We start from the raw sequence: 71,530 nt of genomic DNA on the forward strand, positions 1-71,530 counted from the left end.
AGCTCAGATCGGATTTTCACTTCTTATGGAAATGACCTTGAAATGCAGGAGGATTCTCCAGCTTTTCTGAGTGGGGGTTGGAGGGTGGCGTCCACACAGATCACCCTCGGCCTCAGCTGCTGAGGTTCAGGGATTACTTCAGAGTCCGCGGTCAGCATCCGGGTGGAAGCGACAGGAGGCTGGGCTGGTGGGGCCCCGGCTCCCACCCACCGCTTGATGATGGCATCTGTGAACTGGAAACGAGAGGGAGAGGGTGCCCACCCCCGAGATGAGTCACTGGGAGGATCCCATGGGGGCAAAGGGCACCGGTGACAACTGTCATCGCTAGACCGTCACCTCTGTGGCAGAGACCAGGTTTATCTGATTCATCAGCTTATGCTATAAATGAGCTGGCACGTAGTAGGTGCTCAGTTAATACCTTATAAATGCAGAAACGATAGAGTGGGGTCCATAGAGACTTACTAAAAAGTGATTTCAAAATTCCAGGGTCAGGCAGGACAGTCTGAGTGCTTTGCCATGAGTAGGGCAGGGTCCGCCCCTTGTCACAGGTCACACGGCAAAGGGCAGAGGGAGGGCAGGGGCTGGTGTGGGCTACACATCCTCACTGGGCTAGAAACTCCACGGAGGTGAGAAAGAGCGTGTCTGGCTTCCAGGGTGCATCCCTGTGCCCACACTGGGCCTGGCGCTTAGTAGGTGTCTAGAGACTTAAAAGTGTGTTCATAAGAGGAAGAAAGGAAGGGAGGAATTTGAGTCCCTTTAAGAGAACATAAACTGGAAACTCTTTTCCTACATCACAGTCAGAAATTCTTTAAGGAAAAGCTGCTAAATGATTTCAAAAGAAACTACAGACAAAGTTGGGAGCTGATACCATAAATTCTAGAACCCACCTTCCCTTGTGCATGTTCTGGAGCTAAAAGCCAAGGAGCAGCAGAAGTCTGGTGAGACTTTCTTGGATTCATAAACTCGAGATCTCACTCTAATTGACAGCCAGGGCCATAATTAAGGTCTTCTTACCTCTCTTCAGGGACCATTTCCTGAAAGGCTCCATCGGTGTAATTGTCCTTCCTCAGAAACCGCCACCCAGCAAAGCCGACCACAGATCACAGCGCAAGCAGCTGGCCAAAGTGCTTCTGGCTGCGAGGCGATGATGCTGTTTGGGGGTGGACATCTGATCTGGTCAGCTCTACGTGGGCAGAAGCTCCCACCACCTAAACCATGAATTCGTCCATTTGCAGGAGAAAATCCAGAACGCCCTCTCCAGCCCACCTATGGCACGGCACATGTTCTGCCCTGTGAAAACCCCGTGTGTAATAATTTGCAGAGGAAGCACGACCCCTTCTGCAGACTCAGGAGTAGAGATCGTTGGGTCCTTCTCTTTTTGCCTTCTTTTTTAGAAACAACTTTATAAAGGTATAACTTCCATACCACCAAAGTCACCCACTGCACGTACCCAGTGCTGTGGCTTTCAGGACCTTTTGGAGTCACATCCTCATTGCCACTATCCAGTTTTAAAACATTTCCATCACCCAAGAAGTTGCGTTGAGGTTTTTAAAGCCATTCACGTTTATACTGTAACTCCAGAAGCTAAACCTCGGGCAGCCCCAGGGTAAAAATGTTCTCATGAAAGACCCAGGGTAGGTCCGGTTTTCCATGGGAGGGAGCTCTCTTGGTGGGGTGCTACTTAAGTCACATACTGGGTGCTATTTAATTTGCATACTGTACCCTGGTGCCTCATGGGGTGAATCGAGGCCTGACAGTGGACGGCTGGGGCCTCCCCCAGAGATCGTGTGTGGTGATCAGGGGGAGACTATTGCACTGTCTTCAAGGACAAAATGGAGGAAAACCTTCAGAGTCAAAAGAACAAGACAAGAGGTTACACCTAAGAGAGGCATCACTCATTGAAAAGTTGACGCAAACCTGTTTTTTTATATTTGTCTGATCTCTGATGTGTCAACCAAAGCCAGCATTTCTCACAACAGCGGGTTAAACAGAAGTTTCTTTACTGCAGGATTTATCAGAGCCTTTGGTGCATTAAAGAGGACTGTGGATCTCCAAAATGGAGCCGTTGGACCGCATAAGTGATTTTTCAAGGAAGATGGGACTCGTATTTACAAAACGCCCTGTGCCTCTCAGGCTTCTGGGACATGCTTATATAAGAAATGGTAGCCAGCGATATCACATGTTGGGTGCCTGCATCAAAATACTGTTTTGGGGGCTTCGTGTCGGTTATTTCTTCAGATAACAGAACAACCCATTTCACAGAGTGTGGATCGGAAACTGCAGCCCCTCCCCCACTGCATCAGATGACCTCCCTGGTGAAGTTATTGCTGTCAGATTCCTCACAGGCACAAGCACACAGTAAACACTCAAAAACATGTCTGTCATGGAAGAACAAACCATCATACGTAATTTCATTCATCTAATCACTTGAAAACATGCCCAGTTCTGGTCCTTCCATACGATAGAATAAACGGTTCATCCATACAACGGAATACTATACAGCTACAAAAAAGAGCAAGGCACTTCTTTATGTATCGCCTTGTAAAGATCTACAAGAAATATCCTCAAGCAAAAAAAAAAAATCAAAATAAAGGGCAGGTGGGAACTTACGCATGATGGCCTCTACTTGGATGTCTGATAGTCACTTTAGACTCAGTCTCTCCAAAGAGGAACCTGTGATCTTCTTTCCTAAACGTGCTCCTGATTTCCCGTCATCCTTCCAGACACTGAGAACAAAAACCTTGGACCAGCCTGGACTCCTCGAGTTCTCTCCCACATCACATCCCACCCATCAGCAAATCCTCTTGGTTCTACCTTCAAAATACATCCCAACTCTGATCGACTTTTAAGCATAGATAGAAGCCACAACAGAATTTAACCTTTCTGGAGACTAGAACTATGGAATCCAGATGTAGGCGGGGCTGTATTCCGTCTGACGGATCTAAGGGAGATTTTCTGAAGTGTCCCCAGCACCTAGAACAGTGCCTGGCACACAGCACTATTGAGTTCAAAGATGAACAAATGAATAAATTTGTATTAAAAATAAAATAGAGGTAAACCAGAACCTGAAGCTCCACGTTGTAGATCACTGGGGAGGAGGAGGGTGAGTGTGGCCCACCAACATTAGGTAGGTTTCTTTAAAATGCATTCATTGTAATCATGGGGTATTTTTCTACCCATCAGACTAGAAAAATTAAGAATACAGAACTCCAATTTGGCAAACAACTGGAGACCCAGCCCTTGTATCGTGCTGGTGGGTGTTTCTTGGATCATTCTCTCTGAGGGCCAATATGGCAGGCGGGATCATCAAAACCATAGAGATGTGTACAGTCTCTTGGGCCAGGAATTGTACTTCCAGGATCTTTAACTTTCTCTTACCTTTGTCTCTTGGTCACACAATGAATCCTCCTGGCTGGTTCTCGCTTTTGTCAACTGTAAACAGGAGGTTGGAAAAACAAGACCTGGGAATTTCCAATCCCATTTCCCAGAGTCAGAGGGAGGCAGCCGGGACCCCATCTCAGCCAGGGGACTCGAGGCCACCACCCTCAGCCTCACTTACTGCACAGATAAGGATAGTATCTCCCTGGAGGGTTATTTGGAAGATTGAAAAGAAATAATGGATGTCAAGCATTTGGCCTAGACCCTGGTGCATAATAAGTGATAAGTAAACAATACTTGTTATTATTGTAATTCTTTCAAATAACCACTTCAAGGGCATAAAAGGAATTTACCATTTAAACAAATTTTGTTTTTCCAAATCAGTAGTTTAGCCAATGACCTCTAAGGTTCCTTCCGCTGTTGACAGTCAATAAAGTTCTAATGAGCCCCACCCTTGGGCTCACCCCACCTCCACCTTCTCTGCATTGTAAGCTTGAGGAATTTTTAATTCTGAGCAAGACAAGGCCAGCCCCCCTCAGTGTGCCCATTCCTCTGATTCCTCGTTCTAGTGTGACAGGGCATCTGGATGTGTCAGGATTCAGAACCAGTATGAAATTCATCCTGAGCTGGACATCCACCGGAGCTCCAAGACCGGCCACCTCCAGGGGAGGGTCGGCCGCAGGGGGTTCCTGCTTTAGTGTCTAGGGTCCCAGCTAAAAGAAGCCAAGGGCAGCTTCCACGGGTTTTCCTTCCCTGTGACTGACTTTCTGGGTCTTACTTGCACAAAAGCGGTAATATTGAGTCTTCTCACATCTCAGTAAATGTTGCTGAGACCCAGTCCTGGGAGCTTTACATGATCCCTTCCAGCCCTAGCCCCAGTGTCACCTCCTCAGTGAGACTCCTTGAACACTCCACGTAAAGCACCGTCCCCAACCCCAGCAGGCCTGTTCATGTAGACTGCAGGGACAAAACTCTGGTTCCGGGAATCTGCAAATAAATACCCATGTGAAACGGCCTGTGAACAGGTGTGCTCGCCGCTGCCTTGCTTATATCCACTGGAGACTGGAAACGTCCTAAACCCCATCAGAACAGGATGAATTATCTGAACATCACCCACAAAAGGACATCTTGCAAAACAAGGCAGCTCTATATGAACTGGTAAGGAACCATCAACGTGATAAACTAAGTGAAAAGAGCGAGGTACCAGACTGTGTGTACAAAATGCCACCATTTGGGTTAAAAAAGAAATACATGTAATTGTGTGTATGTGCCTAAAATATCTCCTTATGCACACCTAATTGGTAACGAGATTTGTTTCCAGCCAGGGAGACAGGGGTGGGAGGGAAATGCACTCACCTCTGTACACCATTTGCATTTCCTCCTGTGGGCCCCAGTTTATAATAATAATAGTAATCATAGTAATAGTAATAAGGGCCCCCGTGGCTGGCCCGTCCTGGAGCTCTGGTGGACGTCCAATCGTAAGAGCAGAGAGCTTGTCTCTATTTGATGTGCTGTCGTAGCCCCAGCCCAACGCTTGCTTCCCCCTCCTCCCGCCATCATAGGGACTCAATAAATATTTGCTGAAGGGGCTTCCCTGGTGGCGCAGTGGTTAAGAATCCGCCTGCCAATGCAGGAGACACGGGTTCAAGCCCTGGTCCGGGAAGATCCCACATGCCGCGGAGCAGCTAAGCCCTTGCGCCACAACTACTGAGCCTACGCTCTAGAGCCCGTGAGCCACAACTACCGACCCTGCGTGCCACAACTACTGAGGCCCGCGCCTAGAGGCCGTGCTCCGCAACAAGAGAAGCCACCGCAATGAGACGCCCGCTCACCACAACGGAGAGTAGCCCCCCGCTTGCCGCAACTAGAGAAAGCCCGCGCGCAGCAACAAAGACCCAACGCAGCCAGAAATTAATTAATTAAATTTAAAAAAATTTTTTTTCTATTGTGAAAGCTACTGAGGCAGCGACATTTCCGCTGGATCCCCATCCTTTCACCACGCAGAGGACTCCAAGTTGGAAGTTACATGTGCCTGTGATGGTTGGACTGATGTCTGGAACTGTGGGCTCCACAAGGCAGTGTCCAGGGCAGCTTTAGTTCACTTTATATACCCAGGGACTAGCATGGTGGATGGATGGAAGGATGGATGGTTGGATGGATGGATGGTGGGATGGATGGAAGGATGGATGGATGGTGGGATGGATGGGAGAATACTTTAACTGGCTTAACTGGCAGTCTGGGCTGCCCGTCCACCAAGTGAGGAACCTCCCGCAGGCAACTCACGGCTCGGAGCCTCAGTTTCCCCATCTGTAAAATGGGGGCTGTAATACGTACGTCCTACAGTTGTCGGGAAGAGTAAATTAGTTTAATATGAAAAGGGTCTAAAACAGTGGCTGGCACATACTGAGTGCTCAATAATGTAATATCTTACCATCTGGGGACAGGACAGTACTGGGTCAGAAGCGCCACCCCCAAACGCAGCCAGGCCTGCTCTGGAAGCCGGCTCTGCGGCTTACTGGCTATAAGAACTTCAGCAACTTCCTTACCTTTGTCTGAGCCTCTGGTGCCTCATCTGCAAAATGGGCTAAAATGGGGTTATTAGGGAATTAAATAACATGGTGCAGGTGTGTTTTCTGTAGGTTCTTTGTGTTACAGTAAGCATCAGATTTAATTAATTAATTAATTTATTTATTTATTTTTAAATGGTTACTCTGCATTTTCTTTTTTTTTTTCCTTTTTTTTTTTCTTTTGGCTGCACCGCACAGCTTGCAGGATCGTGGTTCCCTGAACAGGGATTGAACCTGGGCCCTCAGCACTGAAAGTGTGGAGTCCTAACCACTGGACTGCCAGGGAATTCCCCAGATGTTATTTTTTCAGTGTTTTTACTAAACCTAGGGTTTTTATTTTATTTTATTTTATTTTTTAGGTTTGCAAGCAGGTTTTGTTGGTTTTCACCACATTCAAGTTAAAACATTCAAGCTGGACAAAATGACATAGAGTGGAAGACCCATCTCCTGGCCACCCCAGACCCTTAGCCCTGGCCTCAGCCTCCAAGCCCCCCGCCCAGGGCAGCCTCTTCGTGTGCCCTCATCTGTCCTCCCAAGGATATTCTAAGTGTGTAGCGGCATGTGATGTGTATTACTTTTGCCAACAATAAAAATGGAATTGTTTGTGACACCTAAATTCATTCTGTCATCAGCTAGAACGAGTTAGCAACAATGGATAGGGAAAACAACAATTAAAAGGGAACAGTTGAGAAAATTCTGTCTTTCTGAAGATTTTCTTAAATGGTTGGTGCCTGCCACCACTGAATTTTTTCTGTCTTGTGAGAAAAAGAATATGCATGGATGTTAGTGGGGGAACAAACAAAGTCTCCGCTCACAGAAAATCAGTATTCCTGGCCAAAGAGAAAAAGAAATGGGGAATGCGGGTGGAGGGGCAGCCTCCTACCGTCCCTCACCTGTGCTCCAGAAAATTGCTTCAGGTGAGAAACTGTGCTGATTCCAAAGTTAGGAAACAGGTAAAAAAAAAAAATTTTTTTTAATAAATTTATTTATTTATTTATTTATTTATTTATTTTTGGCTGCGTTGGGTCTTCGTTGCTGCGCACGGGCTTTCTCTAGTTGCTGCGAGCGGGGGCTACTCTTTGTTGCAGTGCAGGGGCTCTAGGCACGTGGGCTTCATTAGTTGTGGCACGCAGGCTCAGTAGTTGTGGCTCGCGGGCTCTAGAGCACAGGCTCAGTAGTTGTGGCTCACGGGCCCAGTTGCTCCGCAGCATGCGGCATCTTCCCGGACCAGGGCTCGAACCCGTGTCGCCTGCGTTGGCAGGCAGATTCTCAACCACTGCGCCACCAGGGAAGCCCGGAATCGTCTATTTAAAAGCTAAGATTCCGTCTCTTCCTTGCTTCAAATCAAATTGCAATTGGAATGAAATTCAAACCCCTTAATGCGGCCGCCAAGCCCCATGAGTTGACTCCTGCTTCCCTGTCACACCTCCCCCTCCTCTTACTCCATGCTGCTGCCCTGGCCTTCTCCCCATCCCTGAGCTCCTTTCCACCTGGGGCCTCTGTGGCTGGCCCACTCCCATCATTCAAGGCTCAGTTAAAATGTCCCCTCTTTCAGGAAGCCTTCCCTGACCACCCCAGCTAAGGGACTGCCCACCACCTCTTTCGGCACCTCCTCTCTATCCCTAGTCCCCGTTTTATTTGCATCGTGGCACTTACCGTCCTCAAAACTTCTCTCCTTACTTATGTGTTGGATCCACGTCTGGCTCCCCTACTGAGGAGTAAGCTCGGGGGGCTTCATCTGTCTTGGATGCTTGTCTGCTACTCCACTACCGAGAAGACTGGCTGACTTGAAACAGGTGCTTTCTGGGTGTTTATTGATGAAGTGAATCAATGACTGCTTAGGAGATAAGTCCCAGAGTTGAAAACCTTAGCATCTGTAGGATCCCTCACCAAACTGTATCAATTTGGTCTTGTAAAAGGTTATGTAAGTTCTAAGAGTTTTCTGTAAGATGATGGGTTCCAACTTGTCATCAAGCTTGAGGCAGAGGACAGGGGGTCCCTGCAGGCTGGAGCCGACCCCAGTGCATCAGAAACAGCAGCTATTGTAGAAAAGATGCCGGTGATGCCACCAAACCCAGGGCAGAGGCTAGCAGTGGTGCACGGGGTATTAGCAGCTAAGTATGAGCTAGGCAAGCTCCTAGCCCAAATGTCAGTTGCAGGTTTCCTGGGTCATTTAAGGCACAGGAGCTCTCCTGACGGTTTACAAATTCTTTTGGCATGGGAAAAGTTCATAATACCAGCAGCTGCTGTTTACCAAGCACTAACCAGGCACCAGGCAGGGTGCTGTACCCTGTGGCCCATCATCATCTCATTCATCTTCCCAACATCCTCATGGGAGGGCAACTAAGATTCCAGTTTTGAGGTGAGGCAAAGGAGGCTCAGAGAAGTGAAGCACCGTGCCTAAGGCCACACAGCAGGAAGTGGCTGAGTCTGACCCCAACCAGGCCGATCTGCCTTGGGAACAGAGCACTCAACCTCAGCCATGTCTCAAACCTGGACCAGATTCTTTGATTCCAAAGTGACTGTTGATTCACATCGACCCCACCTTGGCTGAGAGTGAGAACTGGAAGAGGCCGACTCCCAGTATCCAAGAATGATGTCAGAATCCCCAACATAACAAGACAGATTTCAGACCCTGAAAAAGGGCAGCGGGTGGAAAGAGGCACTGCCTACTCAGTCCTAATACACATCTTCCCTAAGAAGAACACTCCCCCGCCATGTGTGCTGGCTTAGCTCAGGAGAACAGAGGATGAAACACCTTCTGGTGGGTCATTCTGGATGCCTATGTGGCCCTGAGCAATGAAGTGTCTCCAGGGAAGGGCTGTTTGCAGAAACCCCACTCTCACCCAGCTCGGCCCCAGGATTCAACATATTTTATTGAACAAATACCCTGTGCTGGGCATTGGGCTAGTTAGTGCGTGGTGAGACTCCGGAGGGCAAGATGGACCTGGTGCCTGCCATCGCGCACTTAGAGTCCACTGGAGAAGCCAGACAGTTGAACCATAATGTGTCCCAAGTGCTCCGTGATCACCGTGTGCATCTAAGATTCTAAGAGCCGGAGCACATCACCTGGAGAAGATGCTGAGGACACAGCATCCAGAAGGGATGTGACTCAACAAAACGTTAGAGCTACAAGATCCTGGAAGGCAGGTTCCTCAACTCAGCTCACCATCAAGATCGCCAAGAGAAGTTTGTTTTTAATAAAATAGATTCCTAGACCCTAGGCCCAGAGTTTCTGATTCAGTAGGTCAAAGGCAACAGAAGGACCTCAATATCTGATCCTTCCAAGAACCTCTGATGACCTGCCAAGTTTAGCAGCCATTGCTCTCAGGGGTCAATATCGGGATACCCAGAGGTACCCAGTGAAATGAAACAAGTAGAAGGAAGAAGTGAAATGGACCTCTCAGAGTTTTGAATTTGCTTTGGACAGGGATGTTGGGGTGACTTCTCCCCAAGAAGATGAAAGATCAGGTCACCACCTAATGCAGTTGCCACCAGGCAACAGCACCATGCATCAACGTAGCTGTTAAGAAGGTACAAGCAGGAAAATGATGCTTCATTTCACACTGAAGAGTGTCCATGATGTTAACTGGACCTGGCCCAGTGGTTAGACCACGGAAGTGGCCTCCTCATTCTTTGTGCAGATATGATACGCATGTTTAGAAAAGAACCCACAGAAAGATCAACGGGAAGAAAAGAGCAAAGGGAAAATAACTTAACAATTGTATTCATTTCCTAGAGCTGCCATAACGAAGTGCCACAAACTGGGCAACTTAAAACAGCTGAAACTTATTGTTTCACACACCTGGAGGGTAGACATCCAAGTCAAGGTGTCAGCAGGGCCACGCTCGCTCTGAAATCTGTAGGGGAGAATCCTCCCTGCCTCTTCCATCTTCGGGAGGTGGCCAGCAACCCTCGTGGCTGCATCCCTCCAATCTCTGCCTCTGACCTCACGTGGCCTTCTCCCCTCGTGTGTCTGTGCCTCTTCTCTTTTTGTAAGGACACAAGTCATATGGGATTAAGGCCCACTGGACTCCAGCATGACCTCATCTTAATTTAATTACAAGCCTATTTCCAAATAAGGTCACAACTGAGGTATAGGGGTTAGGACTAGGACATACCTTTTGGGGAGATACAGTTCAACCCCTAACACCCATGAAGTCCCAAAGGCCTTCTAATCTCAGTAAGGGCCAGATGCCAGGATACCCTCTTCAACCCATCCAACTCCCATACTCTCACCTGTGAGGATCATTCCTTAAGACTAAGATCTTTCCTTGGAAAATGTTGGGAAGCCTCAAGGAACACTCAATGTGTCATGAAAAAAAAAAAAAAAAAAAAAAAACCAAGGGAATTCCCTGGTGGCCTAGTGGTTGGGACTCTGCGCTCTCACTGCAAAGGGCCGAGGGCCTGGGTTCAACCCCTGGTTGGGAACTAAAACCAAGAAGCTTCAGGGGGCGACCGGAAGAAAGAAAAAACAAACCCACTGAGATCTGACCTTGTAAACATTCTTAACAAAGCTCTTTCCAAAGAGGTCCCTGGAGTTATGCCTTTCAACTCTTCTCAGTTTCCACGCTTTTCTTCTACCCATCTCCCACATCGAGATGTTATCCAAAAGAGGCAGGGAAATTAGTGTTTATGATGGTGCGAAAAATGACTGAGCATTCCATGAAACCATGGACTCCAATGTAATAGTAATTTTCAAAAATCATGAGGTCAGGTTTGTTTCTGCAGAAGATTATGTTCTGTGTTGCTAGCGGACAAAGGCTCGATACACCATGCATGAGTGGACCTTGGGCATAATGCCAGCCTGGGCTGGCAAAACCAGGAAGGGGTCAGGTTTTGATGGCTCCAAGTGTCACCAAGCCTCCCAGCCTGGTAGGCTGCAGATTTCAGAGAAGCAAATGAAGACTGTCAACTGGAAGAGAAATTCAGTGTATCTGAGATCTGAGAAAGGTAAGCCAGCAATGATCAGATCATCAAGAAGCAACAGCTACCCCTGGGAAGAGCACACTCGTGCATTGCGGCATCGGGCATCGAAATTTCGAAAGCAAACCTTTCTTATCTCCAACTAAAGGGAAAAGCCTCACCGCCCACTGAGCTCAAACAGATAGAGAGGCATTGGCCGACGGTCACTGCCATGCCAGGGATAAGAGAAAGCTCCCTCACCTGGAAAACACCTGGAAAACGTGCTTAAAGGAACCTCAGACTGTTCTTCCCCTTGCAGCCAAGGGCAGCTATTTCCTGGGTTCTCCACCTGCTGTAAAGGAAGGCAAACTAAACTGCCACTTCATTACCCCAACACACCCCGGGAAAAGGAAAAGACTAGAGAAATACAGACGGTCCCTGGCTTATGATGGTTTGACTTAGGTTTCAACTTAACAATGGTGCAAAATTGACATGCATTCAGTAGAAACCATACTTCGAAATTTGAATTTTGCCCTTTCCTGGGCTAGTGATACCCTCTCGTGATGCTGGGCAGTGGCAATGAGGGTCAGTGACCGATACACTCACAACCATTCCGGACCCAACCATTCTGGTTTCCACCTGCAGTAGAGTAGTCAACAGATTACATGAGATAGTCAACCCTTTACTATAAAATAAGCTTTGTGTTAGATGATTTTGCCCAGCTGTAGGCTAATTTAAGTGTTCTGAGCAGGTTTAAGGTGGGCGAGGCTAAGCTACAACATTTGATAGGTTAAGTGAATTAAATACATTTTTTTAAAAATTGAGGTATAGGGAATTCCCTGGTAGTCTAGCGGTTAGGACTTAGTGCTTTCACTGCCAGGGCCCGGGAACTAAGATTCCACAAGCTGCGCAGTATAGCCAAAAAAAAAGAAAAAAGAAAATTGAGGTATAGTTGATGTACAATAAATGTGCTTTTGACCTAAAGCTATTTTTAACTTACGATGAGTTTATTGGGATTTAACCCCATCGCCAGTCAAAGAGGACCTGTACCCGAAGTCCTCGGAAGTCACAGCAACCTGTACAGGAATCCACAACAGCTGGTAACCAACACTTACCCCGGGAAATAGGCAGTGGGCTCCCGCATCCCCACCACTGCTGGGCCTTAGAAGGCGTTTCTCTGTCTCTCACCCATCCATGACCTTATCTTGTTTTGTTTTTTAACATCCAAATACAGGAACTTCAGGTCTCAGACCTCACCCTGACACTAGACCCCCAAAGAGAAAAGAATGATGGTTGTTATGAAATCATTTCAAATGAGAAACAGACTAACCGTCCCTTTCCTAACTCACAACTTAAAACTGTGTGCACTTGGGAGATAAGACAACCATCAAGTGCTGTTGAAAACACCCTCTGACCTTCCAGAGAACCTCGAAGTGTCTGTGAGGCAGGCAAGCACCTCCAAGGTGCCAGGTACCAGGATGGGCAGGTATCCAGTTTACAGACGCAGAGTCCTGCCGAGTCCCTCTCGTAAATAAACGTTAGACCGCACGTGCCTTCAGACAATGGTTTTCCTTCGGTGCAACCAGGGAAAAAACGGGAGCATCCTCATTTCTTCTCCCAGAGGGCAAAGACTTCAGCAGCATCTTGTGTCTTCATAAAAAGCAAGCCCAACCTGTCAAAGAGCCAGCCGGCAACAACGGCACAGGGTGAAGGGAGAAGGGAGAAAGGAATGTAATTCCTACCAACACAAGACTTGAAACAAAAACGCTGGCCCCTGGGAAAAACAAGAGTCCATTGATCTGATGGTCCTGGGAGGTGGAAGTGCTCAGAGGGCAGGAAACCCTTCTCTCACCGATGGGAAAGCCAAGACAGCCGGTGTTTCAGTAGCGACCTCATGAGGGTGCTTGGTTGTCCTCCATGGCACCAGCTCAGAGTGTTGGGAAGTAAAACCTGTTATCATGCACTGGACCCAGGAACCCGGTAGCTGTCCTCGGGTGTCCAGTGGGAGCGAGGAAAAAGGAGAGCTGAGCGCTGAGCCAGGCATAAGCCCTGCTTATGACTCACTCCAATCCTGGGTTGACTTTGGGTTGATTCCAGAACATTGTCTGCACTGCAATTCAGCACAACTCCTCAAAGCCAGACTCTAGTCCAAAAGCAAGTGAAGACGCCGATAAGAAAATAGTCCTTTTTCCTTCGGCCCTTTGCCCCCATAACTTCCTCTTAGCACCCAACGTCTCACGTCTTGACTGAGAAATAAATGCCAATATGAGACCTTTTTGCTGCTCTAAAGCAAAGCAGTTGTGATCCTGACATATCAGCCAGATAAATCCAACTTAATGGGAATGTTCAGTGGCCAAGAACAGGCTGCCAAGAGCAAAGTATTAGGCTGGCAGAGTTTAAATTACTTAACAACAGCCAATGCCAACATTAAATCAGGAATTGCTGACCATTTTGTAGAGAGTTATGAATTAAGGATTATGAGACTGGAGTTGAAGCAATAGCCTTATCCAACGTTGAAGCGCAGCCACTCATGCCAAACTATAAACATATCACTTCCTGGAGGATGTGCCAGGCCACTTCAACTTGAAATCAAGGACTATCGGTGTGCATCCAAGATCCTTGCAAACATCCAGCAAGTACACAAGCCCTGCCGGTCTCTTCTGCTCCACAAGTACAGAGACCCAACCTCTGATCTGCCCAGCAGACAAAATGATTAGGATCCCTTGGATAGATGTGCATAATCACGTTCCCAAAGATGGAGAATTTCGATTGATTGAAAACACTTAGAGCACCTACCACACCGCCACTGCTTGCATTTGGCTGAATGCCAAGTCCTCCCAAGGAGGATCTGCCCAAGGATTTACCAACAATCATCTCATTTCCATTCTCAAAATTTTGAGGTGGCAACTTCACCATAAGTACAGTGTTTCTCAACCGAGCAGCCTTACACAAGAGACATGATTCCCAAACTGTGGATTCCTCTCTTGTTGTCAATCAACCGTCCCTCACACATCTCCCAACAGCCCTTGTGTTGGGGAAGATGGTACCATACACAGTCGAGAACCGCTGATGAGTGCGGGACGTGGCGCCAATAGAGCAGTCTTCCAAGAGAGACAAAACGAAACTCCAGATTCCCCTTGGCACAGAGATTTCCTGCTCCGTCTTATTAACTAAGCCACAGTCAAACCAGAAATTAGCTCTGCCATTCTTCCACTCCTCTTAGAAGATTAAAAAAAAACACATCAAGTTACAACCAGACTTTCACAGCTTCTATTGAGAATACTTTCTTTTTATTATACAGGTTTCATATACATAACAATTATTTAGGGAACTTTTACAGGCAAGGAGTTCAATTCCAAAACTCCGTTTTCACCCACACACACTGTACTTCACACTCATCTTCGGGGTCAGCCCAACAGGAATAAGACAAAGTTATTGCTTTGTGAACAGACAGCTTCAATTAAAGTAGAGTCTTCCAGAGTCGAGAACAGCGCTCAGGATCCTCTTAACTCTTAATACCCTGTGTACATATGAATAAAGCCTAAAGATGTGTCTTAGATTACCCCGTCACCTTTAAAAGCTAATATTAAAGTTGAATCCCATTTCTCAAAAAGTCATAAGAAGTGCACCCGTATTTACAGACCCCATTAAATTATGCATAAATAAAATCTGTACACTCAACGCAGCTTCTCAAAATACAGAATCTCCTCTGGGACTTGGGATGAGAGACAGCAAAAAAAAATGCTTCATGCCCACCCCTTTTCAAGTTTTCTCGAAACACCAAGATGTGAAATAAATACGCAAAATAAAGCTTCCGTACCTTAAAGGAACATGTCTTTTCAAAGAGTCTCCTCCTATTTGAAGAGTTAACTTTCAAAGTTTTGTTTTGTTTTTTTCTTAAAAAGAAAAACATAAAATCATCAGCAGGCTTTGCTTCTACAAGTTTCGTAAAACCCGAAGGGTCCCTGTGAACAAGGGATTTAAAGTGTGTCAAATATCACCTATTAACCAGTTCTTAAGCGGATAGAATCCTTGCCTCCTGCGGTATGTAGGATGAGACTGAAGAGGGTACACAAATACTTTTACTTTAACACTGAACGTTATTGTGGATCTGAATCACATCAATCTGACATTTCAACAGCTATGTGTGGGGGGGTTTTTGTTAGCCCAGGGAATTTATTCAAAAGCTTCCAAAACTTGTAGCACCACTTTCAGAGAAAGGAAGAATGGGGTTCCAAAAAATAAAATATCAGCTTAATGGGTAAAGAACCAGCACTTGTCACCTCCTGATAGCTCGTCCAGAGTTTAGGAGACACTTCAGCACTCCTTAAATACTAAGGAATCCAGGAGGGCACGTGAAGATCTGGAAATCGACGGAGGCCCTTTTCATGGGGAGGTGGATAACAAACTCTGTCCCCCAGGCAAGCGGGGTTCCCAGTTTGTCCTGGTCGAAACCGGTTTTGGAGTCCTTTTCCTTCCAGACTCTTCGGCCCTTTGTTCACCCCTGTTTTACTTCCTGTGCTTCTCCATCTTTTCCAGGGCTTTGCTGGAATCGGCTGGACTCTGGTCTCCGGGATTCATGTAGGATTTGTCTATGACCATCAGGGCTTCTTTTATGTAGTTCTGCACGGCAGACACAGCAGCACAGATGGCCTGGCTGCCAAACCCGTGGGTAATCAGGCTGAAATGAGACAAGCAGTTCTGGATGCTGGTCTCCAGGACCGGGGTGGGCCGGTTGTTCCCATTGGGAGTTCGGTCTTGATTGAGAAGGTCGGTGAATTCTTTACACACTTGCCTGTGAAAGACAGTCAACACACACCACTGAGTTCAATCTAGGCCGTGACAGGTAAAGAGCACAAACTACTGTGGGGATGACACCTAGAGGCAAAGAGAATTTGGGGCTGGCCAAGGAAGTAGATTTTAAACTAATAGCAATAGCCAGCTGCTGCACTTAGCACCTATTCTGTACTGGGCCCTGAACTAAACTCTTTTTATTTATTTTTGGCTGCACTGGGTCTTCGTTGCTGCGCGGGCTTTCTTCTAGTTGCAGCGAGCGGGGGCTACTCTTCGTTGTGGTGCGCGGGCTTCTCAGTGCGGTGGCTTCTCTTGTTGCGGAGCATGGGCTCTCGGCGAGTGGGCTTCAGTAGTTGCGGCACGTGGGCTTCAGTAGTTGTGGCTTGCGGGCTCTAGAGCGCAGGCTCAGTAACTGTGGCGCACGGGCTTAGTTGCTCCGCGGCGTGAGGGCTTGAACCCGTGTCCCATGCATTGGCAGGCAGATTCTTAACCACTGCGTCCCCAGGGAAGCCCTGAACTAAACTCTTTTGAGTACTATCTTATTTAATCCTCACTGCAATTAGAAAAGATAAAAGGATTAATGCCAGAATCAACTGGCCAAGGTCACCAGGACTGGTTAGAGGTGGAGTCAGAATTCCAGCCCAGGAGAGTAAGGGCTAGCTTTGTTTGATGCAGACCGGTTCCTTAAACCAATTCTGTCAAGAACCCTGAATTCATTTCCCTGAAACTCACTCTTTCGATACAGGCTGGTTCACTGTGCTGTCTTCTGCCCTATTTCCCACTTGACTAGTTCTGCTTCATTTACCGTGATTTTAAAATCCATTTACTCTTGGTTTCTATGAGAAATCCCTCAGCTGCATTAAGTCGTTTTGAGACATTTAATTTGCCCTCGTCTCCTACACACCCAACCCGATCATTACATTTTAAAAAGCAAAAACATCTTGTTATCAGGAGGCAGAAGGCACATGATCTTGACTGGATGTGATAAAATAAATTGTTTTCAACACGTTTTTGTAAGACATGCAAATAAGATAATGAAAGAGTAGCTTAACTAGTTTGAGCTGAATAAGTAAACAGCTCAAAGACACTCATTCTGAGCCATACACTCACTGTTCTAATTCTTCTAAATCCTACAAAAAGTTACTCTCGTTTGACTCTGTAAAAGATGCTCCTTGCCATGTCCTTTTGCTCAACACCCTAACTTACTTAAGGAGCCTTTCTTCCTTGAGCACCAGGGACTGTGCTGGCCCCTCACCTGCAAGGTCAGAGCATTAGGGCATCAAATTCTCAAGCCTCGATACTCACTGTGCAGCCAGCAGCATATTCTTCCTAGTTGCCATCTCATTCCGTCCTCCGAGATGAGGTCTGGTTAAATACTCGGCCACGGATTTACTAGGAAATTCTGCTTCGCAGACATAGGCAAAGTCCCGAGCCAAATGAACAGCCTCACCTAGAATAATCGGCAATGGCAACAGACTTTAGGGCCGCTGTGGTCCCCACGGCAAACTGTCCCTTCCCTCTTTTTCCAGCACTATCGGTATTGGTCTAGCAGTCATTTTGCATTCTAAAATGAAATCATACAAGGGGACAACAATCCAGCCGGTAAGTAGAACTTCCTGGGTACTTTCAGTGGGTACTCTCCCCTAAGGTGGAATCATACAATGCGAGAAAGAAAAAAAAAACCCTGAAAATTTTAACTGTATTTAAACGATGTTACCCCAGTCCTCTGCCCAACCTGAGCAGATGAAAAAACACACCCATGCTTCCTCTCGCTGATAAAACAGCACCCAGCATCCGTCGGTAGTGCATAAGTTGGAAAACTTAGGGGGGGTGAGCATGACTGACAAAGAAGCAAACTGTCACTTTTCTTTATGAAACTGGGACAAAAGTCTTTGACACGGAACTTTTGTTTCTAAATGAGGGCGCCCCATTACTGGTGGAGGTAAGTCTCTAGAATGTTGCTTTAAGAAAGAGAAGCAGGAGTGTTTCCTCCTGGAAATGTTAGGAGCCCTACCTACCCTCCTGTCTCAGGTATTGGGGGGCACAGAGGGAGAAAAACGAGGGGAGGGTGTCATTTCCCACCCGAGGCGCTGGGTTCTTTCTGGTTCCAAGATTTGGGGCTGCTAGAGCTTTACAAACCCAGATGGTGGACCCCACCCACCATCCCCACTTCCCTCCCCGACTCACCAAATCAACATCTGAGAACCATTGTTCTGGCACACGCTTTCTCATTCAAGCACCCCTGCCTGGCTGGTAAGGAAACCTAGGGGAGCCGCATTTATGCTCCACGAATGCAGAATCCACCATTCTCCATGCAGGACAGCTGGTCCCCAACAGCATGGAACAGGCCAGGCAGCTCCTTTCTCCTTGCCCTGACCTCCAAAGACACTCGTAAAAAGGTAGAGCAGGGCCCTGCCAAGTCTCTTTTAGCACCGCAGTCGCGCCATTTAGACCAGGGAAAGAAAGTGTTCAAAAGATTGCCTGGCTACCAGGAGACCACCCCTCATTGGCTCCCCCGGCCTGAGCCGGGGCCCAGCGCCCTGCTGATTGGGCGAGGTGCTGGCGGCCGCTCCAGGCTTAAGGATAAGCCCCTCCGTGTTCATCAACTCGTTTTCCTGTGCGCAGTAACAACGAGCTTGTTTTGTTTTGAAAAATAATTATTTCACTTTTCCCTCGCCCACTTTGTAAAAGGCCGTATTGCATTCTTGGCTACTTTCCAGGTTCGGGGTGCAGGCCCATTCAAGAAACTAAAATGTCACATCCTAACTATCTTAGGACTGGGGAGAGGGGCTCATCTGTGGGCCCCATTACTTTTTTTTTTTGATGGGGGAAATGAACAAAGGAACTGTGAATTGGGCTAGTCTCATTGTATACAAGGGCTTTTCTCTTCACTGACCACAATCCCAATATTCCACAGCTACAAAAACTAGAAACGGTCCTGCTGCCCACCAGTAACCAGCTTTTTTTTAAAAAGGTGTACCAAATGATCGATTGCCTCCTTCAAAAACTGGTTCATCTGATAATGTGATGTCTTAGGAAAACCAATTTTCTTTTTAACAATTTATTTCTGGGAGACCCAGAACAGAATACTTCAGCAGACAGATCGTTAAATGTTAACTTATTTGATTAAATGACTGTGATTCATTGTAATGAACGCATGGCAAATCGCTTGCATCTCTCTTTTGTGACTAAGAGTTGTGTTTAACCTTTTCTTATACCTCTTTTTTTTTTGAGGGGTGGGGCGGGTGCCGCACCCCACGGCGTGTGGGATCTTAGCTCCCCGATCAGGGGTCGAACCCATGCCCCCTGCACTGGAAGGCGAAGTCTCAACCACTGGATCGCCAGGAAGTCCCTAACCTTTTCTTTAGAGAAATATTCAAGACTCAACACAGCACTAACTAAAAACACCGCAAAACAAAAACACAACTCCACTGACCTTCTACTAAAGATGTTAGGAGGGTGACGTGAGCAGCTTTCCGTCTCCCAGCTGGAAGATTCAACCCAATCTTGTCCAACTTCTCCCGCAAGGACCGGCCACCATTTTTAGATTTGGCTCTGAACAAAATAATAATAATAATAAAATAAAAAATTCTTTTCTCAAGAAACCACTTTAAAATTCTAAATGCCTAACATGCTGCTAACAAAACAGAAATCTGTCAAAAATAATCTACATGGCTCATAATCAAGTGATACAGGGAATCCTTATTTAGTTAATCCCTGTAAAATTCAAAAATCTTTCTTAGCATCGCCAACATTATTTTTTTTTTAATCACAGAACATTGCAAGTTGTACGGAGCAGATAAATTTTCACTTGTACAAACTGCAGCAGCCCCCAAAAAACAACTCCCTGGGGGAACCAGACCCATGGAGCTCTTCTACTCTGAATACAGATGCTACCACTTCATACAAGGAATCAAATTCTAACCAAATGAGAATTTGTTAGCGCTGTTTTAACACTTCCTTCTACATTTGGCACTTTCTAAAAGAGAAGATGTGTACTAAAACTCCCTGAGCCAATGAGAATTCAGTGTTAGGTATAAAAGTTCCATAAATGTTAAAACTATCTCCCTGGTCCTTTTATATTATTCATCCCCATTCAACCGCCATGCCCAGAACGTGTCCCCATGTACCTTCTGAGGACACCTCCCAGTAATGAGGCATTTAAGCACTCAGGCGGGGACAGTCGCCTCTGGACTTCAGCAACTGTCACTTTGTATTTAGATGTAGAGCTGAGGAGGGACAATCTTCCAGGGACCGAGCAGAAGACCTCGCTGGGATTCATCACAGCCTCCACCAGCTCCTTCTGACAAGGGAGACTCAAGGGGTTCTTCGTCATTGAAATAGGACCTGTGAGTGAAGATCAGAAGTGGCATTCCCAAGCAAACCACTAACCAAAGCTGAAAGAGCTCTTTGAACAACTAACACTGCAATGTTGGACTATAAATTGCAAGCAGATTTTTTTAAATCCATATTCTTCAAAGATAATCGAATCTGAATTTCACAATTGAACACCTTGGGAAGTCTGTCAAGATCCCAAGCGTGGAGGGTTTGCATTTCCTAACCACTGTTAAAATCTGTTTAATTAGAACATTTATTTTCAAAAGACTACTTCATAACTAAATAAATGAAGATTTCTTTTTCCCCCTCACTCAACGAATATCCAAAATCACAGGACATAATCATCTGGCAAAATCTTTCAGTGCAACTGATCACAGTAAATTTTAAAATACAAACACACCTGTTCCAAGTTTACTGGGAAATTCAGTTTATTTTCTGAGGTTTTCTTTCTTTCTTTTTTTTTTTTCCCCCAAAACCCATTTTTCCTCAGTTGATTTCAAACAGTTTAACCTCAAGTAACAGACCATAATAACTACATTTCATTTAGGATTACCCCATTTCCCAACAGAGCTAAACTGTTAATCCTGGCAGTACCTAACTTAATTTCATGAGCCACTCACTCGCCCAAGTAATCCAATTTTCCAAACCCCCTCCCACCTCATCCCTGCATAAACCCGACAGATCACCCAGCCTGATGCTTTTAGGGCTGTATGTTTTGTAGGCCAAACTGTGTCCCACCTTCTTCTTGCAGGTCAGAATTAAGGCTCCTTACTCCTGTGTGTATTTGAAATCAGAAATAAAATCACATCAACCCATTCAACAATTAAAGTTGTCACAGAACCGATCACTCCACTAAGGTATGTGGTGACTTGTTTTCCAAATTTAATCACAGCCTTAACTCACTCTGGGATTCTTTCTGGAGCATTGTAAAAACACTCTCGAATTCCAGAAGTAACACCCGCCAAGGGAAAACTACGAAGTAACAAATCCGGAGATTGAGAGGCAGCTCCTGAGAGCATCCTTTCCCACTCAGATCTTAAAGAAATGCCCGGTCTTCTCACTCCTAAAACCTACCTGCCTCGAGCCCCTGTCACTCCCTTCCACCACAAATGTCCCAAGCCGGATACCAAAAGCCCTACCTTACTAATAAGTTAGTAACTTCCCAGTACCGCTAAGAACCAGTACAGGGTGTGTGACGCCAGAGGAAGAAAAGAACTCGCGCTCACTCCGTACCTTTGCGAATAACCGTCTGATCATGCAGAAGTAGGTGCTGGTCGTCGACATTCTGGGGGAGAAATGACAAAGTTCCCTTTAAGTTCGGGGGAGCCTGGGCGGGGTAGGAGAGAGGCAGTGGGGCGAACGGGTCCGGGCACGAGGGGCAGGGCCGAGGCGCTCACCTGCACCTCCTCCATCTGGTGCGCCATGTCGTGGAGCCCCAGGTTCTCGGCCAGGCCCGCGGCGTCCAGGGCGTGCGAGTGGGGCAGCAGCAGGTCCGAGCGGCGGTAGGCGTCCCTGCGGGCGCTCACGGCGCCGCCGTCCAGCCCGGAGAGGTGGGGCAAGAGGCCGGCCGGGCGCGCGTGGTGCGAGGGCAGCCCAGCCCCCTCCTGGCTCTGGCGGCCCGGCCAGGCCTGCTGCTGGCTGCCGGTGGGCGCCGGCTGGTGCAGGGGGTTGATGGCGGCGGCGTACGCTTCTCCCAGATGCGAGTAGGGGTCGGCTGCCTGCGAGTAAGCCAGCTGCTGGTAGGGAGGCGGAAAGTAGGGTGGTGGCTGGTATTCGGCGACGCCAGCATGGGAGAGGGGCGGCGCGGGGCTGTAGAGATGCTGCCCGGCGGAGGAGAGGTGAGGCAGGCGCGGGTTCCCATTGCTGCTCGCGTCGTGGCGATCCTGGGCCAGAGAAACGGAGACCCGGTTAGTACGAAACCCCGCTACTGCGCACGGCCCGCGGCCCCCGCGCTGAGCCTTGTGACCCCCGGGGACCCACCGCACCGGTCCGGACCGACCCCCGCGGGGCCTGCCCTCGGGCCAAAAGGCCCCGGGGAGCAACGTGCCCCGGGGGTTTCGTTGTCAACCGCGAGTCCGCAGAGGAAGGGGAAACTGGAGAAAGACCTGGAGGAACGTGCCCTCCGGGCCCCGCGGCGAAGGTCTGACGCCCGAGGTATTCTGCGGCTCCAAGTCCGAAGCCCAGGCCTTGGGCCGGGAGAAGCTGGGGTAGGGGTCCTGGGAGAAAACCTGCAGGCAGCGCAGAGCGCGGTCGCTCACAAGCCCGCACATGCTGGCGTCGTCGGCCGAAAGTGGGGAAGCGGTGGGCGCGGATAATGCGCGCCGCGCAGGAAGTGCGCCGTTTCCCCGCCCCAGGGACCCTCCCTTCCACGCCCTCAGGACAAAGACCTCCGGGTGAGAGACCCTCCCTAGCGGGGGCAGCTACCCAACGCCGCCCAAGGGACTCGGGGAGGAGCCCGCCGCAGCCAGGGGTGCGCTCCCTGCTAGCCGTGTCCCGACCAAATAACGCCGTCCTGCCCAGCCACCGTCAGTCTCCCCACAAATCGGGCGCAGAGAGAGAACGAAGGGCCTCGAAAATTGGGCAACCTTGCCTGCGCACGTTCCCTCGCCCCACGGCTGTCCGACTTAATTCTCAAAGGACGTGTCGCCATGTGTTCCCGGGGTCAAAGGGGTGGCGGGGGACCAGGAGAGCTATGGCACCGTCGCCCCCTAGCTGAAGCGCCCGGGCCTGCAAACAGGGGCAGCCCCTCTAGGTCCCGCGGGCGCACGGCTCTCCCGCGTCCCCGCCGCCACCGCTCCCCTCTCCCGGGGCCCAGGCTCACGCCTCGCGCCGCCTGCGTCTTCTTCCTCTTCCCGCTCGCCGCCTTCCTCCCTCCCACTCTCCGAAACTCTAGCTCAACCTGTCCGACAGGCTGGAGCACTCCCGAGCGCTTACGGCCCCATCTGGCCTCAGCGCCCCCCCCCGCCCCCCCTTCTCTGGAAAGCCAAACTTCGGTTGTTTTCTTGTTTCCCCGAGGGGGTAGCGGGGCAGGTGACAAGCCCGCCTCGGAGGAGACTCCGCAAAGGTGTCGCCTGCAGGTCGCCTCGTCTGACCCCTTTGGACGGAGGTTTCGTGCGTAAAAGCCACCTCTAAAAGTTGCAGACCCAGCGCTCTTCCGAGAAAACGGGGAAAAGGGCTGTTTTGCTTCGCAGGAAACCGGCCGGTGAGCTTTGTGGTAAGCTATGCTCTTTCCAGGCCCCATTCCCGAGACTGGATATTTAGGTAAAGGCCCGATTCAGGAAGGGGACCCCGGAGAAACGCACTAGGGAGTGTCCGGAGAAGTGGACCCTGTCCCATCGAAGGGCGAGCGGTGGGTGCCTGTTCGCTGCTCCTGCGCCCTCGCCCCCGACCTCGGTCCAGTGGCCCGCGCCTCCGGGACTGTACTCGGGCGGGGCCAGGCTGCGCCCTTGTGCCCAGCTCACCTCGCAGTCCTCTTCATACTTGACATTATCGGTTATTTTCCACAACATGGCGTCCGGCGTCCCCCAAAACAGTCGCCAGTTAAATCCAGGTTCCCCCCACCCCCCGAGCGGTAAATCCAAAATTGGGGTCACGGTGGCCAGGCGTCTGCCGCTGCCCCCGCCGCGCGCGGGCCTAGCCGTCCCGGTCACTGGACGCGCATCGGCGGCTCCGCGATTGTAGATGCTGCCGCCGCGGGTGTAGAGGCCGCGGCCGGGGACCGGGAAAGCCGCGCCCGCAGTGTGTGTCCAGGCGATAGCCGGGGGATCCGGGCGCCTTAATGAGAAGGAAATTATCATAACTCCTCCCCGGGGGCCGGCGCGAAGGCCCCGGCGCCGGGCGGGGCGGCCCCCAGCCAGTCCCAGCCTAGCTCCGCCCCGCATCCTGGCCCGGCGCCGCGCGGAGACCCACGCCTCGGGGGGCTTAGGAGAGGAGTCGAGTGGGCCGCACCTCGCTGACAGCCGCAAACCTATGAGGCCAGTGTCCCCCATCACGCCGTCCATCAGTCACCCTCACCAAGCACACACCTGAGGTTGGCAGAGCTGGGGACCGGGATCCGAACCCAAGAGCCCCCCCTCTTTCACCGACAGGGCCTTCCCCCACCCTCCAAAAGACGTCTCAACAGCTGAGGTCCCCCTATCTCCTGAAACGTCCCAAACACCCGCTCCAAGGAGATTTAAGGTTTAAACTGGGATCAGGCCGCTGGAGTCCCAATCCCTCCGAGGGACGACGCCCTCCCCCGCACGGCGTGGGCACAGTGCGCTCGGGGTCCTCCGAGGGGGCGGGGGTGGGAAGGCCTTCTGGGGAGTTGGCCCCAAGCGCCACCGAGCGGGCGGGCCGCTCCACCGGCCCCGAAGTCTCGGACAACTGCGTTTCGCCGCCATCGCCCGAAGCTCCATCTCCAAGGCTGGGCTGCGGCCGGGAGGCGGGTGGGGGGCACCCGCTTGCCCTCGCCCGGCCCAGCCCTGCCCGGTTGCCGGCTCAGCAGCTTCCTCCGACGGTTCAGGCACTCGGAAGCCTCAGCTCAACCGAGAAAAGAGGTGCGGGGCTGAATGCAACCCTAGCGTCACAGGCGGGGGCGAGGGAAGAGGTGGGGGGAGGGGGAGGGGGAGGGGCCGTGGAGGGACCCCCCCCCCCGCCCCCCGCTGGAGAGGTGAGCACCCGGGGTCCGCAGATACAGGCAGAAAACGAAACTTCCTTCCACATAAACGTTGCCTCTCCCCCCGAGTATGCGTTTGCCCCCCAACCTTGAAAGCAAAGCGCAATACTGAAACATTTTAAAGAAACGAAATCCATTGGTCCGATTATTGTAATTGACCTTTTTTTTTTTTTTTTTTTTTGCTGCAAGGGGAAAGTCGCTCATTCTCGGGAGCTGAATTTAAACGTTCTCAGGGAATCAGAGAAGGAATCTTTCGATTTGATTTCCGAATCCGATTTTGCGATAATCAATACCTATCGGTTTAGTGCCCCGGGCCTGGAGTGGACGCCGCTCCCAAACCACAGAATGAACGCACCCACCGCTTCCCTCCTCCCGCTCGGGTTTGTTTGAACTTTAGCATTTCTTTAAACCGAGATGGGCCTAAAATAAAATAACCAAAATAAAAATAGGCGTCTCCCAAGCGAAAGGTTCTCCCTCGCCCTAGAGAGTAGACAGATTCCAGGTGATATTCCGACCAGTTGTGAGAACAAAACCTGGAGGCAAAACCACTGGGGGCTTTTCGGGCATGTCTGCGGGCTCTGCACTAGGAAGTACAAAGACAGTGCACACACGACCCCTAACACCTAGCTTTCAAGACACCGTGGTGGGGGGGGATGGGCGGTAAAAGAGAAAACCGCAGAAGCAGCGCTCCTGGTACTCGGGAGTGGGGGCAGGGGGCACCTGCTCAGGGCAGGAATCGGACCCGGCGCGGTAGGCACGCTAGCGCCCTGGGCGTGGAAGACTGGGGTCCCAGGTACTTTCGAGGGAGGTTGCGGAGCCTCTGGACGCCCCAGACACCCAGACCAGTGACGCAGGAGCTCTCCTCCACGCTGGGCCTTCTAGCCCCGGCTTTGACTCGAAGACCCGGCCGGGGATGCAGCTTGAACAACTTGTCTCGTCCACGCCTGCAACTTTACCGCCGGGCATGTTGGGGCCAGGGCTGGGCAACAAGGTACCAACCCCCCGCCCCAGGTCCTGGCTGCCCTTCCTTTCCGCAGCAGCGCTCGCCAAAGCCACCCGGAGGGACGGAAATCCCTCGCAGCCCCGGGGCGTCTATGGCGGAGGCAAAGGGAGCCGATGGGCCCCGAGGGTTTGCGCACCTCCGTTTAGGGAGCCCCAAGGGCACAGAGGTTTCGGAACCGCTCAGCAAAGGCCATTCACTCCCAAGCCAGCGCCCTGGACCTGGACGCTGCCCCCCTCCAAGGGACACGCGCTCAAGCTAGAGCGCGACTTCTGCGCCCTGGATGGGGAAGGCGGCTCAAACGAATCCTCAACCTTCCCGGCCAGGCAGACTCTACCCCAACACGCACAGCTTCTGCTTCAGGGACGGAACCCAGGCGCGCGCGCGCCCTGGTCCGGATGCCGGAAATCTCAGCCCTTCCTTGAGCTCAACTTTTCTGCTCTGAGCCGAGAGCAGAGAGCCGATGGCTCCCACACTCAAGACAGACCTCCCCCAAGGCCCCCGCCCCTCGCCGCGCGAAGACGCGTGACCGCGTGGCCGCGCCCTTAGGCAGCCACGGCCTGGGAAGGGTGCCCCCTCCGACCCTCCGCGGCTTCGCAGCCGCCAAGTGTAAACAGAACGTGGGGATCCCGGGGAGCAGCCTCGCCGCTCGCCTCGCACAATCAAGGATATGGGGCTGGACGGTTGTCAGCGGCTTCCCTCTGTCGCCCCCTAGGGAGCCTGCACTCAACCCACAACGCTTGAAGCCCTGGACTCCGGCCCCCAGCCCGCTCGGATGGCACTAGAAACCGGAGACCGGAGGCGACAAGGCGTCTGCGAGGACAGCAGCGCTACAACAGTGCGCCACCTCCAAAGATGCGCGGGCAGCTGCCTCTGGAAACAAGGCTCCCAGCCCCGGGCGGCAGGCTTCCGCCGCCTCCGCCCCCATGGCAAGCCCAGGAAGGCGGCGCGGCGGGTAGAGCTGGACTGGAGCAGGCCTGCGACTCCTCTTCCCGCCCCGGGGAGGGGGCGCCCGAGCGGCAGGTGGAGGCCCCGAAGCGCCCTCGCGGGCGCCGTGCACCAAACGAGGTGTCTGTGTCGCCCCGCGGAACGGCTTGGGCTCCGGCTGGGACAGCAGTAAGAGGCGGGGCCCGGCGAAGCAGAGCCGAAAAGCCGGGGCCTACAGCAGTCCGGGAGGGCGCGCATTCACGCGCTAGCCCGCGCCCTCCCTCGCAGCACCGGCACCCACTGGACGGACACGGCGTCCAAGAGCATCCGAACTGTCTGAGCCCACTAAGGTGCACGTCCGGAGCGCCACATGTATTAAATAATTCACAGTCATTCCAAAATAGCAGCAATAATATAAAAACAGCAGTTGTTTCACTGATGCTCAAAGTGGCGGCTACACGCACGCACAGATGCTTCTCGTCCTAGCCCAGGGTCCAGCCCAACTCTTTCTACTGCTCACTTGTAAGCGCTCCGCGCCAGGCCGGGTCCTCGAAGGGGTTTCGCAGCCTTTAGCTCTTCCTTTGCAAGCATCCTCGCAAACCAGCAAAAGCGAAGCACGGAGCTGGGGGAGCCTGTAGGACCCAAGCTTCGGAGAGGCTCTAGTTTGCGGAGCGCTCGCCGAGCGCAGCGGTCGTGGGTAGAGTCTCTAACTTGACGACCATCGCCCCACTTCCCAGCAGGCGAATTTTCAGTCGTCCAACTACCTCAAAGCCACCAGCCTGCCTGTTCTTCAAGGCCATCTTCCTAGCTGCTCTCGGGCACCTATTAGAGACAAGCCGGCTCTCGCCTCCCCTGCCCCGGGGGACCCCCGCCCTCAGAGTGCCTGTCACCTCTCCACCCACTAACATCCCTGGGCCCATCCGGGTGCAGCCTAACCGCTCCGAGCGCAGGCAGGAGGGCCAAGGCGCGAGCCCAGTGTCCCCGGAGGCCTTCTCGGCTCGGCGTCCTAGAGCACCAGGCACCTCCAGGCCGGCTAAGCCCGGAGGCCTTCACCTGTTTATCTGGTCGCCGCCAGGCGAGGAGGAGGCCCACCGTGGCCAGGCGCCCAGCGGCGCGGACTCGGCTTCCTGCGCCAGAAGTGCGCAGCGTCCAGGGGCCACCGTGCACCCCGCACCGGCGCCAATCCCACCCAGGGGGCACACCCCGCCTCCGGCAGCCAGCCCTCCAGCACCCCTCTCTTTCCCTGCCGGTCCTTGGATCTGTCCTCCACCCAACACCTCTCTTCTCACCTTTAGGAACTGGAAATTCATGTTGCCAGCTCTTCAACCCTCTGTGAGTTGAGGTTTTCAAGAATGGGAGCAACGCAGGAACAGGTCCCCAAGGGCCGCGTCGTGTGCTGTAAAGTGCTCCGAGCGTTTATTTAATTAACGGAAGGGGGATGGGGGGGTACAATTCACAGCCAAAACGGGCTATCGCGATTGGAAGACACACCTGAAGGTCCTGGTTACTCCTCCCCTGCCCTCCTCCCCTTGGAAACTGTAAACTCGCCAATTGAAAAGGGTCTTCCCGGCCTTTTGACTGATCTTAACATCTGTTTTTAACTAGCAGTAGGTAGGGCTCCTTCCGTCACAAAATTATTTTAAATGTAGTCTACGCCTTGCAGGCAGAGGACATTTTAAATGCGTTCTGTCTCCACAGCCAGATCTATTAACATTTCCGTGAATTCTCCGCCCTCATTTCTGGCTTTGATCTGACTCCAGGCACCTCGCAGGTTTCCAGGTCCAGCTAAAACTGAACCAGGGGCACTGAATTCCTTGGAGGAGAAGGAGGTGGGTGGGTTTGGGGTCTTCCTTAAGTGCCAGAGAGACGTGTTTACACCTTGGTTATCACATGCTCTTTGCCTGAAGGAAAGAGGCAAAGGACCTAGGTTACTTAAAAAAAGAAAGGGAACACACACACACACGCACACACACACACACACACACAGCTGAGAGCCCAGTAAAATGCAGTCTTAAGGTAGACTGTAAACACAAAAATAAATGCCATTTGTTGACTGTACCACAGGGGACCCACTGTGACCACCCAGGTCAGCAGGAGGAGAAATTAGCTTTGTACAGAAGCTGCCCTTCAGTACCTGAGTCCTTCATAGTTTTCATACAAAACCTGCCCAGGCAACCAAACAGCTTCTTTTCCAGAGAGGTGAGTTGAAAACTTACTCAAGATTACTCTACATATGCTTTAGAAGAAATAAAAAAAGAAGTGGCAGGAAAACTGCAGGTTTCAGCCCCACCTACTGGGAAACTCTCCCAGAGATTCTCTGTCCCCAGTAGTCTTCAAAGGTACAGTTTTTAAAAGGCACCAAGAAATTTCTATGACAGAACCATCCATGTAGTGAAATGTACATTTTTACGTTTCTCAAAAACAAAAAGTGGTATAAGCACAGCCACAACTTAGTGTAAAGTGGTTTAAACATTCACTCTTAGCCACTGATTTGGGGGGGGCGGGGGGGGAAAGGCAGAATACACAACTACAGGGAAAATAGCTTAGTTGAAGTTGTAAGGTAGGATTTTGATCATCAATACGGTTCTGTTCTAAGATCAAAACATGCTATGCCTTTTGGTCTCACTATAGGAATAGTGAAAAGGATACAGGCCACATTTTGGGGTGTAGCTTCACCCAGGCAATAGGATGGGACTGGGGGGGGAGGGTATGGAGAGAAAGGTGATTTTTTTACTTCATTATGGATGGGGTTTTGTTTTCATTTGTGGTGGGGAGGGGTTACAATTGATGTGTCTTGTGTTAATTATTTTTTTAAATGAACACCATAATCACTGTTAACATCCTGATTTTATTTCAAAATTTAATCCAGAAAGGAAGATTTTGTTATTGTTGTTGTTGTTATGTTTGTTGTTGCTGCTCTGAGTACATCTTACTTTTATAATTTTTTAAAAAATGCAATGACCACTGTTAATGCCTAAATGTATTTATTTGACCTCAGAAACTGAAACATCTTGTACTGCCACAATACATAATTATGAAATATTGGCACCTGGACAAGGTGTCAACCTCCCCAGGGTCTCTTTAGACAACTCCCGCTAGTGGGGTCTGCAAGGAAGCTGGAGCAAGGGCCCGCAGGGGGAGAGCCCCCAGCTCCCAGGCAGCCCCCTGTGTCCTTTCTCCTCTGCCCACTCTTTTATTTATTTATTTTAAATATTTATTTATTTATTTATTTTGGCTGCGCCGGGTCTTAGTTGCCGCACGCGGGATCTTCCTTGCCGCGTGCCGGATCTTTAGTTGCGGCATGCGGGATCTTTAGTTGCGGCATGTGAAATCTAGTTCCCTGACCAGGGATCGAACCTGGGCCCCCTGCATTGGGAGTGCGGAGTCTTAGCCACTGGACCACCAGGGAAGTCCCTGCCCACTCTTTTAAATTCTACAAGCCAGGCTGCAGTAGCTCCAGTTTACTGCTAGCATCTTCCGCACATGGCACACAAACGTTTTCTTCCCTGAACATGGTGCCAAGCTCCTGAGTTCTGCATGTAAGAACTCATTTCAGTGGGGCTGTCAGCCCAAAAACAACAACATTAAAAAAGCCAGAATGGCACCATGGCAACCCAAGGATCCAGAGGGTAAACCTAGCCAGCAAAAGTCAACACCAAATTAAAACCAGAACCTAAAAGAAAGAAAAGATATTATTCTTTATAGCCACTCTTAATATAAAATAAATATCAGTTTCCAAACCCTTTTTAAATACCAGGAACACCAACCAAAAAATCTTAAAGACTAATACATAGTTTCAGGTGTTCATATATGAGACTCTGCAACTGTGTATAATGAATCAAATGCACATGTTCCAAAACCATAACTGCATAGCTTAAGGGATTCCTCTGTCCCTCTTTGGGGTTCAGGTCACCCAAACTCTTTCTGTATTGAAAGGATGCTCTTCAATCTCATCACAACTTGGCCTTTTAAACAAGCAAGTTACCCTGCTCAGAACCACTCATTCAGACTTTTTAAAAAAATTTTTTATTGGACTATAGTTGATTTACAAGGTTGTGTTAGTTTCAGGTGTACAACAAAGTGAATCAGTTATACATATACATATATCCACTCTTTTTTAGGTTTCCTTCCCATTTAGGTCACCACAGATGATTGAGTAGAGTTCCCTGTGCTATAAAGTAGGTCTTTTTTAGTTATCTATTTTATATATAGTAGTGTGTTTATGTCAATCCCAATCTTCCACTTTATCCCTCCACCCCACCCCCACTCCCTGGTAACCACAGTTTGTTTTCTATGCTTTTTTTAATATAAATTTATTTATTTTATTTTATCAATTTATTTTTGGGTTTTTTTAATAAATAAATTTATTTTAAAAATAAAATATAACAAAAAGCATGTTCTTAAAAAAATAAAATAATACATAAAAAAATAAAAAAGCGTGTTCTTTTAGCAGCAATTGGTGTGCCTACATCCTTTATAGCCAGTGGGCCGGGCCCACTAATGACATTTATCCAGCCCCCAAACTTGCACTGTCCTTCTGTCCTTCCACGATTAGTGGAGGAAACAATGCCATAGTCTCTTTCTTTCCCTTTAAATAAACCTCTTGTTGGCTCCGGTGGAGGAGCTGGGGAGTCTGGGCCTATCTATTTATTTTTGGCTGCGTTGGGTCTTCGTTGCTGCACTTGGGCTTTCTCTAGTTGCTGCGAGCCAGGGCTACTCTTCATTGCGGTGCGCGGGCTTCTCATTGTGGTGGCTTCTCTTGTTGCAGAGCACAGGCTCCAGGTGCGTGGGCTTCAGTAGTTTGTGGCACGCGGGCTCAGTAGTTGTGGCTCGCAGGCTCTAGAGCGCAGCCTCAGTAGTTGTGGCGCATGGGCCACAGTTGCTCCGCGGCATGTGGGATCTTCCCGGATCGAACCCGTGTCCCCTGCAATGGCAGGCAAACTCTTAACCACTGCACCACCAGGGAAGTCCCTCTATGTTTTGTTTTAAAGAAACAGTTTTTCATTCTTGTATACAAGGTTATAAAAATTCTATCATTTATATGGATTTGGGGGTTGGGGAAGAGGAGGCAAAGGAAGTTTAAGTCGAACGTGATTTTTTTTTAAAAGAATTTGATTGTTTCTTCCTATGTCCCCTCCCCCACCCAAAGGATTAGATTATAAATCCATATTTCAATTATATTCAGGAAAATTCTGAGGCCCCAAAAGAGGTGGTTACCTGAAACCAAGACTTCCCCAGCCCCATCCTATCCAAACAAGCAAGTCACCCGTTTCTCCTTTTGGACTCCCACCCTTAGGACAGGTCTGAATCTACAGGTTCCCCTCACCTGGACCACCAGGCTGCCCTTATGACTCCTGATGACTCCAAAAAGAAGGGCAAGTCAGTTACCTCCAAGGTCAGTAACAGGAGGGAAAGGACCAGGGCTGGAATTAGAGTGAGGAAGCAAAATTTAAGAAGACACCCCAAAACGCAGTAATCAAGACAATATTTTAATGCACTAGTTTTTAAAAATCAAAATGAACACACACAAAAACTCCCTGATGAACAAAACATCAAAATTTTAAATGAAGACAGGCTGCGGTTGTTTTATGACCCTGTGTCACCGTGCGATGGAGAGTTACGTTCCATCAGCCCGCGGTCCCAAGCCCCTTGTGTCCCCTGCCAGGTGGGCTGACGCAAGTTGACAGTGGTGAGTGAACAGACTGAGCAAGGAGGGGCTTGGGATAGAGCCGTGGTTTTTGATTGCAGAGCTTTTATTAACTTTTTCCGATTGGGAGGCTATTTGATGTGTATCCAGGGGTTCACGATGTCCTTGGCTCCAGGCTCCAGCGCTGCCTTACCTTGTCTGGCAGGGCACTAGGGGAGGTCAGTGCCCCACGGTACCGGTACCGAACACTAGAAAACAGGGGGTCCGAATGCCTTACACTTCCTATCGCATTTAGGACAGGTGGAAGGCTGACGGTGTCTGCATTTCCCGGAATGTGCCACACCCTCACCTCTTACTCCCTGATGAAGACTACAGGCTTGGGCGCCGCTGTGTCTGCTCCAGATCCTGACTCCGCTTCAACTCTTAGTGCCTCAGTGTTTCCATCTGCAAAATGGAGATAATAGTGCCTATCTCGTAGGGGTGAGGATGAAATGAGATAGTGTACGCAGAGGGCTTAAAAGGATGCCTGGCCAACGTAAGTGTTACACGGTGTCAGCTACAATATCATCACTGCTGAGTCCTCTTTACCCTCAGAGCACAGGATGCTGTCTGTCCACGGCCAACCCTGCTCCTCAGGCTGCCCACTGACCCGCAACCCCCCACTCCCGCCCACACTCAGCCACCTCCCTGCACCCCTCATTCGCCCAACTTCACCTCCTACGCGCACCTGCCACGTCGGTAGCCCTCGGGCTAATCAGCAGGTGCGAGGCGCTTGGAGACATTCATTCCTTCGTTCCTCCAACTGATAGTTATGAGCGTCTCTGCCAGGCTGTCACCAGGTTAGGAACCCGCCCTCCGGTAACCCCTGTTCTAGAAGGAGGGGCCACGCATCCCTCCAACAATGTTTTGAGGGCCTCCTACGTGCCACACTCTATTGTGGGTTCTGGGGATACAGAATGTTCACAAAACTGACAAAATCCCCAAACCAGTGGCTGGGGCAATAGTATTAAGTAAACTATTACAAAGGGAGGGAGGGAGGGAGGGAGGAGGGAAAGGAGGGAGGAGGGAAGGGAGAGAGGAAGGAGGAAGGAAGGAAGGGAGGGAGGAAGGGAGGAGGGAAGGGAGGAAGGGAGGAGGAAGGAAGGAAGGAAGGGAGGGAGGGAGGAAGGAAGGGAGGGAGGGAGGAAGGAAGGGAGGGAGGGAGGAAGGAAGGGAGGGAGGGAGGAAGGAAGGAAGGGAGGGAGGAGGGAAGGGAGGGAGGAAGGGAAGAAGGGAGGAAGGGAAGAAGGGAGGAAGGGAGGAAGGAAGGGAGGGAGGGAGGGAGGAGGGAAGGGAGGGAGGAAGGGAGGAAGGAAGGAAAGGAGGGAGGAAGGAAGGAAAGGGAGGGAGGGAGGAAGGAAGGGAGGAAGGAAGGGAGGGAGGGAGGGAGGGAGGAGGGAAGGGAGGAAGGAAGGGAGGGAGGGAGGAAGGGAAGAAGGGAGGAAGGGAAGAAGGGAGGAAGGGAGGAAGGAAGGGAGGGAGGGAGGGAGGAGGGAAGGGAGGGAGGAAGGGAGGAAGGAAGGAAAGGAGGGAGGAAGGAAGGAAAGGGAGGGAGGGAGGAAGGAAGGGAGGAAGGAAGGGAGGGAGGGAGGGAGGGAGGAGGGAAGGGAGGAAGGAAGGGAGGGAGGGAGGAAGGGAAGAAGGGAGGAAGGGAAGAAGGGAGGAAGGGAGGAAGGAAGGGAGGGAGGGAGGGAGGAGGGAAGGGAGGGAGGAAGGGAGGAAGGAAGGAAAGGAGGGAGGAAGGAAGGAAAGGGAGGGAGGGAGGAAGGAAGGGAGGAAGGAAGGGAGGGAGGGAGGGAGGGAGGAGGGAAGGGAGGAAGGGAGGAGGAAGGAAGGAAGGGAGGGAGGAAGGAAGGGAGGGAAGAAGGGAGGGAGGAAGAAGGAAGAAAGCGAGGAAGGAAGGAAGGGAGGGAGAGAGGGAGGAAGGAAGGAAGGGAGGGAGGAAGGAAGGAATGGAGGAAGGGAAGAAGGGAGGAAGGGAGGGAGGGAGGAAGGAAGGAAGGGAGGGAGGGAGGAAGGGAAGAAGGGAGGAAGGGAAGAAAGGAGGAAGAGAGGGAGGGAGGAAGGAAGGGAAGAAGGGAGGGAGGGAGGAAGGAAGGGAAGAAGGGAGGGAGGAAGGGAGGAAATGCTAAGAGGAGAAATGCTAGAACAGAGGCCTGGCTGCCTAACAGGCCAGGGAGGAGCTGATAGCCTGTGGCTCGGGCAGGCGGTGCTGAAGAGCCGACTTTGGCCCAGAGAAGAATGGAAGGAGGCCCTCTGGACACATTGCTCTTATTAGCTCTGGGTGTTCCGCCCAGAGTAGATGTTTAGAGAAGAAATGCTGTTCCCCTCTTGGATAATCTCACCAGGTGGCCGGCTTCTTCATTCACTGGGCAGGCAGCTTGCCAGGGCCTCTCCTGTGTCAGGGGACAGTGGCAAAGGGCCAAGTCCCTGCCCTCGAGAGACTCAGGGTCTCCGGAGACAGACAGTAAGTACCACGGACATATATAGCATCAGATGGCGCTGGAGGCAAGGGCAGGGGCTGGGAACGGTGGGGAGACGGGGTGTTTCAAAGAGGTGATCATGTAAAGGAAATGATCTCTGAGCAGGGACTTGAATGATGGGGTTGTTTCCAGTTCAAGCACAAAAGGAAATAAATAAACTAGAAAGTCCCCAGTTTTCCCATTCCCAGAGATAAACACCATTAAAACACAGAAGTATAATTCTACACATTTTCCATCCATAATCTATATTATATGCGATATAGAAGATATGTGTTACATTAGATCTACATTTTAAACATAAATTTTAAATAACAATAGCGAGAGTAGTTTATCTTCTGCAATTTGTTTTTTTCACTTAGCTGTAGAGTGGGGACATCTTTGCATGCTGATATATGTAGATACACTTCTTTTTTTTTTTGCTTTCCTCCTTGGTTTTTCTTCTTCCTTCCTTCCCTTTTTTTTTTTTCTCTTTTGCTGGTTTTAAGTTTAATGTTTATGATAGCTGTCACATTAGAATTTTTTGCTTTTACTTGCCTTTTTCCTATGCATCCTAGCTGACCTGCTTTGACACTTACCATGTGTGCCTTACTGTTCCAGGGCCTTTGCATGTATTATCTCATTTAATCCTGCAGGAACCTCATCAAGGGGGAACTATTACTATTTCCATTCTGCATGTGCGGGAACCCAGGAACACAGCGCTTTAGTAACTTGCCCTTCAGAGCCAGGGAGGTGGCAGAAATGGGTAAATAGACACTAGGTGCTAACCTGTCTGCTGAAGACTAAACTCACACCCTAACAAGTTGAGTCAAGTTGTCTTTTAAAATAGCCTGTGGGACAAACAAAACACGGCCGCAGGCTCTTTAAGGCCTAGGGCTTGCCGGGGTGAGTCTAGGAGAGACTTTGAGAGCCTGCAGAAATGCAGATGTACCTTTTCCAGGTGTGATGCCTAGAAGTGGGATTTGGGCACCAGAGCCTAGGAGAGCAGCACGATCTACATCAGCAGTGTAGAAAATGTGTCCATTTCCTCCCAATTACAAAGTGGAAAGAGGTGATTTTACCAATCCTTAATTTTTGCCAATCGGCTAGCTCAAAAGAAAAATGGTACATTTGATTTGCATATTTTCAAATATTTGTTGGTCATGTGTGTGACTTCTTCTGCAAACCATGTGTGCTACTTGCCCATTTTTCTATCAAGGTATCTTTTCTTCAATATTTTTTCAGTCCTCGCTTCTGCAGCACATATACTAAAACTGGAACGATATTTTTCAATGATTTTCATACATTGTTGTTAATGTTTCGATCTTTAATGCAGCTGGTATGGGGGGGGGTAAGTGGGAAGGGAGATGTATTCATGGTCTAAGGTAGACAGACCTAATTTTTATTTTTCCCAAATGGAGAGATGATAGCCCATGGCCCTAACAGTGCAGATGGGCAGACTGAAATGCCACTTCAATCGTACAAGGTGACCTCTGTCCATGTGTATTTTTCTGCCCTCCCATCTGTCTTCTTTAATAGTTTGTTCCTATGCCAGTGCTAAACTGTGGGATTTCTTTGTTTCTTTTTTTTTTTTTTTTTTTGGCTGCATTGGGTCTTCATTGCTGCGTGCAGGCTTTCTCTAGTTGCGGCGAGCGGGGGCTACTCTTTGTTGCGGTGTGCAGGCTTCTCATTGTGGTGGCTTCTCTTGTTGCGGAGCATGGGCTCTAGGCGCGTGGGCTTCAGTAGTTGTGGCACATGGGCTCAGTAGTTGTGGCTCACGGGCTAGTTGCTCCGCGGCATGTGGGATCTTCCCGGACCAGGGATCGAACCCGTGTCCCCTGCATCGGCAGGCGGATTCTTAACCACTGCGCCACCAGGGAAGCCCCTGTGTTGTTTTTTTTTAAGTATTTTATTTATTTTTGGCCACCCCGTGCAGCATGAAGGATCTTCGTTCCCCGAGCAGGGATCAAACCCATGCCCCCTGCAGTGGAAGTGCAGAGTCTTAACCACTGGACCACCAGGGAAGTCCCCCAAGCTGTGTTTTGATGACTGTAGCTTTTGCCCTGTTTCCATATCTGCCTCATCTCCCTGATTCAAGTCTTCCAGAAAAGTCTTGGAATCAATGTGTCAGGCTCTTCCCCACCCCCGACACTCACACACACACACACACACACACACACACGCATATCTTGCTTCCATTTTGAGTGGAATTACTCAGAATGTATAGCTAGAAAGATCCGGTATCTTTGTACTAATAAGGCTGAGATTAGATGTCTTTTAGGTCTCGAAGAGACAGGAAAAAGCCAGGCCTGGGGCCGAGCTCTCGATTAAAGCTACGGCTCTCAACAGGGTGATTTCTCCCCCAGGGGACATTTGGCAAAGTCTGGAGATACTGCTGGTTGTCACAGCTCAGGGGTGGGCGCTCCTGGAATCTCTCGGGTGGGGGTCGGGCTTGCTGCTCAACCCCCCGCAGTGCACAGGGCGCCCCCGCAATCTGGTCCAAAACGTCAGCAGCATCGAGGTTGAGAAACCCTGCGTTATTTTGGTTTGTTCGTCAAAATCCAGTCGGTGGCTGGAGAATGGCCACCAAGGCACAGCATGTTCAGTGACTCACTGCAGCTCTGGCCTAGGGCCGCTCCCGCCGCTGCCGCCGAAGGCTGCTCAGCAGCTCAGGGCGGGGGCGAGACAGCGCCACGGCTCCTGGCCCTGCCCCGGCCGGGGCTGAAGCCGTCTGCACCGGTCCCCGCCTCTTAGGTGCACTGCTAAGGGTGGGAATCACATGGCAATTTGCTAGGTCCGGAGCAAAATGACAATCCAGACCCTCATTCAAAAGTTAAGAATTCCAGGAGGGTCACAGCAGAGCATTAACCCAAGCACGAGGCCCTTCAAGCTCGAGACACTTGTAAGTGCACAGGTCACACGCCCAGGAAGCCGGTCTGGCCAGACAGGAGCTCCAGGTGGAAGGCTGGGCGATCAGAGGGCGCACGTCACCCTTCTTCCAGGGACCACAGTCCTGCGATGTTGGTTGTCCGGTGTCTGAAAACAGCTCTTTCCTATTATCTTACTCACTTGTCCAGTTGTTTACAGCAGGAAGGCAAGGCCAGTATTCGATGCTTCATCATGGCTGGAAGAGGAAATTACCTTTTCATGTCTTCTCGTGTATATATTTCATATACCTGTGCCAGGTACTATATAAGGCAATGTCATTATTTTTAAAATTACATTTCACAGTGATATATGAGTATATTTGTCTTCAAAAACATTCAAAATATTACAGATAAGACTATAGTCTAATTCGATCACCCTGCCCAAATCCAGCTCTCTCACTCCTCCCCCTCTGCCTCTCTAAGATGTAACTAATGATCTCAGCTTGGATTGTAACCTGGGTCTGGACTCTTTCTCAGCATTCACCCGCATGTCTGTGAACCCATGTCATGAGGTCTACCCTAGGACCCAGCAATTCTACACCTGAGTGTTTGCTGAAGAGAAATGGAGACATCAAAAGAGTTGCATAAGAATGCTCTTAGCAGCTTGAGTCATAATAACCCCACACTGAAAACAACCCGAATGTCCATTAACGGTAGGATGGATACACTGTGATGTACATATACAACAGAAGTCTACACGCCAACAAAGAAGAAGAAACTACCGCTAACAAAATGCGTCTCACAGACATAATATTAAAGCAAAAGGAGCCAGGCAAAAAAGAGTATGGGGCTGGGGGGCGGGGAGGGTAAAGTTCAAGAAGAGGTGTAAGTAATTAACAGTGGTAGAAGTCAGAGTAGTCGTTAACTTAGCTGTGTGGAGCGCAGGGACCGGAAAGGGCAGGAGGAGACCGTGAGGCGTGATGGAATGTTCTAGGTCTTCATCTGGGTATCGGGTACAAGGGTGTATTCACTCTGTGAATGTTCATTGAGCTGTATACTCATGTGGCACTTTACTGTATATACATTATGTCTCAACTTTAAAAAGTGAAAGCCATAATGTAACTGACCCCTAGGAAGGGAGTAATTAAACCAAGTGTGGAAATCATGAAGAAATGAATTGGCCCTATGCGACTGATGTTTTACAATAGGTTTAAGTGTGAGTATAGTGATAACTTTTGTAATATGTATTTTGTAATAATATATTTTAAATAACATATTTTGTAAATCCATTTTAAGTTATTTCAGGTCTTTATACTTGCAAATGATGTTTAGATGTATCAGGTAAAAATACATGATTTCTTTATATAAGGGAAATTAGATTTGTAATTAATAGCTAAACGTTAGATTTTTTTTTAAACAAATTTATTTTATTTATTTATTTTTGGCTGTGTTGGGTCTTTGTTGCTGCTCACGGGCTTTCTCTAGTTGGGGTGAGCGGGGGCTGCTCTTCGTTGCGGTGTGCGGCTTTCTCATTGCTGTGGCTTCTCTTGTTGCGCAGCATGGGCTGTAGGCGTGTGGGCTTCAGTAGTTGTGGCACGCGGGCTCAGTAGTTGTGGCTCGCGGGCTCTAGAGCGCAGGCTCAGTAGTTGTGGCGCTTGGGCTTAGTTGCTCTGCAGTGTATGGGATCTTCCCGGATCAGGGCTCGAACCTGTGTCTCCTGCATTGGCAGGCGGATTCTTAACCACTGCGCCACCAGGGAAGCCCCTAAACATTAGATATTTAAGAGAAAAAAATAGATGTGTTTGCATGCTTATAAATAAATGGTACTACATATTCCTATATCATTCTGCAACTTGCATTTTCTACTTAATAATGTATCTTCAAGTTCTAACCATATTCTAATACCTCATTTTAAAAACTGCTGCATAGAATTTAATAATCTGAACTGTGGTGCTTTACATATGTTATCCAGTGTCAGGCATATAGGAGGTACTTGATACTTATTTGTTTTATGAATGAAAATGCACCTTTTCTCTAAAACGTAGAATCCTTGAGGGCCTAAGAGTCTGTCTGTTCCATTCCCTGCGTATAGAACTTGCCAGCAGAGAGAGGCCACATCATTAACACTGGTTAACTATAAAATCTCTTTGACTCTACAAAATGCTCCTGTGAGTCAGGTCTTAGTTTCCTCACCTTGAAGAGGGAGTGGATGAGGGTCAGAGAAGCTACATAACTTGCCCAAGGCCATACACCAAATAAAAAGCAGGGCTACAGGCTTCGGAGTCTGAAAAGCCTAAGGTGAGCTGAGACGCTGAGCTTCCAGAGGGAGTTACCTGGCCAAGCAGGGGAACAGGCAGGGGAAGTTTGGAGAGGAATACGCGGAGGGATGGAAGGAAACAAAGGGAGGAGGTCAAGGGAGAGGGAGAAGAGGGCTGCCATGCCTACAGGGCCGCTGCAGGCTGCTTGGTGACCCCCAGCCCTGTCTGGTCCTACTGCCCTTGGCTGGTGTGTCCTTGTGGCAGTGGAGTCCATAAGTCTGTTTCAGAGGGTCATGAGAGCACCACTATTTCATAACAGCATAAGATGTCATTTGCCTCTTTCACTCGGTTCGGTGGAATTTTCCAGAGGCTACGTGATGTGTACTATCACAACAGATTGGAGGCAGAAGCAGGCAGGAGAACCCAGTTGCCTTCTATTGCGCCAGGCATTAAAGGGAGCTGTAAAATGTAAAAACAACCCAACAAACAAATCCCAACCACTGTTCTCACTACATTTTTTTTTTTTTTTTAGTTTTAGAAAATATGGTGACTTTTTTCATAAAATATGTTTTTAGGTTAATATGTAATGGGTGTGTATTATTGTTACTTTCAAATAAGTGTTTTAAATGTCTCAGTAATTTCTGATACAGTAACTATTGCTAACCCACATAATCAAAAGCTTTTTGAGAATTTCAGTAATTTTTTTCAATGTAAAGAGGTCCTTAGACCGAAACTTTGAGAATCTCTGCCCTTTGGTGCCCTTGGTATCTCGCCACCAAGCAGGTGCTCATTTACTGCATGATTAAATAGATATATGAAGGGATAAATAAGTGGGTAAGTAAATGAATCAAGAATTGTGTTTCTGAAATATTTGACAATAGCCAAGATAAGGAAACAACCTAAATGTCCATCGACAGATGAATGGATAAAGATGTGGTTGGTGTATATATATATACATACACACACATATACATACAATGGAATACTATCCCACCGTGAAAAAGAATGAAATCTTGCCATATGCAACAACATGGATGGACCTTGAAGGCTAGATGAAATGAGTCAGACAGAGAAAGAAAAATACCATATGATCTCACTTGTATGTGGAATCTTTTTTTTGGCTGAGTGGTGTGTGGGATCTTAGTTCCCCAGCCAGGGATTGAACCTGCACCCCCTGCACTGGAAGTGAGGAGTCTTAACCACTGGACCACCAGGGAAGTCCCTATATGTGGAATCTTAAAAACAAAAACAAAATCAAAACACCAAGTTCATACATGTGAAAACAGACTGATGGTTGACAGAGGTGTGGGGGGCAGGCAAAATGGGTAAAGGGAGTCAAAATTTCCAGTTATAAAAAAATAAGTCTCAGGGATGTAATGTACAGCATGGGGACTATAGTTATTAATATCGTATTGGGACTTCCCTGGTGGCGCAGTGGTTAAGAATCCGCCTGCCAATGCAGGGGATACGGGTTCAAGCCCTGATCCGGGAAGATCCCACATGCCGCGGAGCAACTAAGTCCATGCGTCACAACTACTGAGCCTGCGCTCTAGAGCCCGTGAGCCACAACTACTGAAGCCCGCGCGCCTAAAGCCCACGCTCCACAACAAGAGAAGCCACCGCAATGAGAAGCCCACGCACCACAAAGAAGAGTAGCCCCCGCTCACCACAACTAGAGAAAGCCCGTGAACAGCAATGAAGACCCAACGCAGCCAATAAATAAATTAATTAATTACTTAATTTTTAAAAAATAATAATATCGTATTGCATATTTGGAAGTTGCTAAGAGAGTAGATCTTAAAAGTTCTCATCATAAGAAAAAAAATAATTCTGTAACTATGGTGACAGATGTTAACTGGATTTATTGTGGTGATCAGTTTGCAATATATACAAATATGAAATCATTATGTTGTACTCTTGAAACTAATGTAATGTATGTCAATTACACCTCAATTTTAAAATTAATAAATTAATTTTTAAAAAGAATTACGTTTTTGGGTACATTAGAGGATAAGAGATCTACTGCTCTAAGCGTCCCCAGAAGAAAGGGGGGAGGCGGGCAAGGACAGCCCTGTCCCTCTTGACAGGTAGAGCTTCTTCCTTTGTAAATGAGACAGTTGTGGGTCCCCATAAGAATGTTCTGCTTAGGATCCCTTCGTAAGAGTAGTGAGCAGAGTACCTGGCACTGGGGAAGGAAGCGTGGGCTACGAATACGATAGAAACCTTCCCGATTGTTTGTTATTTTGCACCTACTGTGGGTAGGCGGCCAGAGGTTTTCTGAGCAGGTTACCCATCCCCTCCCACCTGCCCCCATGGTCCCACGTCTAGATTTGAGTTTCTCCTTCTATCCGACTGAAGGGGAACGGATGGCTCAGGGACAGTCTCTGGGGAGGCCAAGGGGTCTGCCTCTGCACCTCTGAGAAGGCTGGCAGTGGTGGGAGAAGGGAGTGGGCAGGGGGAATTGGGGTCGGGCTTCCAGTGCCAGGCTGATGGCGGCAGCCATCAGTGTTAAAACCCAACACTGCAGAGCATCGACCACACATCCAGGACCCTACAGCACATCCTGTATCCTTCAAGGAACTTTTAAAATCTTCTAGGGAGGGCGGGTGGTGGGATGAACTGGGAGATTGGGATTGACGTATGTACACTCTTGATACTATGTATAAAATAGATGACTAATGAGAACCTACTGTGTAGCACAGGGAACTCTACTCAATGCTCTATGATGACCTAAATGGGAAGGAAATCCAAAAAAGAGGGGATATATGCTGATTCACTTTGCTGTACAGTAGAAACTTAACACAAACATTGTAAAGCAACTATACTGCAATAAATATTAATTAAAAAAAATCAATCCACTCACTAAAAGTTAAATCCAGCACATTATTAAATGAATCCATAACAAAGAGCTAATTTACCTTATATAAAGATTTTTTATGTAGTATAAAAAGATCTACTACAAATAAATAAGAAGTCAACTACCCCAATAGAAAATTGGGCAAGGAATATAAATAAAACACAGGTATTGAAGTATAGATGACTTTTAAACATATGAGAAGATTCTGTACTTCTCTCCTAACAAGAGAAATACAAATGAAAATTATACTGAGATATCATTTTTCACCTGTCCGTCCATCCTCCTCTCTGTAAATGCAAAGAAAAATGTATCTAATAATATTTTCCTAATATTAGCGGTAACAATTTTTAGATAGTAGGATTTGGGGAGCTTTTAAAACATTTATTGTTGTATTTGCTATAGTGTCTATATTCCTTATAATGAGCATGTATAAGTTTTTAAGTAGTTTTCATTAAAAAATAAAATTGGAAGTAAATATGCAAAATAAATAAATAAAATAAAATCTCCACTGGCCTGACGCCCCAAAAGTTTTCCCCATGGATGGGGGGGCGGGATACAGTGTTAATTTCCAAGCACTGGGAATTGACAGAGCCCTGACATTGATGGAGCCCAGGGAGTCTGGGTGCTAAATTCCACCAAGGTCTTAAACCAGACACCAGTGGAGGGAGGGAGAGAGGGCAGAGCTGCACCCATGAGAGCAGAAACCTCTGGGTGCTGTGGGCCACGCGTTCACAACCTCTTGGGGTTTGGAGAGAGAGAAGCGAAAAGCAGTATCTGCAAAGCCCGTGGGGAGTGTCTGAAGTGGCAGCCTTGACCTTAAAAGGTCACTCTGTGGTGTGTTCAGTGTCCTTGTGTTTCTGGGGCATCGGCACCTGCGAAGGCCTGACTAACTGGTCCCCTCCTGGACCGGGGTTGAGTCAGGCGTGTCACCTTCACAAACCGGCCTCTCCCCTGTCACCGGGCTCCACAATGTCCCTCCACCCTGCGATTCCCTATCTCTGTTGGGAGTTGTCTCTTTTCCATCTTTCATTCCACAAATATTTATGGAGAGCCTACAGTGTTCCAGGCCCTGTGCTGGGAAGCTCACAGACAACAAAAGAGGCTCCAACCCCTGTCTTTGGGGCCTCGCATCGCTGGTGGGAGACAAAATCTTGGCAAACGACTACACAGCTAACCCAACCTTTACAGAGGCGGCGACACCACGGAGAGACAGTGGTGCTGTGGGTATAAGGCAGCCTGGCCTGTTCTGGAGGTGAAGCAGGTTCCCAGAGGAGGCGATGCTGAAATCAAGAGGGCCCAGAAGGTCAGAGAGCTGATCTTTAGAGGAAGCAGAGGCAAGGGGAGTGAAGGCAAGGCCCTGGGGCAGTACAAGTTGGGAGCTAAGGTGGGGTTAGGAGCTCCATCGTTCAGTCGTGCACTAACATTCCTCCTGTTATCTCCAGAGCTCCACTGAACATTGTCCTACCAGCGGGTGTTTTGTAAATAAGGTGCTCTTCTGAGGCTGCCCAGGTGGTGAATGAGGGGGGGTCCCACGCCCCTGCAGCAGATGTACTATGAGTACCTCTGGGTACCAGGTCAGGCTGGGGGATGGTGGGGAAGGAAAGCAGCACAAGTCCTGCTCCCCAGAGCTTACCATGGGGACCACCACGAACCTCATAACTAAGATGGGTCAGGTATTAGAAGGAGAGGCAGGGGTAGGAAGTGAAGGGGCGTGGTGTCTTAGAGGGGTGGGACCTGCACCTGTGGAGGTGACCCCATGGCACACAGGAGGGACCCCAGGCTCCCAGAGGTTCAAGACTTGCCCTTCCAGGCCGGGCAGGTCCTGTGTGCTCAAGTGTGAGACTTTTGACACCAGGTGCCAAACCACTTACCTGATTGAGTCACATTTTCAAAGAGCCCATGGCCCAAACAAAAGCCACCCACAGGCTGTTTAAGGCCTGGGTGCCATGAGGAATTGGGAGACTCTTCTGTGCCGCAGAATGTAATGGAGCAACTGCCCATAGGATCTGTGGGATTTGCAGAATCAGACAGGTACATTCTGTAGGGGAAACGCAAGAAGAGTTTGTAACTAATGCTACGTTTAGTTTCTAAAATGCTGCAACCGATTACACACCCCCATCGTGTCGAGAAGGCCCACGTCCTCACAAGGTCACGTTTGTACGTTAGAATGAGAATGAACGCCCTAGCTTCTCCCAAGTAACCATGATTAAGAAGTTTGGGAAGTGTCCTTTGAATCCTTTTTCTATTTGTTTAAGCCCATATTCTGCACACAACTTATAAAGGAGATCTTATTCTTTCCTATTTGACATGAATTTTCCATGTAGCAATATTCCTGGCTATTCTTCTGCATTATTACCTGGAGCTCTGTCTCATTTTTTAGCTTCTGCACAATCTGAGGGTCAAGACGGTGGTGACCAACTTTTCCCATAATGACTGACCACTTGTATTCCATGCTATTTGCTCCCATTTCCATCACACTATCTTTTTACCTGTCTTGTTTCAAGGATTCTCCCTGAATTTGTGTTTTAGGTTTGGGTTTTGAACCCATATGGAATCGGTGGTGTGTGTATTTGTGTGTGTTTGAGGTTGAAGGGGGAAGACCCATGCTACAGTTTGCAAATGGATAAACATGTCCATTAGCGGACTTCCCTGGCGGTCCAGTGGTTAAGACTCCCAGCTTCCAATGCAAGGGGCGCGGGTTCAAGCCCTGGTCGGGGAACTAAGATCCCACAAGCCGCACGGCGTGGCCAAAAAAATATAAAAAACAAACAAACAAACAAAAACATATCCATTAGCATTTATTTTAAATCCCTTCCATTTGAAGTGCTGCCTTTGTCATTTCCTAGATTCCCTTACAGGTGTGGGGCTGTCGTTGTCCTGCGTGTTAGTTAAACACTCTGTTCCCACCCAGGTTCCAAGACGGAGCGCGAAAGCTCTCAGCCTTCTTTCTACACCTGCCTCGCCTCACTGCCTTCATCCTGCATGAGCGCTTCAGAATCTATCAGTATTTGCTTTGCTCCAGCCCTCAACCCTACGCTCTTCCCTCCTCCCCCCAAAACTCTCACTTGAATTTTAGAATTACTCTGAATGTACAGACACATCTTGAGACACCTGAGATCTTTATACTGATGAGGCTGAGATTAGGTCCCTTTTATGTCTAGGAGGGACAATAAAACACCAGCCGCTTGATGCAGAGCCCTCGGGTGAAAAAAATAAAAATCCAGACGGGTGACCCGGAGGATGGCCACAAGGGCATAGAGTCCTCAGTGACTCACCTGCACTCTGGCCTCGGGCTTCCTGGATTTCTTCCGAAGGACACGGCCTGGGGTGGAGGCATGCACCCACCGCAGGGTCCAGTGCAAGTCATTTTCTGTAGTTGCTGTTTGTATCAGCCTCCTTCCTCACAGGAACTCTTCTGTGGGTAGGAATGAAATAGATTTTTTTTAAAAAGAATAGCTGACTCACATTGATCACTAGTAAGTGCTTTCCTTTATTGTTCAAAAACTTTTAGTAGACTTTCATTCAGCAAATATTTATCCTACACCTCACATCCTAGCCAAAGAGAAAAGCAATGAACACATAAATAGGAAAGATCCAGGTCCAACATCTGGAGGTGAGGACCACTGGGCAAAGTGAAGCAGGAGGGGCGAGGCGGGCGGGGAGCTGGGTTGGCGGGACAAGGCCTTAGGAGCCGGTGCAATTTAAACAGGGTGTCATAATGGAAAAGAACATAAAAAAGAATGTACATATATGTGTAACTGAGTCACTTTGCTGAACAGCAGAAATTAATACAACATTGTAAATCAACTATACTTCAATAAATATAAAAAATAAAATAAACAAACAGGGTGTCAGAAGAGACCTCATCCAGCTGATATAGGAGCAATCACAACTTGCAGTTATTTTATTTAATTATAAATTTGCTGTCCGTCTCTTCCACTAGAGTGAGAGCTTCAGAACAGTGGGGACCTCTCTGTCCCCAAGAACCTGGTTGATGCCTGCGGCATGTCGGGCTCTTACTGTGGGTATTAAGGCTTGAAGGAGACATCTCTTCTAGCCAAGCAAGATCCAGATCTCAGGGAAAAAGTGGATTAATCCAGGGTGCGCTGGCCACTACATGCTATGCAGTATAGATAGAGACTTTAATCACCCATGGTTTTCCTTAAACTGGCGGTTTGGTTTATCAATACATGGGTCTGGGTTTGGGATTTTTCCATTTCTAACAAAATCCTGGGGATGTGGTGGCCCTCATTCAGGGATCTCACTTGCTATTTTTGTTTAAATGCCTTATGGCATTGGGCGATTTCTCAAAACTGTTCAGGTCTTCCTCTGGCCAGACTAAAACACACAACATTGAAGAGTGACTGGCTATTAGATGGTAAGAAATTACTATTAACTTCTATCGGGAGTAATAACCATGTTGGGGTTACGGGGTTAGAATAACAACAAACAAGCAGAAAGTCTTTATCTGTTAGAGACACACACTGAAGTATTTCTGGGTGAAATGATACAAAGTCTGGGTTCGTTTTAAAATATTGATGGGGGGAGTGGAGGAGAGAAATGGACGAAAAGCAAGGGGCAGAAAGTGGTGGTGACTGAAACAGCGACGAGTCCGGGTGAAGGGTGGGTCGCTGTACAATTCTCTCTCCTTTTGGATGGGTTTGAAAACGTTCTATAATAATAACAAATAAAATGGAAATAAGATGTGAGCTCCATTTTCAAGAGAAGGCAGTTTAGCTAGAGTTGAAACAGGGTCGAGCACACAATAGCCGCTAGTATGATTCTAATTAACATCATTATTATTTAAAAGACGGAGGTTGACAGCTGTGTCTCCGTAACATGCACAGGAGATCACATTCAGAAAGAAGTGTTCCATTTGTGGCTTCTTTCCTTCTTTTCTTCTTTTTTTCCTTTTTGTGGGAGGTGTGGTTTAATTCCTTTCTCCTGGGGCCGCACCCAACGAATAACCATCCAACTTCACGGCAGAAAACGCTATTAACATTTTCTCTGAACACAAATATTTACTCACAAAAGGAACGATTACAGATCTAAAGAACTGCTGTTTGTGGTGGCCACCTGGGAGGGTGGAGCGTAGATGACTGGGTGGGACAGGGATTTGCATTATTCCCACTTTATAACTTTCTGTTGGGTTTTTTTGTTTGTTTGTTTCAATGTATTTTTTTTAATTACCCACTAATGTATGAATATATTTTGGTTATAAAACATTCATGAAATATGTATAACTGTACAGCTACAGAACATATAAATGTCCATCTCCCTGGCTTTCTCCTAGAAGTAAACCTTCTTCCTGAGTTTAACCCCCAGATGACTGATAAATTCTTGGAGTCCTTTTTCTATATACTGAAGTATATATCTCTGCAAACAGCTTTTATAAAGATCTTATTCTTTGCTATTTATTTATTTATTTATTTATTTTGGCTGCTTTGGGTCTTCGTTGCTGCACGTGGGCTTTCTCTAGTTGCAGCGAGCGGGGGCTACTCTTCGTTGCGGTGCGCGGGCTTCTCATTGCGGTGGTTTCTCTTGCTGTGGAGCACGGGCTCTAGGCGTGAGGGCTCAGTAGTTGTGGCTCGTGGGCTCTAGAGCACAGGCTCAGTAGTTGTGGCGCACGGGCTTAGTTGCTTCGCGGCATGTGGGATCTTCCCGGACCTGGGCTCAAACCTGTGTCCCCTGCATTGGCAGGCGGATTCTCAACCACTGTGCCGCCAGGGAAGCCCTATTTGCTATTTTACACAAATTTACCACCCAGCAATATTCTTGGCCATGCTTCTGCATTATTATCTATCGATATGTTTCATTTTGTAAAATACCTGCAGAATAGTCCACTTCGTGGAATTCAAATTATTCAATACATACAACCAATACTTTTTCTCCTGGGGTAGAGGACGTCTGGAGGGTGACCGAGACTGGAAGGGTTTGTTATTCTAGTAACAAAAAATATTGCAGAAGAATCTAGAACTTTCATCTTATCAGAGGGCAGGGAATCTGGGAGGCACCCCCTCCCCATAAGTGCGGTGATTAAGGGAAGGCCCGTGAGCCTGGATGCCCTGCATGAGAACCAAACAGCCTTGGCACACGAACTGCGTCGGAGAGAGCCCGGTGGGTGACCATGATTTCTCTCCACTTCCTGGGTCCAGCTGACTGTGAAAGGTGGCTTGTGACCAAAGTTTAGATAAAAGCAACCAAAATGATGCAGGCTCTGTTACTCACAGGCTCAGTAGCGCTCAGAGAAACAGCACTGTTGCGCCTGCGCAGATGAGTGGTAGAAACAGGCTCGTCCGTTATGAAATGCGCCCTGTGCTGCTGGCATTCTGAGCAGCCTGAGAACATCTGTACCAGCCACTTGGAGACCTCGCCTGTCTGTAGACAAATGCCCTCTAGCACGTAATTATTAGCATGTCTTAAGCCTTTCCTAGGCTCCAGGCAGTAGGCTAAGCATTACCCTGTCAATCAACAAATATCCACTGACCACCTACTACGCATCTCCGGCATCTCCCAGGATTACAGGCATTGGGCATAGAGCAGTGAACCCAACAGACCTGTGTCTGCCCCCGTGGGCTTCTGGCCTCAATCCAATATACAGAATTACAAAGTGTGAAAGCGTGGTGGAGGAGAGATGGTCCAGGCAAAAGGAATAGTACGTACGTGTCCTACTATGCAGCTCTAACCTGAAAATGTTCACCTACCAACTGGCAGCATGAATTTGGACAAGACAGTTAATGGCTTAGGACTTCATTTTCGTCATCGGTTAAAGAAATAACAGTCACAGCTGATTCTGTTGCTAGCCCCAAAGGTGCACCATTTCCAGCTAATGAATGAGGAGCTCCGAGAATCTTAGCAAATGACTGGAAGTCCCACCCCTGCCTGCTGATAAGGGGCTGGGAATGGCTGCCTTTGAATTGCCGGCACCCCATCTGGGCTCTCGTCCCTAATCTTGCCACGAACCCTAACCCAGACCTTCATCGCTGGGAGGTGGGATTGGGGATGGCGGGAAACTACCCTCTTCGTGTGTTGTGCCGACATCGTTTACCATGAACATGTGCTCTATTGACAAATATGCCAATTTAATTTTTTATTAAATGATCTGGTATTAGTACAAGGACAATCAGAAAAGTTAATGGAACTGAATAAGTCACTTAATACCCTACCCACATATATATGGGGCTTTGGTAAATGGTAAAAGGTATCATTTCACACCAGTGGAGAATCTATTATTCAATAAGTGACATTAAGGAGAAGGATTTTGGGGAAAAACTTAACTCCTTATTCCAAAAAAGAGTACACTTATAGCAAAGAGTTAAATGTATAAAGTGTTAGACGTAAGAAAAAGTTTAGTCATGGATGTGACTTAAACACCAAGACATAAAGAAAAAACATTGATGAAATATACTACCTAAAAATTTCAAATGAAGTATTTTAGATATTAAAAAATGGAAGCATAACCCCCTGTGTGCTCCCCTCCCAGTGTAGGAAGGAAAACAATATAGCAAGTTATCACCCAGGCAAAAAGAAGTTGGAGTATTTCCTTCTTTGCCGGCTTTTATTCTTTTATTTGCCATATAGGGCTCCATGAATCATATACAGGAATAAAACTCTGTATCCTTCTGCAACCTGCATTTTTCCCCTCAAGGATATATCTTGGAGCTCCATCTGTGTTGACACAGGTAGCTCTGTTACAGGAAAATGCAAAACTGCAACGGTTGCTGACAATGGTTGAGTGCTCAGCGCCCAGCTCTGGGCTCCATTCCCTACGGCGTTACCCTTAATTCTTGCCCCAACCCGATCATGCTGGGAGTTCAGTTTATCCCCATTTAACAGAGGCGGTAATTGAGGCCGAGGTCTAGGCAGAGGGACTCTGGGGAACCCACAGGAAGAGGGAAACAAACCCCGAAAGGGATGCTGGCCCAAACACTGTCCTCAGCAGGGCTGGCTCCCCAGGGAGCAATTGAAAATGCAGCACCCCTGTGGGCATGACAGTGGGCAGCTGCAGCCCAGGAAAGAGCCGAAATGCAGGCCGTGCCTCTGGAATGGTCCTTCCCCTCTCCTGCTGGGATTTAGCCCATTTACCCTAATTGGCCAACTTCCTAAACTCTAGAACAGTGGTTCTCAAAGCCTGGTTCCCCCACAGGCAGCATCTGCATGACCTGAGAAAACATTAGAAATGCAAATTAGCGGGTCCCACCCTAGAACTCCTGAATCAGAAACTGGCGGTGGGTCTCAGGGATCCCCTAGGAGATTCTGATGGAAGGTCAAGGTTGCAAACCTCTGTCTGGAATGTGAGAGCTCCCAGCCTCTCGCTTTTAGCCTTGGCTCAGCTGTGTGTGAGTGTCACAGGCTCTTATGAAGTCAGTCCTCATGAGATGAGCCAGCAGTAGGTGCTCAGTAAGTATTGCTAATGATTCCTTCAACAGACGTTTCCTAAACGTCCACCCCGTGCTTGGGTCTTTGCATGGGGCCCCTGCTCCTGCCCACCTAGAGGTCAGGTCCAGTGGGCAGACCTGTAAGCAAAGAAGCCCACTCAGGAGCCCAGCTCTGACAGCGGGACCTTGACCTTCACTGAGTCCAACTGGGTTGTAGGGCACAGGAAGTGGGGTTGGATGTGGAACCCCATATCCAGTGGGAGACCGTAGACTTACAATTCCCTCTGGTCTGAAATGCCAGTGCTAATATATTTATACTTATGCATACTAAAATAAGTGGTTTTTAATGATTAAAATGAGACATATAAAAAAATAAAGGAGACATATGCATGGCTCAGAAAACAAGAATAGGACAGAAGGGCAGAAAATAAAGATTAATTTCTCTATTCCCCTAGCCATTCACCTCCTAATTTTCACGTATTGTTTTTAAATTTTGAAGTATTTTGTTAATTTGCAAAACAAATGGCCCACTCACTTGGGTTTCTTTTCTATGAATTGCCTGTTCACATCTATTTCACATCACAGCCTATTTTTCTACTTTCTACTGCTCTTTTGCTTGACTTTTTTCTTTTTGATTTCTAGGATTTATATCCTGTATTCTGAAGCACTGCACATATTATGGACTTTTCACATCAAGTATCTTGGTTTTTTGTCATAACAAACCCTGTTTAGGGACTTCCCTGGTGGCGCAGTGGTTAAGAAGCCGCCTGAAAAAACAAAAAAACAAAAAAAAAAACGAATCCGCCTGCCGATGCAGGGGACATGGGTTTGAGCCCTGGTCTGGGAAGATCCCACATGCCGCGGAGCAACTAAGCCCGTGCGCCACAACTACTGAGCCTGCGCTCTAGAGCCCGCATTCCACAACTACTAAAGCCTACATGCCTAGAGCCCGTGCTCCGCAACAAGAGAAGCCACCGCAATGAGAAGCTCGCACGCAGCAATGAAGACCCAACGCAGCCAAAAATAGAATAAAGTAACTAATTAATTAAAAAAAAGAAACCCTGTTAAATGCAATTGTGTCAACATTCTATTTATAGTTTTGTTGTTTTTATCTTGATTAAGAATCCTTCCTTACCCTAATATCATATTTTCTGTTTTCTTCTAAAAGTTTTCAGTGCTGCATTTGCATATTTAGTTCTTTAATCCATCTGAAATTTATTTAGTGAATGATCTAATAACAGGAATCTAATTTATCTTTTTATAATAGCCAGTTACACAGAACGGTTTGCCAATTAATCCATTTCCTCTGTACCAAGTTGTCCTTTCACCCCTGTCATATACACGTTCCCACAGAAGTGTGGGTCTTCTCTGAGTTCTATTCTAGTACATTAGTCTGATACCACCTGTTGTACTTACCACTTAGCTTTAGAGGAAGTTTAAAATCTTTTAAGATACGTTCTTTCTTGTTTTATTTTGCAAAATTGCCTTGACTCTTCTTTGATCTTTTACAAAGTAACAAAATTCCAAAGGCTAAAATCCAGACTCTAGAGTCTAAAATCCATAAAGAACTTATGCATTTAAAATCACCCTTGCCAAGTTTTTGGGCCAATTCACTAACGTATTTTTATTGGCTTCCCTTGAATTTGGAGGTTATTTTGAGGAAAACTGACCTTTATGTAAAACTTCCTTTGAGTTTTTTAGCAAAGTATTATAAATTTCTCCAAAAATTTTTACATGCCTTTTATTAGATTTATTCCTAATTATTTTTGTTGCTCTATCATTTTTTGCTATATCATTATTTTAACTATGTGTCTAGTTCTTATTTCCTTGTGTATAGAAATTCTATAGATTTTTAAAATATTAATCATTTTTCCAGTAATCTTATGCAACTCTTTTACTTGTTGTAATGGTTTGTTGAATCTCTTGGATTTTTTTAAAACTAATTAATTAATTTATTTATTTATTTTTGGCTGCGTCGGGTCTTCGTTGCTGCGCGCGGGCTTTCTCTAGTTGTGGCGAGCAGGGGCTACTCTTCATTGCGGTGCGCGGGCTTCTCACTGCAGTGGCTTCTCTTCTTGCGGAGCACAGGTTCTAGGCGCACAGGCTTCAGTAGTTGTGGCACACGTGCTCTAGAGCGCAGGCTCAGTAGTCGTGGTGCAGGGGCTTAGTTGCTCCGCGGCATGTGGGATCCTCCCTGACCAGGGCTCGAACCCGTGTCCCCTGCATTGGCAGGTGGATTCTTAACCACTGCGCCACCAGGGAAGCCCTCTCTTGGATTTCTGATGTAGTCATGTTATCATTGAATAATGACATTTTTGTTTCTTTCCTTTTAATCCTTATAGTCTCTTCCTTCTTTTTTCTTTTTTTCTCAGCAGGGGTGGGCTTGGCTTGGAACTGGGGAGTAAGGAGAGCTAAGGCTTGTACTAAGGCCATTTCTGTTGGACTTTTAGGCCTTTGCTTGTGTGTTTGGCTGTATTTTTAATAAAGTGATTGGTTTTTAATTATTTTTAAAAAGATATACCCGTGATCCAAATAAATCAATGTACAAGAGCACAGAAAGATTGTCCCTGGACCCTGCCAGGACCTCTGGTGTAGTGTTGAATACAAGCAGTAATAGAGAAGGTTTTGTCTTATTCCTAACTTTATTGAAACATTTTCACCATTAAGAATTCCCTAGGGGTCCAGTGGTCAGCACTCTGTGCTTCCGCTGCAGGGGGCGCGGGTTCCATCCCTGGTCGGGGAACTGAGATCCCACAAGCTGCACTGTGCAGCCCCCAAGCCCCAAACAAACAAACAAAAATGTGTTCTCTCTAGATTTGTGTTGGATACCCTTTATCAGGCTCAATTGCTCTTATAGAAAAAGGTTGTTGATTTGCTTAAACTTGAAATTGTATGGAATTTTATCAAATGTCTTTTCTGCATCCACGGATGTAATCAAGGAGCCTAAAAATATTTATTGAATGAATTCTGTTTTCATCTTCAGAACAACCCAATGACTCAGACATTGGCTTCCACATCTGTAAAGTGGACAGATGGGGCTCAGAGAGACCGTTTAGCTTTTCCAAGGCCACCCTGCCGGGAGACATCAGTATCAGAATAGAAAGTAGACCTGTCAGTCTCCAGAGTCTGTGATCTTTCTGCTAACCCCCCATGTGTACCCCGGGAAAGTCAGCAAAAACCTGGACATTGGTGGAGCTCCACGTATGTGCAGGGTGGAGAGAGGAGAATTGAAAGCAGCCAGAGACACCCCAGGAGGTCCGTTCCCAGGGGCAAAAGGATTCTCCAGATTGGCACCTTGGCCTGTTCTAGGTTACAGAGACTAAGGAAACGTAACAGGCCAACGCAATGCGTGAATTTTGATTTGATGCTGGATGGTGTGTGGGGCAGGGGGACAACTGCAAGGTATATTTTTGAGGCGCTTTCTAGAGCCTTGATGGAACATTAGAACACAGCTTCCCAAGGGGGGCTGCCCCAGGCATGGGGATAAGCGTGGCATGTGATCATCTGTTTTGCAAATTAACTGTGAATCAAATACTTGAAAATTTACAAAATCATAGGAAATAAAATCGGGAGGTGAGTGACATGGGCATCAAAGTATCTACTTTTTATTTTCTGTCTTTGTGTGGTCTTGTACATTGATTTATTTGGATCATGGACATGTCTTACTTTTATAATTAAAACCCAATTATTTTGGTTTTTATTTAAGAGGTACAAACTTCCAGTTACAAAATAAATGAGTCCTGGGGATGATATACAGCATGGGGAAGATAGTCATTAATAATGGAATCTCTTTGTATGGTGACAGATGGTAACTAGACTTCTCATGGTAAATCATTTCATGATGGATGTAAGTCAAATCATGACGCTGTAGACCTGAAACTTGTACAGGGCTGTATGTCAACTGCATCTCAATAAAACTGGAAGAAAAAATTATTTTATGAAAAATAAGACCAAACAGGGACTTCCCTGGTGGTCCAGACTCCTCACTCCCAACGCAGGGGGCCCAGGTTCGATCCCTAGTCAGGGAACTAGATCCCACATGCATGCTACAACTGAGTACGCATGCCGCAACTAAAAAAAAAAAAAAAAAAAAAAGATCTCACATGCCGCAAGTAAAAGACCCCACATGCCATGCCGTAACTAAAGATCCCGCATGATGCAACTAAGACCTGGCACAGCCAAATAAATATTAAAAAAAAATAAGACCGAACACACAAGCAAGGACATCAAAGCCCAACAGAAATGGCCTTAGCACAAGACTCAGCTCTGCCCCCTGCCCCCTCCCACCGCAGCCCACCCTTGCCCTCTGCACCCGGGATGTTCAGTCACAGGGGAGCTCCCACCCTCTCGGGGGGAGGGGCTCCTCTGTGATTCTTTCCTTGTGGGTCTCCCCACCAGACTCTGGCCTCCCTGAGTACAGAGACCGTCTCCTCCTCTTCCTTATTTCAGTAAGAACCTCCACGTTCCAGGCCTTGTGCTAAAAGGAATCTGAGCCGGTCAATGTTCAGTTCAAGAGTATTGGGTAATGGGGATTTCCCAGTGGTCCAGTGGTTAGGACTCTGCACTTCCACAGCAGGTGGCCTGGGTTCGATCTCTGGTTGGGGAACTAAGGTCCCTGCTCTGCGCGGCCAAAAAAAAAAAAAAAGTATTGGGTAAAAGGCAGCACAAACCTGGTCCCCAGTTCAGGTAAATGGGCTAATTCCAGCAGGAGAGCTCTGACCCAGAACCTGAATTGTGGCTCTTCCCTGCCTTGATGTTGCCCACGGTCAATACAGGCACCCACCTGGGGAGTGGATGCAACCGAGGACAGGATGTAGGCCAGCACCCACTCTCCCCGAATCTCTGTGGTAAAAAATTATGAAAGATGAACCCAAACACAAGTGTTTAATGCAGATTATTAATGAGTGAGTGGCCAAGGCTGCCTCTTAATAAGGACTCTCTAGATTGGCACCTTGGCCTCGGTCATTTCATCTGTCACATGGGCAGCACCAAGGTGCCCAATGTCATCACGTTTGACCAGTAAATAAAGTGATCTACATGGGGAGCTTAACACAGGCTGGCACTGAATGTACATCATTGTCAGCCACTACTGAGGCTGGAGGGGAGGAAAAAACATCTCTTACAAATTCGGGACAGTTCACAGGTGGGGTGGCTCTGGAAGACCACCCAAGGTTTCAATGCGCTCTGCTGTCCTCTGTGAGACAGGAGCCGAGCAGGAAGCCATGATATTTATTATCCCCTCTTCTTGCTTCATGCTTGAAATATTTCACGTTTGAAATTCTTACATAGTAAACGTGTCCACCTTTTTCTTCATAGTCCTGGTGTTTGAGTCATCGTTTCTCTTTTCTTTCTACTATTTTATACTATGACTTCACCTTATACATCTTCCTGGCTATATCTGTCCTTCTTTGGGACTAAAAAATGATGCATCATTTTTTTAAGTCTTTGATTAATATTTTTTTGAATAATCAATTCTTTCTCTGCTAATGGGAACTGATACCTTTTGCCATTTCTCAAACTCCTATTGAGTTGTCTGCTTTTCTAGTACTAGATTATTTTACTTTTTGGTTAAAGACTGGAATCATCAGTATTATAAAAGAAAAGATATATGGGACTTCCCTAGTGGTCCAGTGGTTAAGAATCTGCCTTCCATTGCAGGGGACACGGGTTCAATCCCTGGTCGGGGAACGAAGATTCCACATGCAGCAGGGCAACTAAGCCTGAGCGCTACAACTAGTGAGCCCGCGTGCCACAGGGAAAGGTCCCACGTGCCGCAACGAAGATCCTATGTGCCGCAACTAAGACCCGAAGCAGCCAAATAAATAAATAAATATTAAAAAAAAAAAAGAAAGGATATATGTTTATGGTAAATGAATTTGAAACAACAGATAAAGGGTACAATTTCCCACTCCCTATCTAATTCCACCTCCCAGAGGTCTGGATTACAGTTCCCAGCGGGATGAGGGAGCAAGAGGTGACCAGCTGTGCCCAGCCTGGGGTGCCAAGTCAGTGGAGCTTCTGGGTGGCCGTGACCCTTCCACTGGAGATGAGGACCCCCAGCCGGCTGTGTCTGCCTATCTGAGTGCCTCACCTTCTCCTTCCCAGGCTCTGCTCTGTCAGGCCAGGGGCGTGGTCAACGTCAGAGCCAGCAAGAGGCTGAGAGAGCCTGGACCAGGCCGTCGGGCCCACACGTTGCCCGGGTCCGTGCAGGGAGGGAGGCCTGGGGTCCCATCTTCATCCCCCACTAGCAAGTTCCCTCACCTCTCGTGCCTCAGTTTCCACACATCTAAGATGGAAACAACATGCTCAACCTCTTGGGGTTTGGGGAAGGGAGGGGTGAGAAGCAGTATCTGCAAAGCCCCTAATGAGCGTCCAAAGTGGCAGCCTTGACTTTAAAATGGGACTCACGGGACTTCCCTGGTGGCTCAGTGGTTAAGAATCCGCCTGCCAGTACAGGGGACACGAGTTCGATCCCTGGTCCGGGAAGATCCCATGCCGCGGAGCAACAAAGCCAGTGCACCACAACTACTGAGCCCATGCACCACAAGTACTGAGCCCACGTGCTGCAACTACTGAGCCCGAACGCCTAGAGCCCGTGCTCCACAACAAGACAAGGCACCGCAATGAGACGCCCGCGCACCGCAATGAAGAGTAGCCCCCGCTCGCCACAACCAGAGAAAGCCCGCACGCAGCAACGAAGACCCAATGCAGCCGAAAAAAGGGGACTCGCTTTGTGGTGTGTTCAGCATGTACGGTTCCGTAGCGTCATCTTCTCAAACTGGCCTCCCCCACCCCACCCCCATCACCTGGACTCACGACGTCCCTCCACCCTGTGATTCCCGGCTCTGCCCCGAGTTGTCTCTTCCCCACCTTTCATTTCATAACCATTTATGGAGCATGTACTACGTGCCCAGCGCTATTCTGGGCATTAAGGATGGAGCAAGGAACAAAACAGACCAAAACCCCTGTCCTCCTGGGGCTTCGGTCCCACTGAAAGGACCTAATAAACTAATGAGTCAAATACAGAGAAGGTCAGGAGATGCCAAGCACCAGGGAAGAGAATAAGGCAGGTGGGAGGGTCGGCGGAACCTCCCGAGGGGTATTTGAATTATCACAATTTGCAGTGTTTCGTTTATTTGTCAGTTTTCTTATTTATTGCCTGTTGGTCAATATCAACACCCCACGCCCTGACTCCAGCATAAGAGCCCCAGGACGTGGGGGGCCTGTCCTTGGTCCATTGCTGTACCCCTAGGGATTACTTCTGTGCCTGACACATCCAATCACTCTGTATTTATTCATAGAATTGCAAGAGGAACCCTCACCCTCTAGCAGTGCTGAGATCTCAAAAAAAAAAAAAAAAATGTATTTAAAGTGTAAAAACCTAGAACTGGCTGAAATCCTCAAAGGAACTTCATTCAAATACCTTACAGCGCTTTGCCCATTCCTCACGGCTTCCCAGTTTTACTTTGGCCTTAAGGAAAAGTTGAAAAATACAAGTGGACCATGAAATAAGAGTGAGGTGGCAATCTAACTAAAGATGCTTCTGACTGAGGCTCATAGTAAGCGTTAGTTACGAGTAAGTATTAATTTCTTTATCCCCCAAGGGGACTGGGGGCCAAAGGTCAGGAGGATGAGGTCACAAACATCGGTGCATTTTTGTGGGGAGAAGGGTCAGAGCCAGGGTGACTACATGTTTTATCAGACAGGGCGTTTCTGAGAGTCAAAGGGGTCGATGTTAGTAATTCCCCCAGCTCAGGAGATGCCAATCAGGAAGATCTCAAGGAAACCTGAACACAGATCACCCTAGTCAGGCGGCTCTCAGCCAGGGGCGGGGGTGAGGGCGATTTCGCCCCCAGGGCACATTGGGCAATGTCTGGAGACATTTTTGGTTGTCACAGCTGGGGGGCGGTGGTGTTTACTGCAGGCATCTAGTGCGTAGAGGCCAGGGATGCAGCTAAACATCCTACAATATATAGGACACCACCCCCTCTCTCCACCACCAAGAGGTCTCTTGCCCCAAATGTCAGCAATGCCAAGAATGGGAACCCCTGACCTAGTTAAGACTTTTCATCTGATGCAGAATGGGGTTGGGGTTGATTCTTCAGCTTTTTTTGGAGGGATCTGGGTGAGATTTTAATTTTAATTTAGTACTCCTGCTGCCCAGCTCTGGCACAACCGTCTAACTTTCCCAAGGAAGCAGCTGAGCTGCTAACACCAGCATTTACCTGCAGTGGAATTGTGCTGGGCTAACGTCCACTGTTGAAAGTTGCTACTTCCTTGTTCGTTTTAATGCTGTGTGTGTGTTTTTTAAATGACCCGAGTACTACTTGAATACAATCTTTTTTTAAATTCCGGAGGGGGAAGAGACTTAACTCATTTGCATTTCTAGGCTCTCATCTGAGTATCGATTCACAAACACATATAACTTAACACTGGCTTTGTTCTCTCCACAGTCCTTGATGTCATCTTTGGCTTCTGCCTCATTATTTTAAGCACCTGGGAGACATTCCATTGTATGGATGCACCCTGCTGAACCTCTTCCCCTTTAATGGACCCTTAGGTTATTCCAGTTTTTCCTGTCGTTACAAAGAGAGATAAAAGGAGCATCCCGATGCTTGTTTCTGAAGATGAGGTCCCAGGAATTGAAACTGCTGAGTCACCGGGGTCAGCTCAGATTTGTCTTGTTAAAACTCTTCTACAGTGGTGGAACTTTTAATACCATGATCATATATTCCCTGAATCTAAATAAGTACATATACATATATATGTTAATTTCCTCCCCTGTAGGGAAGACCAAGGTCTAAAGCATTCCTTGACATCTGTTACTATTAAGACGAGACACTGTTTTATCAGAGCCAAGAAATCCCAGCTAATCGGAGGCGATGTCTTTGTGAGGGCCAAGCCCAAAGTACGGTAATTACAGGAAAACAATCCTTTTCGCTGGGGACATTTGGGGTCAGCCTAGTGTATCAACCATACCCAAGAGAGCCCGGTGCACGGGCACAGTTTCTCCTACTTCCTGTGTCTACCCTACTGTGGAAGGCGGATGGTTATCAGAGCCGTTTCAGGTGGAAGTATGACGAAAGCTCTGTTATTCAGCAGTTCTCGGGTATCTACAGGGAGGGCCCCCGATGAACAGTGGGAGCAGGTCTTGTCTGCTACTGAGTGCACTCTTCCGGCTGGGGTGATGGGCCTTCCCAGAACTCTGGGGCGGCTCCTGAGAGCCTGGATCTCAGGAAGAGAAAAGCTGCCTTGCTTACAGTTACACCCTTTCTGGAATACTCATAAGGCAGCGAGCTGATCATCTGCATGCAAATGACAAACCTCTGTGGAGGACCCACTGCGCTCCCTCTGTTCTAGGCACTAATGTACAGTCACTAATGAGACTGACCTCAATCTGGCTTCCATGGGGCTCCTGATCTACTAGGGGGGATGGATTTAATTAAAACATCACACAAATATACAGTCACAAAGCGTGGCATGGGGTTGGGCTTAGGTTGGGGGCGGTGCTCCAGGCAGAAGGAACAGCACCTGGCCAGCCGTGCACCTCGGATGTGGCGAATTCTGCCCACTCAGCAGTGTGGCCTTGAGCTGATCACCTAACCTCTCTGAACATCCCTCTTTCACCTACAGAGTGGAAAAAATAACCATAGCTTCACTATACTGAACAGTGCCCATATAATTTTTCATCTATAGGACGCTTTTGAGAATAATAAAAGGACACTTTTAGGGAATTCCCTGGTGGTCCAGTGGTTAGGACTCTGAGTTTCCACTGCAGGGGGCCTGGGTTTGATTCCTGGTCGGGGAATTAAGATCCTGCAAGCTGCACAGTGCAGCAAAAAAAAAAAAAAAAAAAAAAAAAAAGGACACTTTTAATAATGATGCTGGGAGACCAGGCATGACCCAGGTCTACTGTGGGCGAACAAGGATGCTTGACCCCTGCTCCTGTGAACACACGGTGTATACCGGCCGTAGCACTGCATACTTGCCTTCACCTTCAGAGCAGGAAGCATTATCCTGATTTTACAGGTGAAGAAACTGCCCATATTTGCAGGAGGCAGGATTTTTTTTTTTTTTTTTTTAAAGACGGGGAGTGAAATCTTTTTTTTTTTTTTTTTTAACTTTGGGTTTATTTATTTATTTTATTTACGGCTGTGTTGGGTCTTCGTTTCTGTGCGAGGGCTTTCTCTAGTTGCGGCAAGCGGGGGCCACTCTTCATCGCAGTGCGCGGGCCTCTCATTATCGCGGCCTCCCTTGTTGCGGAGCACAGGCTCCAGACGCACAGGCTCAGTAGTTGTGGCTCATGGGCTCAGTTGCTCCGCAGCATGTGGGATCTTCCCGGACCAGGGCTTGAACCTGTGTCCCCTGCATTGGCAGGCAGATTCTCAACCACTGCGCCACCAGGAAAGCCCCGAGGCAGGATTTTTATGCAGGACTTTATGACTCCCAAATCCATGAGGGGGATTATTATGCTATCCTGAGATTAGGCTGAAATACTTGCCTTTAGGGTTGTCGTCCTTGCCAAAATGTATTCAAGTTGTCTGGCTGTAGGAGGAGCTTCAAAAAATGGGAACTATTACTTTTGTAATTAGTGAGAACTAAAACTCACATAATCCCCGTGTTAAGCAATACTGGGATCAGGTAAAAGTCACTTGCTGCCGGTTCCACGAAATATCTGCTTCTGGAAGATAAGATTATGCATCAGCTCTGCTTTCAAAACTCCACCTCCCTGGGCCCACCATTCCAAAGCTGTTGTGTCAGAAACTGCCCGATTTCAACCAGTTTGCTGCCTTGCAAAACTGCTTTAAAACCACCCAGCCAGGGCCCTAAAGCCCTATAAATACCATTCCCTAATTTCCCTAATTTGAGACTTTGTTGAAGTGGCGTTTTCCTTTACTGCAGGAGGTATAATAACCCAGCTTTGCTCGATCGGCAGGTTTTTCTGGTGGAATTAAACCAGTGGAATTAAGGTCTAGGAAGGCACTAAAAATGCTTTTTGTTATTATTCTACAAAATGGAAGTAACCAAATGTGCTAGACACAATGATGGCCTCCAAAAGATATCCACATCCAAATCCCCAGAACCTGTGAATATGTCGCCTTACACGGCAAAAGGGGCTTTGCAGATGTGATTAAGGGTGTTGAGGTGGGAAATCATCCTGGATTGTCGGGATGGACCCAATGTCATCACAAGGATTCTTATAAGAGGGAGACAGGAGATGAGAGTCAGAAGAGATGTGATGATGGAGGCAGAGGTTGGGGTGATGGCTTTAAAGATGGAGGAAGGGGCCCTGAGCCAAGGGATGTAGGCAGCCTCTAGAAGCTGGAAATGGTAAAGAATGGATTTTCCCCTAAAGCCTCCAGAGGGGACACAGCTCTGCCAACCCACTTTAGACTTCTGCCTTCCAGAACTGTAAGAGAATACATAGGTGCTGTTTTAGGTCCCTGAATTTATGGTAATTTGTTACAGCAGCCATAAGAAACAAATACGCCAAACATTCAAGAGACAAACTGGGTGAGAGTGACCAGCAGAGAACAGCAGAGGAGCTAGAACACAGTCTGGAACTAGACTACCTGGGTTCGAATCCCTCCCCTGCCACTTCCAGGTTGGGTGATGTTGGCTGAGTTACTAAGTAACCCTCTGAGCGTTAGTCTTTCCATTTATAAAACAAGGATGATACAGATAACTGCCTTGTAAAGTTGCTGTGCTGATAAAAGGAGAGCTACTATACAACGAGCCCAGTGCAGTGCCTGGCACAGAGCAGGTGCTTAATAAATACATCTCAGCGTTGAGGTTAGAAATGGAGGAGCTGGGGAACTGCTCTACTGTTCGTTTTCTCAGGCTAGACTGGAAAGCATGAGCTACTGGGATAACCAGGTGAATCTCAGTTACGCCACTGCTGTCTGCCATTGGTACATAACACATCCTTCTGACACTTCATTTCTTAATTCACACAACCAGTTGTATATCCTGAAAAAATGCTTTCCAAGGATACATGCCATGTTTGTCTCTGATCTGGGGGAGGGGGTCCTGAGGGAGCTGAAGCCCCTTGGGCCCGACCTTCCTTCTCCACGGTCGCTGTTTCTTCTCAGGCTCCGGACGTGCCTCTCGCTCAGTCTAGGTATCAACACTGTTTTCTTTTTCCATTTTATGTATTTATTTATTTATTTTTGGCTGCGTTGGGTCTTCATTGTTGCGCGCAGACTTTCTCTAGTTGCGGCGAGTGGGGGCACCTCTTCCTTGCAGTGCGTGGGTTTTCTCATTGCGGTGGCTTCTCTTGTCGAGCACAGGCTCTAGGCGCACGGGCTTCAGTAGTTGTGGCACATGGGCTCCGTAGTTGTGGCTCACGGGCTCTAGAGTGCAGGCTCAGTAGTTGTGGCGCACGGGCTTAGTTGCTCCGTGGCATGTGGGATCTTCCCGGACCAGGGCTCGAACCCTTGTCTCCTGCATTGGCAGGCGGATTCTTAACCACTGAGCCACCAGGGAAGTCCCTCAACACTGTTTTCTAAAATGGGGATCGGTGACCTTCCCAGGCACCACCGAGGCAGATACTGCGATGTGCGATGTGCGTGCAACGCAGCCAGTGTCTGTTCTGGAGCCACACCAGCCACGGTGGGACTGGTCGAGGACGGAGGTGCCCTTTCAAACGCCGGAGGCTCCGCCCTCCCAAGCAGAGGGTCAGGACCACCGGAAGTTTGGGGGAAAGATGCAAACATCCCCATTTCTGGTCCCCAGGCTGGGCACACTCTCTTTGAAATGCTGGCATCTCCACTGGGTTCTTGTTCCCTAATCCTACTGGGAACCCTAACCCAGACCTTAGCCTCTGGGCCTGAGATTGAGCGGGTGGAGGGGTGGGAAATTACTGGTTGTTATTTCAACGTTGTCAAACAATTTTTTTCTTCCAGTTTTATTGAGATATAACTGACGTGCTCAAATACTTCTGAAATAACGATACTCATTTTTAGCATTATTCAAAAAAAAAGATTTTTTCTGAAAACAAAATAAAACAATTTGTTTTCTGAAACAAACAATATGACTCTAGTTCAAAGATAAAAAATTCAATAGATTGAAACATTTAAAAATTCAAATAGGGAACACCTAACTATACATGTAGATTTGGTATATGATAAAGGGTATCATTTTCCTATCAGTGAAAGAAGAAATGGCTATCCAATAAATCATATGAAGTCCTACTTGGAAAAATAAAAATAAATCAAGAAAGCAGAGATTTAAAAGGGGAAAATCTGACTTGAGGCTTAAATGCACCATCTGCGGGGTCCAGCTCCCCAGGTGGGCGACTGGAAATGCCCGATCCCTTTGAGAATGATAGTGGGCCTCAGAAAACTCTCTTCCTTCTTCCTGCTGGGAATTAACCCAACTACCCTTATTGGCGGTCTTCCTAAACTCTAGAACTCAAGTGTTCTCAACGCTCTTCTCAATTGTTAACGTGCATGAGAATTGCCTGGAGGGATTGTTAAATGGTGGATTGCTAGGCATAACCCCCGAGCTTCTGATTTTGATTCAGTAGCTCTTGAGGGGGAGGGGTGGGCAGGAATTTGGTGGTGCTGATACTGCAGGTCTAAGGACCACACTTTGAGAACCACTAGCCTAGGACTGGAGATCCGTGGGCTCGGGGCCCTGTGAGCCAGAACTCAAGAGCTGTGCCTGACAGAATCATCAAGAATGGAGCGGGGCTTCCCTGGTGGCGCAGTGGTTGAGAATCTGCCTGCCAATGCAGGGGACACGGGTTCGAGCCCTGGTCTGGGAAGATCCCACATGCCGCGGAGCAACTGGGCCCGTGAGCCACAATTACTGAGCCTGCGCGTCTGGAGCCTGTGCTCCGCAACAAGAGAGGCCGCGATAGTGAGAGGCCCGCGCACCGCGATGAAGAGTGGCCCCTGCTTGCCGCAACTGGAGAGGGCCCTCGCACAGAAACGAGGACCCAGCACAGCCATAAATAAATAAATAAAAGAACGTGAATTTCTTAAAAAAAAAAAAAAAAAAAAAAAGAATGGAGCCAACTCTGGGTGCTCAGTTAATATTCAGCTGACAATCCTAAAAGCCCACTCACTGTGTGTGAGGGTCTTTGCCCAAGACCAGGGGCCCTGCTGCTGAACACCTGGAGGAAAATCAAGGAGGTCCCTGGCCTCTGGGAAGTCAGAGTCCAATGGGCACCTGTAAGCAAAGAAGCCCATACATGAGGCCAACATAGGCAGAGGGAGCTGGCCCCATGCTGAGTCGGGCAGGGGTATGTCAGCAGGTGAGTGACAAGGTATATGAGCTACAGAAGAGCCTGGTGACTGTGGTCCAATTGTATGAGCATAAAAAACCATAAGGCTGCTGCTTTCTGCCAAGCCTTGAACCGGAATCTCTAGGGCCATCCTAACCATAAACATATGGGGAAGGGAACTGTGGGAAGTGAAGTCCAGTAGAGGCAAATTAACTCATTACCAAGCCAACACAATCATGATATTTTCCCATTGATTGAAGCTTAAGTTTATGCCCTTTGGTCAAGTTTTATACTTTCTTTATAAAGATTTTACACTTCTTTTGCTAGATTTAGCCTGCATATACTTTTCGTTCAGAGTTTTGCCAATCATCCTAATAATGCTGTCCTTTGTATCGAAAGGATCCAAACTCGATCACACTTCGCACCCAGTTGTCTTATCTCTTCTGTCTTTTCCATTTGGAGAATTTCTTCAGTCTTTCCTCAACTCTCATGACCTTAACATCTTTGAAGATTATGGGACTAGTATTTTGCGGAATGACCCTCAATTTGAGTTCATCCACTGTTTCCTATGATGAGACTCTGGTTACATGTCTGCCTGGAATTTCACAGAAGGGATGCTGTGCTCCTCTCCTTGTCTCCTATCAGGTAGCACATGATTTCAACTTGTCCCGTGACTGAGGATGTGAGCACTGATCTCTTGATTAAGATGCTTTGGTCAAGTTCCTCCACAGTAAAGTTACTTTTCTTCTTCTGTATTTAATAAGTATTTCAGGGGGAGATACTTAATTTCCCATTCCTATTCTACTTTCACCCACTAATTTTAGCATCCATGGATGTATCTTGTCTGAATTATTTCTATGATGACTGCCAAAGAGTAATATTCTAATTCCATCATTCTCTCTACATTTAATTAGTTTGCATTGTAGTGTTAGGAAGAGCTTCCTGTTTTCCTCATTTATTTATTCATTTTAAAATTTATGTCAGGGCTTCCCTGGTGCCGCAGGGGTTGGGAATCCACCTGCCAATGCAGGGGACACGGGTTCGAGCCCTGGTCCGGGAAGATCCCACATGCCGCAGAGCAACTAAGCCCGTGAGCCATAACTACTGAGCCTGTGCTCTAGAGCCCGCAAGCCACAACTACTGAAGCCCGCGCGCCTAGCGCCCATGATCCCCAACAAGAGAAGCCACTGCAATGAGAAGTCTGCGCACCACAACGAACAGTAGCCCCCGCTCTCCGAAACTAGAGAAAGCCCGCGCACAGCAATGAAGACCCAACGCAGCCGAAAATAAATAAATAATGAAATAAATTAAAATTTTTGTCAGTGTGAACTCAAGGATTCCTATTTTATTCAGTGGGTTTTAATCCATTTCTGTCATTACTTATTTTGAAGTTCTTGTTGTCCCAGGTTTGGAAGTGGGAGTCAGTTCAAGACAGGTTTAGTGGCTTTTGATATGATTGCATCAGTCTTTGAGTGATTCCTTAGCATAAAAAGAAAGTTCAGGATCATCTTGTTCTTTTCCTGCCTCGGCCCTAGAACCATCCAGTTCTCCATGGAGTCCTGGCTTCTTTTAGTGCAGAGCAGTGTTTAGAAACCAATATCTGGGTGCTAGGTGTGCTCATTGCTCTTGGGATCGTGCTGCTCCCAGGCCCTCTTAGTGGGCAAAGACAGGGAGTGTGTGTGTGTGTGTGTGTGTGTGTGTGTGTGTACACAGATATACATCTATATTTATTTACATTGGAAAAACATGCATTCATATTAATGCTTCCAATTCTAATTCAGTTCCATAGGATTCATTCCAGTATTCCTTCCTTGCATATTTGGACCTCCTTTCCCTTAAAGTAAGATACATGGATCCCATTATTCTCAGTATATTTACTTATTTTCTGAGTCCCCTGTGCTCTGTGTTCAGCAAACCTCCTGAACCACTGGGCCACTGGCTCTCAGGACACCCTCATTAGGTAGACACAAACCCCTGCTGGACTGCTACCCAACCCTGTTCCATGGGCCTCCATCCTCATGTACAGTCTACATATTGACTTCCATTTGACTGGATGATACTTTATGTATATGGATTTTTGAATTTATGTTCACAAGAAATATTGACAATGGTTTTTCTTTTTCACATGTTTGTCTCTGGTAAACCTAGCCTCATAAAAATGCATTGAATGGTTTTCTTTCATTTTTTATCCTCTGGAATAATATAGGAATTATCTGGGTTGTTTAAGAACTTTCCTGTGAAATCAGCAGAGTCCTGCAGAGTCTCTGTTCACTGTACTTTAAACTACTGATACAATGTAACAAATACAGGTCTACTGCAGTCCTCTTAAGTGATTTTGTAAGGTTATATTTTCCCAGAAAATTGACAGTTTCTTCTAAATTTTCTAATGTATTGGTATAAATCTGCTTCTAAGTGTTGGCTTACTTTTTAACCTCTGCAATATCTGTAGTGTACTTCTTGTCATTCCTAAAACTTACATCTTCTTCTTTCCCTATAAGTAATATCATCAGGGTTTTACCTATTTGTTTTCATTTTTGAATAGCTAATTTTTGGTTTGTGATACTCTGAGTTGATTCTAATTCATTTTTATTATTTTTATCCTTTTCTTCCTCCCATTTTCCTTGGGTTTATTCTGATGTCTTTTCTCTAATTTGTTGCATTGGATATTTAGCTTATTAATTTTAGCCTTTTTTCTTTATTACATATGTGCACTTAAGGCCATATATTTCCCTATAGTTACTACCGTAGCTGAATCCACAAGTTTAACTAGATAGGATTTTCATTGCTGTTTAGTTATAATACTCTCTCACTTATATTATGACTTCCTCTTTTTTTTTGCCAGTTTCTTTTTTTAAAATTGAAGTATAGTTGATTTATAATATTATATTAGTTTCAGGTGTACAACAAAGTGATTCAATATTTTTATAGATTATACTCTAAAGTTATTATAAAATATTGGCTATATTCCCTGTGTTGTACAGTATATCCTTGTGGCTTATTTTTTTTTTATACATAGTAGTTTGTACCACTCAACCCCTTCCCTATCTTGCCCCTTCTTCTTTCACTCATGAATTATTTACAGGTTTGTCTTTAAATTTACAAACATATAGGATATTTGGGGTTTTCTTTATATAGCATTGGCCTTAAACATAATGAAATCTGCATCACAAGGACAAAGTGAACAATTTGTTCCTCGCAAAACTCAGTTATAAAATATCTTTTCATTTACACCACAGAACATCTGTTTAATGTGTGCAGAGGGCGCATTTTAAAGTGATTTCTAGTTTGTGGGGCGGCACTGAGTAAAGTTTGGCTACCTGGGCCCCACAAAGACCTTCAACTGGACCCCAGAGATAGATAACCAGTCTAAGACAGGCACGAGGTACTGTGGGAGATAAAAGATGACCTCGGGTTCCAAAGAACCTAGAGACAGTGGGGCGAGAAAGCAAGCACCCAGATTCATCACTCTTCATCCCCTCACTTGTTCATTCTTTGAGAACCTTCCTCCCAGGTCCAGTCTGCAATCTGTGAAAGGATCCCTACTGTTCCTGATCCCCAGGCTTAGGTAGAAATACTTGGAAGGAAATGCAGAAACAACGGCAGAGTCAAACTGGGACTTTCGTGTCCATAGGGCCAAAGACACTCTGGTGAGGATGACCCAAGGCCCAGGCTGGGAGTGGACACCAGGTAGCCTAGCATCTGGACGCTCCGGGAAGGTCTGCCCACCAAGCAGCTCAGGTTTGGGACCTGCCTCTGTTGGGGGTTCAGGCCCAAGGAGCCTCAGACGGCATCTGCCCCTCCTGCCCCACTCAGAACTCCTGGGGCAGAGTTTTGTTCTCCATTAAATGATGGGGTTGCCATTGCCCCTCAGGGAGCTGGGGTATTTCCAGCAAGGGATGTCCCTGCTCCTCTTCCCACAGGCATACTCTTAAGCGGGTAGGAAGAATCCCTAGAGGCTTTTACACTTCAGTCCTTCCCATCTTTGGAGGTTTCATTCACCTGGGTTCTTTTTTTTTGTTTTTGTTTTTTGGCTGCGTTGGGTCTTCGTTGCTGCACATGGGCTTTCTCTAGTTGTGGTGAGCAGGGGCTACTCTTCTCTGGTGCCCGGGCTTCTCATTGCGGTGGCTTCTCTTGTTGCAGAGCACGGGTTCTAGAGCGCAGGCTCAGTAGTTGTGGCGCACAGGCTCAGTAGTTGTGGCTCGCGGGCTCTAGAGCGCAGGCTCAGTAGTTGTGGCGCACGGGCTTAGTTGCTCCGCGGCATGCGGGATCTTCCTGGACCAGGGCTCGAACCTGCGTCCCCTGCATTGGCAGGTGGATTCTTAACCACTGCGCGCCCAGGGAAGTCCCATCTGGGTTCTAAAGCAGCTGGGGGTGGGGAGCAGCTGAGGGGTGGGTGGGATCCATGGAGGAAAATGCCTTTATTTCGGTCCTGACTGTGTGTCAGGTACTGAGGCAGGAGACTTATGCCCACCGTTTGGTGCCCTTGATCTCATTTTTTACAAAGCAGTGCGTGGGGGCAGATGGCTTGTTCTGGGTCACAGAGATCTAAGTAATCTCTGAAGACGCCCTCCTAGGAGAAGACATCCCCCCTCACCACCTCTTTATAACACGCCCCCTCCCCCGAGAGCTCACAGCTCCTGGTGACACCGTACACGTTAGTGGCTGTGAACCCAGTTTCCTGAGTTGAGCAGAGACGGGTTCAACTCTGGACCTCCCGCATCACACCATCTCCCTGAGCTCTGGTCTCCTCATCAGCAAAATGGGAAGAAACCCACTTGCAGGGCTGCTGGGAGGATTCAACAGAATAATAAGGCAGTAAAGTGCATAGTTCCATGATCCCTCTAAGAGAACAGGTATTTGGTCAGAATCAGACAAAGGGCCAGGCCCGCAGCCTTACAGTTTGCTGGGATGGAGCAGCTACTGAAAATGCTGCCCGGCTGAGGGCAGGGCCGCTCCCCTCCCCCTGGGTTGCAGTTTCCCCTTCTGTAAAGTAACGGGGTTTGGGGCAAGGTCTTCACTAAATGTCGGAAATTCTGCACACCCGGGCGCTGCCCAGAGCCCCCAGCCCCACTCCCAGGTTCCCTGGGCGCCTCTTTATCAGCGCGTTGAAGATGCCGCTTCTAAAGGGCTGTGACTTCCGTCCTCACTGGCCGCATTCCTGAACCCCGTTCTGCGGTGCCACCTGGGACCTTCTGCCCTCCAGGGTCCTGGTCTGAAGCCAGAGCTTTCGACTCACTGCTAAACCAAGAAGCAGCAAGGCCGAGTCCTACAATATGAGCCTTGAAAAGTCTCGGCTTCTGCTTTCTTTTCTCCTGAGCCTCAGTTTCTCCCTCTTTGAAACAAGGAGGTCACACCTAACGATTCCCAAACCCCTTCCAGTGCTAAACATCCAAACCACCCAGACAGCTTATGTTCTCGTTTTAAGGTAACCCTGAAGAAAGACGTTCTTACTGCACCCTCCGAAAGCAATACCCGTCAACCACAGATAGGAGAGCTTACAAAAGCCTGTGACAGCGACAATCTCATTTCCTGTTGGGTCTTTACCCACAGAGATGAGAGCATTGCTATCTCCACGATTCACGTAAGAAACCTGAATCCGGGCTTCCCTGCTGGCGCAGTGGTTAAGAATCCACTTGCCAATTCAGGGGACCCAGGTTCAAGCCCTGGTCCGGGAAGATCCCACATACCGTGGAGCAACTAGGCCCGTGCGCCACAACTACTGAGCCTGCGTTCTAGAGCCCGTGAGCCGCCACTACTGAGCCCGTGTGCCACAACTACTGAAGCCCACGCGCCTAGAGCCCGTGCTCCGCAACAAGAGAAGCCACCGCAACGAGAAGCCCGCGCACCACAACAAAGAGTAGCCCCCGCTCGCCGCAACTAGAGAAAGCCCACGCGCAGCAACGAAGACCCAACACAGCCAAAAAACAAATAAATAAATAAAATAAATCTATATTAAAAAAATAAAGAAACCTGAATCCTCTTTGGTCATACAGCTGGGGGTGGTCAAACCAGGACTTGAACATAGGCTTTTAGACCCCAGACTCTGGTAGGACAAGTCACTGCGAGTCCGAATCCGGGCCCCTCCACTGCGAGGAGCACCGGAAACTAAGACGGGAGGGTGCAGTTTCTAGGCTTGACCACGAGATGGCGATCTGACTCTAGGCATTGCCATTAAGGGTGGGGAGGGCCTCCTTTGGTGTCACAATTGTGTGTGTACACTCTCCTACCT

At 48.0% G+C, this 71,530-nt stretch overlaps 1 protein-coding gene across 1 annotated transcript; it reads right to left on the minus strand.

The window, feature by feature from the left end:
* Nucleotides 1–14,963: 14,963 nt before the first annotated feature.
* TFAP2C (transcription factor AP-2 gamma) lies at nt 14,964–23,491 on the minus strand. Its single transcript, XM_068523878.1, has 7 exons — nt 23,444–23,491; nt 21,380–21,865; nt 21,216–21,267; nt 19,775–19,991; nt 19,081–19,199; nt 16,950–17,094; nt 14,964–15,645 (listed from the first exon to the last, which is right to left on the minus strand). Exons 1-7 carry the CDS (start codon nt 23,489–23,491, stop codon nt 15,360–15,362), a joined length of 1,353 nt encoding a protein of 450 aa, XP_068379979.1. The 3' UTR covers nt 14,964–15,359.
* Between the last annotated feature and the right edge of the window lie 48,039 nt (nt 23,492–71,530).

The sequence above is a fragment of the Eschrichtius robustus genome, chromosome 16, assembly GCF_028021215.1.
Source record: "Eschrichtius robustus isolate mEscRob2 chromosome 16, mEscRob2.pri, whole genome shotgun sequence".
Lineage (NCBI taxonomy): Eukaryota > Metazoa > Chordata > Mammalia > Artiodactyla > Eschrichtiidae > Eschrichtius > Eschrichtius robustus.

Bases quoted from the DNA above. Each gene is read 5' to 3' on its own strand.
- TFAP2C (XM_068523878.1), bottom strand. From the start codon at position 23,491: ATGTTGTGGAAAATAACCGATAATGTCAAGTATGAAGAGGACTGCGAG. The intron at 21,866-23,443 runs GTGAGCTGGGCA...TCTCTGGCCCAG, and splicing joins AGTATGAAGAGGACTGCGAG to GATCGCCACGACGCGAGCAG. The intron at 19,992-21,215 runs GTACGGAGTGAG...CTTCACTCACAG, and splicing joins TCAGACGGTTATTCGCAAAG to GTCCTATTTCAATGACGAAG.